Source organism: Amphiura filiformis, chromosome 17 (genome assembly GCF_039555335.1).
Source record: "Amphiura filiformis chromosome 17, Afil_fr2py, whole genome shotgun sequence".
Lineage (NCBI taxonomy): Eukaryota > Metazoa > Echinodermata > Ophiuroidea > Amphilepidida > Amphiuridae > Amphiura > Amphiura filiformis.
Genome location: NC_092644.1, coordinates 22,902,019 through 22,974,107, shown reverse-complemented (window position 1 = coordinate 22,974,107; position 72,089 = coordinate 22,902,019). Strand labels below are relative to the sequence as shown.

The window sequence follows — 72,089 nt, the reverse complement described above, 5'->3', positions numbered from 1 at the left end:
TAGGAGGAGAAGCATTTTGAAGTTTGTTGCCAGAAGAAGAAGAAGAAAGAAGAATCGGAGAGCATTACAGTACCTAGCTGGGGGGTGTAAACCTCCCAGCTAGGTAAGAATCGGAGAGCATTACAGTACCTAGCTGGGGGGTGTAAACCCCCCAGCTAGGTAAGAAGAAAGAAAGAAGAATCGGATAGCAAAACAGTACCTAGCTCGGGGGGTTGAAAACCCCCCAGCTAGGTAACACACAACTGTATGCAGATGGCAACAACAAACAGCAAATGAAAGCACAAGTTCGATAGCAGAAATTACCAATACCATGGGCACAGAAGGAAGTGTTAGTGTACTAAAGCGCCGTGTACAAAGTAATAAATCATTGACAAGGAAAAAGAAATATGTAAGGACAGAAGTGTAGGTTAAGATAAATTGCCAAATAATTATTACCAATTCCAGAGCTCACAGAGGTTTAATCCAAACATACAATGAGAGATACTTTGGCACATGCATCTAATAGGCCAGCTATATAAGCCCATAAGCATAAGCCTATTATAGCTAGCCGTAGCTAACCGAAAGTTAAACAAAAATGGCTTTCCATAGGCGGCAAAAGTAAAGCAGAAACTTAAGAGTATTGTACTGACCTTTGACCCCAATTATTTCAGGCATTTACCTCATGGTATAGCCTATGCATGTGTGCAAGCGACGTCGTCATGCTAAATATTTGAAAAAAGTAGCATTTGTAGTAAACAGAAAATCACATTCTTGGCCATAATTACCTGTACCATAATGACCTTCGACCTCAAGTTGTCGAATGTGATATTTGTGCCACCAGCAATTCACCATTTCGGTAAATCCCATAAGCCTTTGCGAGTACACCTGAGACCTCGTCATTTGACGTCACGCCAATCTGCGCCGATGCGCACATCGTTTATAGAACATCGTTACTGCGCATTGCAAGTTCGCAGTAACGATGTTCGATGTTCGTCATTTGACGTCACGCCGCGGCGTGACGTCAAATGACGAATTCTCAGGTGTACTCGCAAAGGCTTATGGGATTTACCGAAAAGGTGAATTTGTCCTAGTGAACAAATGACATGTGATATACCGGAAGTAACCCCTAAATGACCTTTGGCCCAAATTCTGTATAATAATAGACACCGGTTGTAACAATGCATGTGTGTGCAAGTGACGTAATGGAAGGAGTGGCATTTTTAGTCCGTAGTCCAAATGCCTATTGTGCATACTTCGGCTATTACATTTATACATACATTCCAACTCTAATTTGTATTAATTTGGGATCTCAACAAGCTCCGAGCAGAATAAGCTGTGTCTTCACTCAATGAATGCAAGTTCACTTCAAAGGAAGAAGTGATTTCATTGAGTGACGACACTAAAAGCTTGTTATCTTGTTTGCTACTGAGTTCATTTAAGTTATTTGTAGCAGGTTTTTGGAGGATTTCAGAACATCTTTAAATGTTTGCTTTTGGATTGGTAATAGAACCTAAAATGCAAAGCATGCACCCAGCAATACATTGGCCCAAGAGGGAAAATGGCAGACTGAGTTATTACTTTTTAAAATAAAGTATTCTACACTTCTGTCTGCCTTGGCCGTCCTGAAGTGCAGTTGCTAAAATGGCAAAGTGCCTCGGTTGAACCACAGACATTCAAATGACAAATCAACCGGGGTTTCATGCCATGGATACTACGAAAACTGTAAATGTTGGTGGTATATATTGCATGTTAGTCCTGTCCATTGCTAAAAACTGCTTGGCTGTATCCACAGGATCATATTTAAATTGGTGGCTCTAAAAAGAGCCATTTGTAATTATAGACCTTAGTCACTGGCAGCTTACCATGCCTATATTATTGTTATATTTAGTGTTTTCGTGACCGCAAGATCAGAGGAAGGATTGAGGGTTGATATCGGTTCTTTGAGATATTTAGAATAAAATACAACTAAACTAAAAGTATGAGATAACTCCAGACTCCAGGGGTGGGGGTAAATTCATAATACAGGATATCTTTATTGGTGCTGTTATGTAAACTTTGGAAGCAATATGTAGCAGGTGCAAATGTTTTCTTTTCTCTCTACTCAAGTTCCTTGCTCCTTAAGCTGAATTTATACTCGATCACCGAGCGATTGCGATTAAACGCTTTTGGAAAGCGATGGGCAATCGCCGAATTTTGCGATGCATCGCCCGTCGCTTTTGCATTTATACTTATCACGGCGATAGCGATTGCAGACGACAATTAAAATATTCTAAATGCCACAAAATACATTTTTAAAACATCAGTTGCTGTCAATAATTATTATTTGCTTTGAATTAATTCATCACCAAAAGTTAATAATCGAGAAAGGTAAATTAATTAACAAAATAATAGATCCAGTTGGTTGTATATGATTGGTTGACGCATTCACGTGTCAAGCGATATCGCTGGGAAGTTGAGATTTCTTCAACTTGCAAAAGCGACGTCGTTTTTGCCTCAGCGAGTTGAATCGATTGATCGGCTTGACGTTCTGGAAATGTAAGTAAACACTGAGCATGCGTGAAAATCGCTTTTCTGCAAAAGCGATCGAGTATAAATTCAGCTTTACATTGAATAACTTGCTATTTTAGTCACAATTACAAGTATGTATTCGTGATTTTTTTTTCTAAATAATGCTTCTTAATGGATACGAAATACTATTATCACTAACCACAGATATTGGTGCACTAACTGTCGTTACCACTATCCATATAACGTTATACAGCAAGAATCTTTAATGATTAATTTTAGAAATATTTAACAGTGCCGCGAAAAATCAATTAACATACGCTTCACCTTTTTTTAAACTACTCTTGTTATAATGGACTATTCCAGAAACTAAATGCACGCCCCATATAGAGGAGTTCGGGTTTCCGGACTTTTTATCCAGTCGTGAATGTTGGAAATCTAGACTTTGAAAGTGTCCAAAGGCGAAAAAATCCAGTAGAAAAATTCTCAATCAGAAATCAGAAATTCTCAATTTGAGAGCTCATTTTGGGAATTTCCATGATTTTTCCTTCATTGAATTGGATTTCCAGGCTTTTTCAAGTGACATTTCTAGATTGAAAAGTTACTCCTCAATAGGGGTGTGCACTTATTTTCTGGAATAGCCCAATGGACCTTTAAATTATTACTTCACTTTATATTAATACTAATTGAGGCAATATATTTGAGACATACACAATCGATCGTCTCGTTTCATTTTACTTAATTCTACTCTTTAAACTACTCTGCTGTCCAACATCAACTTGAGTGTACCAGCAGTTTTCAGCTTTCGTGGCATTTTGAACTGATTATAAGATGCCGTTGAATTAGCGATGATATAATCTTGTAGCGCCTTGAATGTGCCTGGTTTGACGAGGTAAACTCGAGGTGGTGAAATCGTCCCAGCATTTCGATAACCTTTGTAGTAGTTGTTGCGTTCCTGTAGAGCCTCGTCAAACTGCAATGAAAAAAGGTTGTTTTTTTATTAAGAAGTCATGAACTTGAAATTAATATTCATTTTCTCACATATTTTCTATCACCGTCGTCATCATGGTTATCGTTCGTTTAATCATTCGTCCCACCGAGTCAATTTGTTTCTGCCAAAAAGACTGTTACCAATCGACATAGAAATCGTCTTCACCTTGAAAGTGTATTCTAGAGAACATTGAACATGTACTACTTGTTGCGCGATACTTATTTCTCGCAACATTTGATTGAAGGGAAGATTTCATATTTTCATTCAGTTTACTCTTGGACGTCGTCAGCCACAATACCTGACACGTAGGGGTGCTATTGGGCTATTTTGAGGCAGACGTTGTCAATCCCGGACGTGTCAATTGACGATGTCGGTATCAACGTATGACATGTACAACTATTTCAATACCAAAATTTGAAAAAATCGACCAGCCAACATATTTGAGACGCAAGCAAACAATACCTTCATCATCATCATCATCATCATCATCATCATCATCATCATCATCATCATCATCATCATCATCATCATCATCATCATCATACCACCACCACCGCAACCACCACCCCACCACTATACCTGTTGTTGGTGTTTTTTGTCCAATGCGATGCTGCCATTTCCTTCACCCTCCAATTCGACAAAAATGAGGTAAAATTGAGACCCCTCTTCGTATTCAACAAGGTCTATGGCTGAATAAAAACAATCAATAAATTAAAATGAAAATCAACTTCAGGGGAACAGGTCTCATTTCAGATTATGTAAGCTGTTCTGCGCTTTTTTTTCGAGAAGGGAGAAGAACGAGAGATTATAGATCATATACGAAACATTATTGAAAAATGAAAGAACGCAAGCTCCCTTTACGTTTCATCGGCTACTGCAAAGCGTTCGATGGGGATGATCGGTCAAATTATTTTGTTCAGGGGTATAAGGTTAATTGTGCATATAAAGGTAGATCTGTTCGAAAAGGGCGTTCAAATGTACAGGTGGTATTAAATCATGGGATAGGAATATGATAGCTGACTAATTATGGTACAAGTTAAGGTTGGCATACTGCAGTTACTGTCCGTTTTCCTATACACAATACACAGTGCTCTTTCCCATTGACGCGTGACCTTTACAAATAGCCCTACGTTAACAGTATGGGGATATGACTAGTTAACGTCGCTGTGTGAAAAATAACCGGCCAATATTAAAAGTACTCTTCTAAAGTTCTAGAAAATATAGTTTTTAACATGTCCTAAATTTTTAGCTAATTTAGATGTTTGGAAATATTCGTACTTTGGTGTTTTAGTTAATGTTATAGGTAATAGTACATTGCCTAGTTAACGTCGCTGTGTGAAAAATAACCGGCCAATATTAAAAGTACTCTTCTAAAATTCTAGACAATATAGTTTTGTAACATGTCCTAAATTTTTAGCTAATTTAGGTGTTTGGAGAGGGTCGTACTTTTGTGTTTTAGGAAGGACATGTAAACGACAGATAACACCAAAAATATGAAGAAATTATTTCCAAACCGTGTTAAGTCAAAAATCATTATGTTGCTCATTTTCAAGAATGCTGGTTTACAAAAAGCACGCCATTGTCTGATTTCGTGAACAAAGCCACACATAACATTGTTTCCTTTCGTTTCCTTTATAATCGGTTACCCAACTGAAGCTATGAATACCAGCTTTATTGCGATATCGCACATGAAAACAGTCACTTGTGCACAACCAGAGAAGATCCGATTTAATCAGTTGAGCTGTTTCAATGAGTGTTATCTTGGTTTAATAGCTTTTAATGGGGTTAAGTCCTGCAAAGGTCGAGATGAATTCTACTGTAGACATGACTGCATCATGGTCTGAACCCTGGAATTATGAAAACTTTCGGGCCTCATAACTGCTAAATTATTAGTCTAAAGAATATAAAAGTATACATTTTTAGACTGGAAATGACTTGCTGAATTCATCTGTGAGGTCCAATTTGGGCCAAAATGCTCAATTTTGGAGAAAATCCCAAAAAACGGGTTTTTTTTATTAATTTTTAAAAACTAGATAAAAATATCTAGGGATCGTTTTTTAATTTTTTTTAATTTTGACCAACTTCACCAAAAATATTTGAAATTTGGGCGAAAATCAGGTTTTTTTATGATTTTTTTTTAAAAATTTGCATTTTTTCACCATTTTTGGTGCAAATTTCTCAAAGTTGGTCAAAATTCAAAAAAATAAAAAAACGGTCCCTAGATATTTTTATCTAGTTTTTAAAAATTAATAAAAAAAATTTTTTGGCCAAACAATTTTTTTGTTACGAAAACATTTGGGCAAAAAACCCGTTTTGGGGGATTTTCTCCAAAATTGAGCATTTTGGCCCAAATTGGACCTCACAGATGAATTCAGCAAGTCATTTCCAGTCTAAAAATGTATACTTTTATATTCTTTAGACTAATAATTTAGCAGTTATGAAGCCCGAAAGTTTCCATAATTCCAGGGTTAAGACCACCCTTAAACAAATATCAAGAATAATAATATACTCAACCTTCACTCATTCCAGAAAGAAGTGTGTTTTCAGCAGATATCCAGTTCGTAATCTTGGTTTCTGTTATACTGTTCACCATGTGCTGAACAGCTTCATCCACAGATAACTCCGTCACCTTCTCAGCTCGTAAGTTCAGTAGCTGTCCGGATCTATTTTAGTAAAGAAACAAAGATCGGTCTTTATAAAATGTATAAGTATAATATACATTCTGCAATTTTTGGTTTAAAAAACCCAGTTTAATTGGGCCACAAATCAGTATACTACTTGTATCCTTGGTAAAAATACGTCCAACACAGACACTGAGGATACGCAATTTCCTGAACGTGAATGGGATCATATTCTCGCTAGGGAGTTCTCTTTTCAAGTAGGATATTTCTTCTTCTATCTGTTTTCCTTTCTCCTAATTCTTCTCATATCTTCTATCTTCTTCTATCTGTCCTTTCTCCTTTGTATGCCGACGAAAGCCACCCAGCGTTCGAAATAAGCCCATTGCAGTGCAATGTACACCCCCAAATTTGCCCGTTTCGATTCAGCTCACGTGTAGTGCAAAATTGTGATACCACATTGCACTTCCAGATGTATTTTCCGACACTCATACCCCCCTGGAATAGTGCATGATGGGAAAGAGGGAAAAAGGTCTATTTAGCTAAGCATGTTTCGGAAAGGAACATGTGTCTAATCAAACCCCGGGAATCAAACGCACATAGCCAAAAAGGACTCACCTATACATGAACTTGATGACGGGTAGGTTGTAGTAAAAATCCACAACTTTGATGACGTCACCAAACCGATACCTATAAAATCCACACAATGGACTAACGAACATCTCATAGGTCTCGCCTTTCTTTACCTCATCCAGAAGCAATGTCTTTGGGTCAGCTTCATCACTGAAAGTGTTGATTTCAGTGATCAAAGAGAAAGGGAAGAAAGTTTAAGAAACTTATGGTTAACAAATCTAAGTATAAAACACATAAAAGTTAACAAACATTTGTAAAAGCAATTGTAGCGAGTCAAACTTCAAAAGACAATGGAAGAATAAATGTACAGCTAAAATATCACAATAAAAGTCTACAGATATATATATATATATGGATCATACTTTTTTCTATATATTTTATACTTACATGTTTTTTACGGGTATAAACTCATAAATACATAGACTGGGTAGCAACGCATATTTGTCTTCATCATACCATAGATTTATACCATAGTCTCCTTCAGTACTGGAATACGCAGGAGCGACGATTGGTACACCTTAATTTAAAAAAACAAATAGGGTCAGTCCTAAATTTAAACTAATTAATCAAATGTTTTTGTTTAACTATTTGAAAAAAATAATTATCGTTTTCATATCATTGTGTGACAATGAAAATGGCATTCTAATGTATTGGATAGTTCAAGCAAATTAAACCAAATTTCTTGTGTATAAAATTTAGCCAAAAAGCAACGAGTAACACGTCCGGTCTGAAGGTAACCTGTCCATATACTTCATGTAAACTTTGGTTTTCATGTTTCGGCGCTCGGGCGCTGTCTAATTGTTTAGTTATCAGATGATAAAATGTCAAAGTTGGGCAAAATTGCAGTATCGTTCACCTGACCCACTACAAATGATTTTACCGGGACGTATGTGCGCGAAGCGCGTAAAAATTTGCAAATATTATTAGGCTTAAATTATGGACCAAAAAGGACAAACGGATTAACATAACAGGTGGTCAATTATGTCCTGGTATTGCTGCAGTCGATACGCCACCACCAGGCCCGTAGCGACACACCCTCCAAATAGTGCCAAATGCCCAAAAAGTCCCATTTTTTACCCAAAAGGTCCCATTTGCGAGCGTAGCGAGAAAAAAAAAAAGGTTTTTTATGCCTTTTTTGGTCGAAAAGGGTTCAAATTTTGAAGGAAAAAAAGGTCCAAAATCAGCACCCCCAATAAATCCTGGCTAGGGGCCTGGCCACCACTAGTTATAGTGGCAACATTTCAGGGCGTCCATCGGACGGGCTGGGTTACCTCGTGAGAAGTAATTTCGGTACTGAATTCATTTCCGGTAGAGAAACCCATGCAGGAGCCACACAGTGGCGTAACTAGGAGGGGGCGCCGAAATGACGGTGGATAAAAAACAATCAATTCGGCGCCCCCTCAAAGCGGTGAAAGACAAAATTTTCGCGCGCTTCTCGCGCATTTCAGCACAAATAGTCATTACAAAGATCAATTTAAGACTATTCATTAAAGTATAGTGTTTGTACAAATTTTCGTACATACACTGTAGTATGCAAGGGTTCTACGAACAGAGCTTTCGAACGGTTCGCGTAGTATTGATTCACCTTTCTTTGGAGATTGATGCATCATCTTAAAATACTCGTATTAGTGTTTTCTGACATGATCACGACATTTATGTAGTATGTACCTCCTTTAGTTCGTTCGGTAGCAACAAACGTTAAAAAGGAGTGACACATGTTTTCTTTACTACAAAGAAATTGTCGATTTCAATCTAAAGGTAGTTTTACATTGTTTTAGTAGTGGATCGTCATATGGGCTTAACCTGAAACTCAAAGTTGGTAGTGTTTTGGGCAAGTAGCCTATTGTTAATGCTATGCTATGCTATGCTATGCTATATGCTATGCTATGCTATGCTATGCTATGCCATGCCATGCTATGTTATGCTATCGTGCTATGTGTCGTCATTAAATGCGAATATTAAGTAGCTCATTTGCATATGTATTTATTTTATAATAGCAAAAACGGGTAAGTTATCAGACAACGATTATCATTTCTTACATTTTTTACATTTTTTTTTGTTACTCGAGAAATTAGACAAAATGCACTTGAGCTGAATACGGGTGCTTGTCTAATGCACTACAGCCCGCATTTGGTTTGTCCAATTTCTCTCTCAAACAAGCGTTGTGTTCTGTAACTGCGTGTTAGTTTTTCTCGACAAATTAGACAAATTAAATACACAGTCCGCATTGGTTTGTCAAATATCTCTCTCAAACAAGCAAACCTATCATTTTTGTACTGCATGTGGCAAACGTTGCAGTTTAATACTGACTGACATATGGGAACATAATAATTTAACCAGTTTTCGCTTTTGAATATTTTCTTACCTTTTGCGTATTTCTCTTCCAGTTTTTGAGTAAAGTCAGCCGTATTAATTCCAAAGATATACTTCATATGAGGCCATACTCGCCCCATGATGCCGTCAAATCCTTTCTCAAATTCCCTTCTCAGTTCCTCAGCCCTTTCTGGTTCTGGTAATAGCGCCTTTTCACAAGCTTCTCTTACTTCTGTAGATATCTTCAAATCTTTGTCAACAGTTCCAGTCTTGATATCATGAACAAATTGTTCCCAGTGATTTTCGACCTTTGACATGGCTTTGTGGATTTGAGAACTAAATGGGCCCATCCATCGTCCGATGTCAGGATCGCGAAGACCAAACAGCAGAGTGAGATAATGGGCTTCGTGTTCTGTACTGATGCTAACTGCTTCCCATGGTACACTGACCATCTGGGTTATAATAAATTTCATATCATCTGTGTACAGATGCATTGGGCCGACAACATCACCGCCAGGAGTTTTAGTGGGTCTGGGATTCACATACAATATAATATCTTTTTGTAACGGACTAGGAATACCGTATTTTCTTCTAATAGCAGCCTGCCAAAGAATTTGAATTGGGTTGACTTGAGTAGAATTCCGAGATTTAGGTATTGGTATGAGTTTCCCTTTACCAGTTGTTCCAGAAGTGATTCCAAATCGCACCATGTCTTCGCAGATCAACACGTTCTTCTCGCCATCGGCCATTCGTTGTAAATATTCCTCATAATGATCGTATGACGTGAGCGGGTGACTATTTCGTAAGTCTTCAAGGGATTTAATGTTGCTAAACCTGTGACGCTTTCCGTACGCGGTGTTGGCATCTCGTTGCATTCTGCTTATCAGGAATTCTTCTTGGGCTCGTCTAGGATCTTTAGCACTTGCATCGAATTTACGCAACACAGATCCACTAAAGAGCCGTAGCATTTGGTTCATGATATAAAACAGCAAGATACTGGGCAACGTGTGATATTTGCTGGCTCGTATGGAAGAAATGTGGAAACATACCGCAGCCAAGAATAAAGTTGTTACCATAGATGAGACTGAAATGAAAAAAGAAATTCAGAAAGAAAAGTAACATGAGCGTGATCATAATACTGCAGTAACACTGCCGATACGAAGCGAAACTTTTTGACAAATATTCTTATCTTATCCTTAACAATAAGCCCAATCGGCATTGGAAGTTTGCAATGCATTGTGGGACAGTTTTTGGACACTTTGTCCTTTGACCCATCGGGATAATTCAGAAAAATCGGTGTTTTGTTCGTACAAAATAACATTTAAAACATGAAAACAAATTTTATAAATTAATTATTTTATTATTTGTAATGATAACATTATTACAATAATAAATTAATTATTTATAAGCTTTTATAATTACATCAATTTGCCCGATATGTCAGAGGTCAAAGTGTCCCAAAACTGCTCTCAATAAAAATTCCTTTAAAAAGGAACAGGGCGAGCAAATGAGGAAGTGTCAAGATAAAGGTGTAGTAATTTTATTGTTTGAACTGTTTCTATAATTCGCATCGATCATAATGATCTTGCAATGAGACTGTACAGTGTATGGACGGTTTTTATAATACACACAATTATTTCTTTGCATTGTATTATTTTATCAATAATCAATGAACCAATATGACTGACAGTCGAAAGTGCTTATTAATATTCAATAACATTTTTATTTAATAGAATACTGGTTTCAAACTTGGTCACAGTGTTCCTAATGACTTCCAGATAATTAATTAGTTAGCTGCTCTACTTTGCATAATTAATTTTTCTATTTAAAAGCTGACAGGGTAGTATTTGCACTTATTGAGAACATTTCATTAGTTTCCGCTGAATGTTATATGCTATAATAAATGCGCATAATTATGCCCCCATCATCATGATTAATGTTTACATGATAGGCCTACGTCTGTTTTACATGTCAATGTCGTTCCGTGGTTATTCGTTAAAACGAAAATAATTGCACCTAGGCCTAGATAAAAACATTTCTTCTTTATCGATGAATGAAGAAATGAAAAAATTATCGAAGAAATGAAAAAAAAAACCCAAAACAACCAATCTTATTAGAGATGTGACGGCCATACTATGAATTCAAAAGTTCAAAACATTACATGATGTTCCGAAAGTCATAACAGAAGAAGATCAAAAGAAGGTTGATTAATACGGTTGTGGTTATGCCAATAATGGCCCAGAACCACCTTAAGATCTACGCATGACGACATCATAAACTTTATTTTATTGTCATTGCATGCTGTAGGCCTATTTAACTATTCTACTGCTAGCAACATTTGGCATTTATTGAACATTAACTTCAACATGTACAGCTGTATACCACCACACCATGTTCAACCAAGTTAGCAGATAAAGGGCAACCAGTTATTGACTTTTCTCCTGGTAAATTGGTCAATAAGCAAACATTCTTGGTCTGAGCAATCCGACAGCCTCGCCTCATGTTGACATAAATTAATTGACTGTGGTATCATTAACATATTCTATACGCTATAGCAGAACAACAAGCACATACAGGCAAGTATTTTACCAGTGTCAATAAAACTATAATGAGGCTATTAATATAGCCCAACTGTACGTACAATCTGGCAATACCGCTAAATCTTAAAGAAATGAAAAATATCTGTTGCAATTTTCGGATTTGCATAAAAGTAATTCTAGTCCATCCAAGTTGTAAAACAATTATTTCTTTTAATACAAACACATTCCTTGGTAAGACAACTTTATAGCGCTGTTTGAATATCAACATGAAGTAGTAATGACAAATTTAAATGTACACTATCGCCTCTGTAGTTTCCTGATTACATAGACAGCACGATTATTTTATTTTTATTCTGCAACGCTGTGAGGAAATAAGTAAGCCAAAACCCATCGCAATAAGGACGAAAACCGTAAGTTGCAATGGCGGTTGGGTTTATTACTACAAACAGAAAGGTGCTCATTCTTGTTCTTTAGGGAATTTATATCTTTTCTTGATTTTCTAATTTGTTAATAATATTGCAAATTCAATTCATTGTTTTGAATGTGGAAGTAGAATACATAAAATAAATCAATTAATCAGTCACCCACTCGCTTCTAAATTAGGTCTACCGTATCCCGTACCGTATACATATAAGCTTTTACTTAGATACAATCTATCTGACAAATGGGCTGGTATGAGCGAAGTATTCTAGCCAATACTTTGGTATGAGCAAATATTGTGAACAGTTAACAGTGGAGGGCAACTTCGAGCTGAAATTGTTGATTATCCACCATCGGAGACTATTTAATAATAGTAGGGATATAACCATCAAAATTTCATGTTGACCCTATTGCTACAAAATATTGTTTTCTGGGTAGAACTCATCAACAGAAGTATTTTGGTGGTTAAATGGTCAAAATCGGTCAAAAACTTTTCGAATTATGAATTATCAAAGTTTCCCATTCTGACCGGTCATTGGAACAAAATAAAATACAAGGTCCAAAAATAGCAATTGGGAGCAAAATTGGCATAAGCATATATTTACCTTTATATATTTCTTTATTTTAACATATTTGCAAACATGAAACAAGCATATTGTGAAAGTATCAAAGGGTTTCTTATGAAATGGCACTTAACTAGTCACTGGCATAACTTATTTTTTCAAACCGAGGCATTGAAATCATGCATTTAGAGGACATTTGCCAAAAATCATCCAAGATAGCCGATATGGCACAAAATCAAAATTGCACTAAGAAGGTGAACTTTTTTTTTCACAACCAAGAATTTCAATGTTATTGGGTTTAATATGACCAATTAGTAGGTGTATGTAAACAAAATCTTAAGTTTTGAAGGTCATTGACTCATTCACAACAATAGAGATTATCCACTTTACTCATCATGCTCATGTGTGACTTCTAACAAAAGGCGCTGGTTCCTGTAGTATTCCTCATTCAAACCAAAGATACTCAATACATTCATGACATTATGAGTATCTTTGTTCAAACCAATTCAATGCTTGACCTCGGAGTTACCTGCATGACTATCGCGGGCTATTTTGAAACAGTTATGGTTGCACATTCAGGTGAAAGTCCTAAACAAGGTATAGCCAGCAGCAAGTTGTAGATGGTATGGGCCTAAATATAACAAAACGTTTAGGGTTGAAATCAGGTGAAAAATACATCAAATGAGCACGAAACTTCACATTTATGTTCAGAAAGGTGTCTTCTTAGCATGATTCGAAAGGAGTATGGAAATTCCAAAGGGAAGCTGGTGATTTAATTTGTAACTCAAGATCTACTTGTTCAATATTTTAACCTTTTTACAGAGGGTATGACAGAGGTATTACTGGCAACTCTGCCAAATTTCAGCTCAGTAGGCCACATTTTTCACCTGAAATTATTGACATGAATATTTTGTGCCATTCTTGAACAGTGCTGAACTCAGCCACTGGCAATTAAGCGCACTGTGGCGATGGACCAATTTTGACTCGCACTTACAGAAAAACGAAATAACTTACGTTGCTGTAATTTGCAAGATAGTTACAAAATATAATTGGCAGTAACTTTCCCAATTTTTACAGAAAAATATTGAAAATTAAAAGAATGAGATCAATTTAGAAATGTCTGTGCAAGCAGTGCACAGTTGAGCTCCCTGCATGTCTATGGGAGTGTTCTAATCAAGTTGATGGTTCATTGGTCATCCCTAATATAGTACGAATTATGGATCAAAATAAGTCTCAGGATTCCAATTTTCGATCATTATTTTTACGTATGTTTGGAGCACATAACTTTGATCTTTTGAAATTCACGATATAATATATATTTTATAGCAAATGATTAAAAATAAATATTTTTGAAATTTAACCGTCCTCGAAGTAAATTGTATAAATCTAATTCTATGTACTTAAGGGATCTAGAACGAGTGTTTATGGCGTTTCGACAGTGTTTTTTGTGGGACATGAGAGCACCTCAGACGTATCGAAATGCATTCTGAATATGAATCATGTCTTTCTGATATCAAATAATTTTTATTTTTGAAATTCACGATATAATACAAATTTTATGACAAATTATTAAAATTTGATATTTTTCAAATTTTTGATATATAACAGTCCTCGAAATAAATTTTATAAATCTAATGATATATTCTTAAAGTGTATGTAGCTGGAAGGAAAAGCCGACGATCAATTGACAATTTTGACCTTTTATATTGAAGATATGGATTTTTTGTTGGTGTTTTGGGAAAAAATCCATATCTTCAATACGAAAGGTCAAAATTTTCAATTGATAGTCGGCTTTTCATCCCACCTACATACACTTTAAGTATAAATCATCAGATTTATAAAGTTTACTTCAAGTACTGTTAAATATCAAAAATATCAATTTTTAATGATTTGCCATAAAATGTGTATTACATTGCGAATTTCAAAAAATCTAAATTATTTGATATCAGAAGGACATTCTTCGTATTCAGAATGCAATTCGATATGTCTGATGTGCTCTAATGTCCCACAATAAAATACTGTCCAAACGTTCATACCCCTTCCCTTAAAGTGTATGTAGCTGGGATGAAAGACCGTCAATCATATGAAAATTTTGACCAATTTAGGTTTTTGGGGAAATGCATATCTTCAACATGAAAGATCAAAAATGTTGATGGTTTTTCATCCCAGCTACATACAAGTATATATCTTCGAGGCTTGTTAAATATCAAAAAAATAAAAAATATTTTTTTTAAATAATTTGCCATAAAATGTCAACAAATCAAAATCGTGTGATATCAGAAGGACATTCCTCGTATTCAGAATGCAATTCGATATGTCTGATGTTGTCTCAGGTCCCACAAAAATGCTGTGCAAATGTTACTATCTGATTCCGTAAGTACATACTTTTGTTGTCCAAACACCCATGCATAATAACCGTTATATTTGGGAAATGACGGTTTGTTAGGTGTATTTACAGAAAGTAAATAATTGGTCCCAAAACCAACATACATAGGGTTAGTCAAATTAAGAAAAATGAGGGGTTAAGTCACCACTAATTGCAACAGAATCCATTTAATCACAATTCAATCATCCTTCACGCCGACTTCTGTATAGAATGATTCCAAGTATTACAGCTTCTTACGTAGCAGAACTTGTTATGATTGTAATTTAGAGCATTTTTCTCTGTATTTCCTCTCTATCTATGGATGGACCTTGGTCAATTTTACGTATTTAATAAAGTTAAGCGCACATTCTTTGTACATGCTAAAAACCGGGCTAAAAACGTGACAAATTCACAATAAAGTACCTTTTCAACATTTGAAAAAAATACACATACAGTAGGCTCGGAACAGTCTACGGTGGATGCAGCAATTGCAATTTTAGTGCTTTAAAGCCTTTGCACGCGTGATGTACGGTAAGCGATGGATCGGGGTGCTTAGAAGGAGGTCATGAATATTAATAAGTATGACGTTAGGGTGAGCTTCAGTACACGTCGAATAATGTCATTCACGCGTGGAATTGCTAATAATAATGCAGGGTGTTCATTGTCTTTGTTTAGCATTGTAGATAAAGTCTAATAGGGCTAAATAAATAAACTTTCAAAGTAAGAAATGAATGAATGAATGAATGAATTAATGATTATTAATAAATTAATAAATTAATTAATGAATTAATAAATTAATTAATGCATTCATTAATTAATTTAAATGAATGAATGAATGAATTAATTAATTAATGCATTCATTTAATTAATTAATGCATTCATTAATTAATAAATGCATTCATTAATTAATTTAAATTAATTATTTAAAAATTAACCAATTAATTAATTAATTAATTAACCAGGTTTAATTAATTAATGCACAGCAACGCCAATAATTTATTTTTTATGTAACAAGTTTTCGGCATTTACAGTTCGTAATATAAATGTTTAACTGTATACTTTATGTTGTCACTCATTTTAGCATAGTCATACTTGGTATTTTATGTTAAAATCCATCACGCATTTTAGCGTAGTCTGTAAGAACTTTTTTCAGTAAGCTAGGGGGTCTTTTTTTAGCAAAGGCACATTAGGCCAGTACCAATATTTAATACACTTACCTCTGAAAACCGTCCAACTTGTTCTAACGAGAAAGTTACTGGTTTCACGGGTAGGCCGATCATCCTCATGTGTCAATGTTCTGAGAACCAAACCTGAGAATAATGCCAAAAACACAAAACCCGTCGCCAGAAAATAAAACTGAAGTTTTGTCCGTGCCATTTCACTCTCAATGCTCAACGGGGCGCCGCGATTATGCTTATGTGTTCTACATGTATGACCTTGACCAATCTGCCTCGTTGAGAGCCAAAGGTCGTATTTACTCAATCACCTTTATTCCCGGGCTTTATTCAAACATACAAATTCAAAGGAATAAAGAAATCAGCAAACATCCAAGACAACTGTCTGGTATGCATGTAACAGAGCAAAAAGCACGAAACAGACGTGGAAAACGGACGCACGTCCAGTCTGCAATAAAGGCCAAATGGACGTGGAAAATGGCCAAATGGACGTGGCAAATCACACCACCTCAATGCCTTCGGCAAAATATTTCCCTAAAATATCGCAAAGTAGTTTGATTGACAGATTTCACCTCTGACCTCGATCACAAACATGGCTGCGCCCAGTGAGACATTCACACACACAAAATGCAATACACACGATAGTTGTGCAAAATCAATCGCATTATTTGCCTCGTTTACCGACGTGCTTTGACAAGTTTGCAATAGGTTTTCAATTCATCTTGTATCAGAGAAGCAAATAATAAGATGGACTAAGGACAAATATTGCCACGGACATCGAATCCCGCATCGAATACACGGCGAAAACATGACGAGATATCGAGATTTGTTCCATTGACCACCATGTACTGTAGTGCCGTACTATTACGCTGACTTTCGTATTCGGCGAGGAGGACGATTTCGACCTCCTCGTTTGTTTACAAACAGAGAGGTAGACAAAGGGTCCTGTCAAACCTGTTCCGCTTGTCCAAATACTCAAGTATCAAAAGGATGGTCCACAATAGAGACTAAATCAGTGATTCACGCAACATGAATAGGGGATTAAAAAACTGTGAAGTAGCACCATGTGCTTCTATTGTCCAATTTGCCATCAAGATTTCGAATGAAAACAGTTCAGACCCAGTACACGATAATGTCAGAAATTAATAATTTGTTCTGGGTCTGATTATTCGGACTACATGTACTGCACTGCCCGTGTGTTTTCATATGCATTGATCATACCTTTGTCTGTGTGTACAGCTAGCTGAGCATGCTGAGCGTCTGTTGGATTGTGTTGCTTGTTGTGCAATTGTGTACACGACTCTGCAAGGTGGGTTTCTTTATATTTTAACCATTAGGGCATTACTACCGTTCACAAACACTTAAAAATGCAAAAAGGGGGGCCCTGAAATTTTTTAACCCTCCTAAGGGGGGGGCCCTGAAAAAATGACCACAAGTTCTCCGGGAAAAATGTATGCTTTTCGGTGGGGTTGGCCGATAATATTCAAGAAAAAAGGGGGGGCCTGAAATTTTTGAGGTCTGTAAAGTCCCCCCTTTAATACAAGCAAGTGTCTGTGAACGGCCCTTTACATTTAATTATTTTGTTTAAAAAGGTGATGATTTAACTAAAAAAAACGAGGGGTCTTGCCACCATGTCAGTATGTCAAAAATTAGCTAAGTTAGGCTAATGAAAGTCAATGTTATGTTTAGCGTAACATTTTTTTCAAACCACAATGAGGCAACTTTTTCATTATTCATTATTCATTATTTTGCAACGTTTCATTAATTACAAAATAGCAGCCACTTCATCAACACTTGTCGCACTATATACCCTCCAATATTCTATTAAAACAACTCTAATCAACAGTATGCCTTTTTTGAAGGCATATGAACCAACAAATTTGTATTAAAAATATTTTTCACCATCCAGGTATTTATACCAGCTTTCTTACCAGTTAAAAGGCCATAAATTGTTAAATGACTGTCCACATTATTGGTCCCAAACCAGCCCTCCTTGGGGTAATGGCCAATTATAGTTCAATTTGATAACAGAATCTTGTCTTTAGTTCTTTTTATGTTGGAATAGGTTGATTTATCATTGGCATTTGTGCTTGTGTCCCCACTGGAAACTAATTGTGTACAAAATACAAAATAATGAACTGTTTTGGGATTTTGGCATCACAAACGCGGCCAGAAAATCCAAACGCGGGCGGGTGACGCTAAACATAACATTGACTTTCATTAGCCTTATGGGCAAATGACTGTTTTCAAATTCTGCATATTTCTGCAGCCATCATTGACATAGGGGCTGTGCAATAATTATGAACCGAGGGGATTTCCAAACGGCTTGCCAAAAATCACTTGCCCCCCCCCCCCTTCTCGCCCCGCCAAAATTCGCTTCCCCCTCTCGGCCTGCCAAAAATTCTTTGCCCCCCCCTTGCGTATGCCAAATTTTTGGGATCCCAATTTACAAACCTCAAATGGTCTAGACATATGTTGCGAGCGCAGCGAGCAGGAACATTTACATATTTAAGCGTTTCCGTCCTGTTTTCCATTAGCCTTTTATTTAAAAGGTGCCCCATGAATGTGTGCCACAAATTGTTTGCCCCTCCCTCTTGGCTTGCCAAAAATTGCTTGCCCCACCCCTTTCTGCTCGCCAAACATTTCTTGCCCCCCCCTCCCCAGGGCTCATAATTATTGCACAGCCCCTTACTCAGTTACTGTACAAAAAAGCAAGTAATGCATCATTTTTCACCACGGTGATCTGTATCGCCATTTTTCTTCTATTATGCAACCTACTACAGGAATTTTTAATAAATCGTGGCAATGTGATTTTCAATTTTTAAAGCGAGTGCATCCGAGTTAAAAGAATGAAACTAAAAGCATCGCTGGATGCTGTCCATGGTAAAAGGCAGTCTATAATCCTGATACATGGATAATAATTTGTAATTTATCATTGGCTAATATTATTTTACAATTTATTTTATTCTCATTTCCAGGTGCAGTAGAACAACTGAGGATAATGGCGCAATTCTTGAAAGACCGAAAAGATAATGATTTGGAAGCGAACAGCTGGCATCTGTAAACCATCTGTTGCATGCATTTAAAACTCTCCCAACATGCTGCTGGACCGATAAAGTCAACAATTTAATTTTTTGAAGAAAAATCTTATCTGGAGGTTGAACATTTTAAAAGAAATTAAATACTTGCATAGCAATACATGTTGTGCATAAACTAACTACATGCACGATGCAGTAGTAAATATGAACTCCAGTTATTTAAACAATAAGTGACACTGACATGTGATGCCTACAAGTACAATGCAGAGTTCCTTATACATTTTGTAGACTGTAAATTATAGCACAGAATGATTGGAAATGTTCAATGTGCAGGCACTTTTATTTGGTTCGCCTCAAGTTCGGTAGGCCTAATGACATCAATGTCTTTTCGCGGTTGTGCCATTACAAACCAACTAAGGCTCTCACCAATTCCGAGTTCCCGCCTGTTCTTGGCCTACCCGGGTCAAAGTACCTGAAAAATGCCAATTTTTTTTTTACAAAATTTGAAAAAATAACCTGGCAGTTATAGGCTTTAAATTACCGTACTTGTTATTTGAGGTTGGAAACCAGAGAAATACTGCTATATAAAAAAAAATTAAATTGGATTAAGTTGTACATTTTAATAATAGTACTTTTGCTTCTATTGAACAGCTAGCAATGCATACTAATTCAATTTGTCCCTGCCTGTTCATTTTTTATTTTTTATTTTCGAGTACCCAGATTCCCACCCGAAAATTCAATCAGGTACATGTACCCAGGTACATAATTACCTGTTAGTTGAGAGCCCTAAAACCAACATTGTACATGTGCGCTCTACGCAATTAACTTTACGAGTGCGATTCAATACTCCACCCCGGCCCACAAAATTTTGCACCAACGTCACTACCGAACTTGAGGCAAACTAATGAATAGCCAGGGTTCCAGTGGGTGTGGGTGGGCAGTGATGGGTAAGGTGTACCTTCATTCCAATAATTAAAAATCTGGATACTGCAAATATGATGAGTATCCACTTCAAGGGTTTAAGTCCAGAAGGCCCCAATTGCAATAGCTGCCATGTAGCCATCCCCGTACTTTTTGCATTATGTAGTGTACATATCTAAAATATGACACCCGTCAGCTATTGCAGATAGGGCCTTCTGGTCCTAAGTCTTCGACTTGTAAATGCTTTATTTTTGGCAGACAAACTATTTCTTTCATGAAGACTAGCATTGGCAGGTGTCAGTCAATGCTAGTCTTTTGTGAAAGTACCATATTAAGTAGGGCTTGAATTGCAGTGAGGCCACTAAGGCCATTGGGTGCCCTATTTCAGTTTTGGCTTTGGTGCCCCATATCATTTTCAAGGCATTCTTCATCACTTGTTGGCCTTGGTGCCCTCGCTAGTCTTTTGGGAAATTGGGAAGGCTTGTGTGCAGGCCTCGAATTTCAATGTTTTTTTTGGGGGGGGGGGGGCACCCATTTTCAAGCCCCCCCCCCCAAAAAAAAAAAACATTGAAATTTGAGGCCTGCACACAAGCCTTCCCAAAGACTAGTGACTGCCAATAGACAAAGAAATGATCTTTTTGTAATTGCAATTCATTACTTACGTTATTTTTACACTATATAAAAAAGACAAGAGTTCATGAAAAAAACACAACAAGAAAGCATGGTGAATACGGCCGGTATGTAGTTTTGATCACTGTTTATTTTGAGATTTGTAAGAAATTTAACAAAATAAAAAGCACTATTTTTTAATTAAAAAGTATGAAGAAGTTCTGTGTTTGCTTGTGTTTGGCATCAATAAACAATCAAACCAAAATAGTTCATCCCACCTACTAAATAGAGAATAAATGATGGGAATTTTTTTACTAGCCTCTACTATTGTGTGATGGAAGATATCCATACAGTATACGTTCCCTACAGATTCCTCAAACTAAAAAAAATCAGTCTACTAGTGATTGTAATCAGAGACAAGTCCAAAATTGGATTAAAACATTTAAATGAAATTTTAACTGAATTCTAATCTATTCTTAAACACTTGAGAATGTTCCTGCAATCTTATTGGTTCTTACCCGTGTGATATGACACGATATCACACGGGTCAGCGCGTGTGCATCGATGCGATACGCGTACTCGCTATTTGAACCAATCAGAGGTGCATAGCAACAACAGGACTGATTGATTTTAAGCCCTAGGTATAATTCCTTGCAAAATGTAGGATTTAATTTGATTAAAATTTGTAATACTTTTGATATTTTTATTTGAATTGGAAGTGTTTAAGAATGAGAATAAAGGTATTGTTTTTAGCCGCTGTCGTGCATATATCATCTCATATAACACGGGCGACATCATTATTTTTGGCGTAAAACAACTCGGTTTCGCCTCATTGTTTTACTTAAAATAATGATGTCGCCCGTGTTATATGAGACGATAGATGCACTCCAGCGGTTAAAAACAATACCTTTATTCTCTAATTAGAAACATTCAATCTAGAATTCAATCTAATTCGATTTTTAAAATCCAATTCGATTCAATCTAATTTGATTTTAATTTAAGGGGTTAAAAATCAATCTAAGCAATTTTTAATCCATTAAATTAAAATTAAATTGAATTAAATTGTATTCTAATCTGTCTAGATTGAATATTTCTAATACTAGATCTGAATAATTTTTACACATTCCATTACACCTAATTTATGAGTCCCGACTTTTAATACTAGTATTGTTCTTCAATTAGCAACATAGTGAAGTGCGTTTTTGAACTCCGTTATTTCAGTCCTTTGTTTGTCTGCCTCTGCTGCAAAAAGCGACATGGAATGGCTCACAGGGGCATTGGTCAATGGTGACTGGCAGTTGCTTGTTACTTGTACAGTAGCTCTCATCTTTTGGCAGGTCTGAAATGGAAAATATGATTTTAGAAAATTTGTTAGGGTAGAGCTGGGACAGTGGCACAATACGCATGGGGCTGTTACAGCAGCTTTGTTTGAAATCCTTGCCCCCACTCACACTTCCCCAAATGAACACATTCTTCAATAAAAAATCAGCATTTCCCCAGCCCCCTTTGGTGGTGGTGGCAGATTTACCCCCAGCTAACTGTTCTCTTGATTGCGAAAGTCTAGTTTCGTCACTGGAGAATGTTACCCCTGAACCCTGTGGTGCGGTGTCATTCAGCACTGAGTGATTTCATTTATGGGGCAAATTATTAACCCCAGTCGGTCGCACACCACAGGGTTCATTTAGGTGTCATATTTGGGAACGTTCACAAACACTTGTAACAGGGGGGGCCTAATGCCAAAAGAAAAATTGCCGGGGGGGGGGGGGGGCTTTAAAAATTTCACCTTGTTCTTGTAGAACATTAATTACCGGTACACTATTTTCTATAGGGTTGACATTCATTTATCATGGCCAAAAGGGGCCCTGAAAATAATATTAGGTCTGAAAGGGGGCCCTGAAAAGTATTTCAGACCCCCTTTTCCCCAATCCCCGTTACAAGTGTTTGTGAACGGTCCTTATTTTACCCCCCTTATTTCACTTTTTATATTCCTAGCCCTAGGTCCTTAAATTTCTAATTACAGACTTACTTTTTCACTAAGGGGCTGTGCAATGTGCAAAATTATGAGCCCTGGCGTGGGTAAAATAGGGGAGAGGCAAGAAATTTTTGGCAAGCCGAGAGGGGGGGGGGGGCAAATGAGTTTTGGCACACATTCTTGGGGCGCCTTTTAAATAAAACGCTCTAAAAGGCTTAGGAAAATCGTACGGAAACGCTTAAATATGCAAATTTTCCTGCTCGCTGCACTCGCAACATGTACATAATTATATAGACCATTTAAGGTTTGCAAATTGGGATCCCAAAAATTTGGCATGTGCAAAGGGAGGGGGTAAAGATTTTTGACGGGCCAAGAGGTGGGGCAAGCGATTTTGGCATGCCGAGGGGGGGGCAAGCAATTTTGGCGAGCCGTTTGAAATTTTACCCCCAGGGGAGCTCATAATTATTGCACAACCCCTAAATGCAGTTTTAAAAATATAACAAGCAAAAAATTACACGTACAGTAGTAGTATAAATACATACTTCATCAAAGAGGTTAACAAATCAGTGTTTTGTATTTTGAAGGTGGTTAGGGGGCTGGCATTTTCTTCGGAAGGGGGGTCCCAAAAATACAGGGGGGTCATAGAATTTTCAGACAAAAAATAGGGGGGTTATAATTTTGTTAACACCCAAAATAGGGGGGGTTACAGAATTATGAAGGGCTGGTGACTACGCGCGCATTCTTTAACTTCCCAATCGAAATGTGCGTACAATCTATGCAAAGGCCTTCTTTACAGTTTAATACTTACTTACAATAAAAATTTTAACACGCTCCATGCACTTTCTTCACTATAAGTTTTGGTGCGCTCCGCGCCTTAGTTCCGGCAATAAATAATTTGTCTTGAGTCTGTGTAGGTGGAAGGGGGGGGGGTCATAAAATTTTTCGACCCAAGATAGGGGGGTCGTAAAAAAAATTTTGCCCGCGATAGGGGGGTCATAAATTTCTTCGGAATAAAATGCCAGCCCCCTTATGTGTGGGAATTCAAAACTAAAATCTAAATTAACAGGTTTGGAAGTTTTCTTTTGTAATGAAGACATTTGTTATTAATAAACAAACACTCGTTGGGAGACACTCAGTGATAAAGTGCATTTTAGGGTATGAACTCGTGAAAATACTATCTCGACATTGCCGAATTCCACAGTCTTGCACTACTGGCGAAGGGAGCAGAATCCGAAACCGCTGACAATTACCTCGTAATTGTTACGCTCGTAAGGCCAAAATTTCCATTCTTAACTATTTAAATGGAAAAAGAGAGTGTATACCACACATGGACGAGTCAAATAAAGAAAAAAATTTACAAAATATTGTTGTATAATGCCGAGACTAAAATTTAGCCTAAGCTTGAGATTCCCATTGAGTTTAATACGAACCTGTCAATTCATACCAAAAACATGCCCACATTTCAACTCGATTTTCTACCAAACTGGTCATAGATCTCCTACAATTTTTTGATATTGCATAAATGAAAGTGTTATTTACCTAAATATATCCATTTCAGTCGAGATCTATGACTGGAATTCCTGTAATTCGTTGCCAAATATTGGTAATTTCCTCATTTTGCACCACACAAACCAATGGAAAACGTTACTTCCGGGTCGCCGAGAAGGCAGGAAAAGTAGGCGGGGCTTATGAGAAAAACTTCTAGAATCGTTTGAGTCGGGACGGTAGAAACACCGAGTGCATTAAAAGTAACGAACCCAATGTGGTGGTGTGGTGGCAAATGGACGCAGCAAAAATGCCCTATTTAAATGGGCGTGGGAAATGGACGTGATAGTCTTTATCTCCAGCCGTTTACGGCCCATACCTATTAATTGAATAAAAGTCATTCAGTACAGTACTATACATATTTATTAAGCTAAGTTATGTAGAGACGGGTCGCATACTGCGTGCTTTAATTGCCCCCGGTTTTGCCGGCGTATACAGTTTGCTGCAAAAATAATAATTTAGGCGGGAATTTAGGCCTGATTGCTATTCGACAACATTTTAAATAATGTCGTAAAACATTTTTGTGCTTACTGTGTCAGAAAATTTGATGTTATTGTCTTTAAAACACGCGTACACGGTAGACTGGATTTAGTTTTATTTCTGTATTATCGAAGTAGAGCGAATTATAGTCCTGCATCTGTGGAAACCGGCGCTTAGTTTTGATCATCACTCATTTAGGCCCTATTATTATTGTTGTTGTTATTATTATTATTATTATTATTATTATTATTATTATATTATTATTATTGTTATTATTTAATTATTACTATTATTGAAAACGTTTCAAACTATGTGCAAACATTATTTACTATGTCAAATGTTTAGCCATTGAATTTTGATAAATGTTTAATCAATATAGGCCTATGTTTATGGAAGTTGACACATGAATGTTCAAAATGACTAGCTCAAGGGCTGAGTGTGCCTTTCTGTGTAGGCCTGTAGGTAAAATTTATATTGAATTGAATAGTATGCAAGAACGTGTTTAACTTTGGAGGTGACGCGTATAGCCTATAGGTTGTTAGGACCCCCTTTTCAGCATCGCTGTCACCCCCCCACCACCACTTTTTTTTTTTCATGTTCTACCATGCACCCAAAGACCCCTTATTTTGCCTTTCATCGCCCCAAGGGCCCTTATTTTGAACAGCAAATTCATTATCACCATAGGAACAAAATTTTTATCTAGGAACTTCTTTTGAAATAACAAAGCAATTAAGCAAAAACTAGAGGTTAGGCCTACTGTAGGTTTGTTTTGGCTCTCATCCAAAGACCATAGGCCCTATTTGAAAAAAAAATCATGTATTCAACCATGCCCGCCTTAGGTCCAAACGGCCCGTCTCTCACCCAATGACCCAAATTGTACATTTTGCTCTCACTGAATGCCATGATCATGCCCTCATCCAATTTGAAAGTGTCCGATGCGGCTGCTATACAGGCTACCAATTTCATATGAGTGTCCCCGGGAGCAATTAAGCAAAAACTAGCTTCCCGGCATGTACATTCAATTCAATTCAATTCAAAGTAGTTTATTCACTTTGAGCATAAGCTTGATACATTATATTGCACATCATATTTCCTTACTGATTTCTAGGACACATCACACCTATATTAGCTTATATTATAACATTAATCATATTTATTTATGAAAAAATGTGCAATCTGACTTGTAAATGATTGACAGTTATTTGAACATGCCGATGACAGCTGCAGTGCGATGTAGGCCTACTGCATCGGTGCTCCTTTATTAAAAGGGAAATCCCTGAAAGAGCTTATTCAAATTATTTGGTGAATAGCATTTTCATGAATGAAACATCGCATACGACATGCATATGGTCGAATCCAACCAAAAGTGTCCACGGGCCAAAAATAAAAGTCCGAAATAAAAATGTCTCCACAATTTTTTCCTTTTGCCCATTGATTGATGACATATTGGCCTTATAGGAACCAAAAGTGCCATTACTAATCTTGAAAAATAAATCCAGGACGTGTGATAGTATATGTGATATCAAAACCCAATGTTACCTACGAATACCACTAGGATGCGTTCACTATCGCAATACTAATCAACCTAAAACAAATGGAATATTCCCATTAACGCTTTTTTCGTGTAATGTAGACCACAGGGTGTCAGGAAAATGCTAGCTCAACCAGAAAATATTTGTTTTTATTTTTATAACGCGATCAATATGATCTTAGTCAATTTATGCTAGTTTATTTTTGAAAATGAAGTTTAGGTCAGTTTCTGTATTTTATTTATCAAATGAGTATGAATCAATTTACACATTGTATAAGAACGAGTAGGATATATGTTTTCAAGAATATTAGGAATTATACGCATACACCTAACGCTTTATACAATGAAAAGGTGAAGAAACCCGGGTATTCGTAGGTAACATGAGCGATTTAACAATATCTATATTGAGTTTAGAGGTTTAAATTTGGCTATTATGGTAATGAATTAATAAAATGGTAGTTTTTAGATCTCTTTCAGATGGTACGTCGAAATGAATAAACGCTATTACCTTAGATCAAAAAAATTGTGATGCTTTTAGCAAGATTTTGACCACTTCATTTTGATATACAAGTAGTTAATCAGCAATTTTACATAATAAATAATTGTTGAATGAATCCGTATATGGGTAATAATAGTGTCCTGGGGTACCGCTTAAAGTTTTGACAATTAATTTCCATTGGTAGGGACACTTCATTACACATGTCATGTATTATGCTGTATTCGTAAGTAACATTTCAGTATTTGTAGGTAAGAATTAGACTTTTGGTGGATATCGCAATCAAAACTTCATTTTATAAAGCACTTTGAATGTATTATTTTCTTTATGTGCGTTTATTGATACTTTAGACCCTATCATGTATTAATAATGTAGGTTCACAGCGGTTGAAAGAGGATTGAAGTAAGAAACAAAGGCACTAAAGTGACTTTAATTTGCTTAATTGCACACAAATCGCTTAAAACCGTTATTGCAGACTTGTGAAGTCCATCTTGGAGTCAGTTACGTCTTGTTGACTTTCGTTTGAAGGCAACTACGATTAGCTTTATACCAGGGTCCATCACTGTGTTGTCTAGATCATGAGACAATGAGAACAGTCGTTTTTTCCATGGTATTCGTAGGTAACCTTAGCAAAAACGTCAAAGTTACCTTCGAATAAATCAATTTGGACACAAATTACCCAGAAACCAGAAGGTCGGTAAACATTTAAAATGAAGCACACATGACAGTTGACAAATCCAAGTATTTATCCCCTTCTAATCTTCTTTGAATCTGATTTTTCTTTCAAATAAGCAGACCGTCGTCTATTTCAGTACATATTTTTCAACAATTAAGCCGTATTCACTTTTGCATGGTGGGCGTGTATGTGAATTCGCAACTTTCATTGACATATGATTTGATAGCAAACATACTGGCCTTCGTTATGTACCAATATGGGCATTGGCATGAATGGCGGTGTTTCACAATACTGTCATGATGTCAAATTATATTCGTAGGTAACATTCGGTTACCGAAATTTACCTACGAATACTTGCTTTTATTGTTGACATCTCAGAAATATTTAAACGCAGGCTATTGAAACTTGGTAGAAATAAAGAGTGTATTACCCTGCACCTATTGCTTAACTATTGTTTACTATTCTCTCACTTTGGGGAAATGACACAGCTTTTAACATGTATTCGGAGGTAATGCATATTTTTTACCAAACCTACCTCTGTGCCATTTAGAATTTCTGGCAGCTAAACACAATAATAAAGATGTCCGAATGCAATGCATTTCAGTATTGGACATATCAAAGCTTGTATCAATTGCGCATTTATTAGTGATTTCCATTTTTTAAAGATATATCTAGTGATATGAAAAATTGTATTCGTAGGTAATGTAAAAAATACCACTCAAAAAATTATCACAAAAATTCATAATTATGTACAAATATGTGAAAAATTGAACAGGTAATCTTTGAATACACACCTTTCAGGAAATCAATTTAGATTCAATCCAATGACTTCTTTTCATAACTGATTTAGATGTTTTAAAAATACCTTAAGAAATATTTTGAAAAAATGGGTAAAAATAGCATGTTTTTGGGTCTCTGTGTCTAAGTTTTTCACAGAAGGGGTCTTATTATATATGGCGCGAAGCGTATGATCAAGGCGAATAAACACAATACAAAAACGAATGCCAATTGATTAATACTTTTAAGTTATGGCCCTGAACATGCCGTGTACACTTTTGGTTGGATTCGACCATATGCACGAATGAATTTAATTGGTCCTTTACAGTTACCAAAAATAAATATATGTTGTTTGAATTGGTGAATTGGCGCAATTAAGAATAGGCCCCACCATTGCTGTCCCTGTCATGGTGTGTTCTTATGAAATAAAAAAATAAATAAATGGGCTATTCCAGAAAATAGATTCACACCCCCTATAGAGGAGTTCGGATATCCGGACTTTTTGTCCAGTCGTAACTGTTGGAAATCCAGACTTTTAAAGTGCCCAAAGGCAAAAAAATCCGGCAGAAAAATAGTTTAAAATGAGAAATCCTCAATATGAGAGCTCATTTTCAACGTGATTTTTCCTTCATTTGATTTGATTTCCAGTAAACTTTTTCCAGTAACATTGGCCACTGGAAATCCAGTCGTTTTCAGAAAGCAAACTTGGAAATCCGGACATTTCTTTGATTGAAAATTTACTCCTCTATAGGGGGTGTGCACATATTTTCTGGAATAGCCCATTGCCGCTCTGATGACTCAATTTTTTTTCTAGCCATTCGCTAGACTCACAGAATTCATCATCTCCGCTCTCATTGACAAGATTGGCATGTTTTCCGCGCTACGTTTACAAGCCCAAAATCTCGGCCCAAAAGCTACTTTTGCAAGCCCAAAAGCTTCCTTCAATGGGGATTTTCCATCATTTTCTTCCCCATTTTACACATTGTAAGGAATAAGGGGAATTTTGGGCTCCTTTTTAGGCAACACTGGGCCAGTTTTGTGATTGTTTTCAAAATGTAAACATGGTATCACTCGAAACTTGAGCGAGCTGTGCTGTGTGTGTGGCCATGACATTGAAAATCATCGGACTTTTCGGCTGATGGTGACATGAACATTTTGATGAATTGAGACCATCATTTGGAATAAAACTGGAAGTAAATATTATGACTATAGTACCTCAAATATGTACACTTCATTGGCTGGCCCGAATAGTGAATTTAGAAGTGATTTTTGATCTATCAGCCTGGTGGAAAGACTGCCGAATTCTGCACACTTGACATTTTATATGGCTCGATCCATTCACATAAAACTATTAATTATAATGTTTTTCTTTGCGGCAATCTCAGGTTTGCTTGTAGTACTGCTGCTATAATTATTCAGTAGGTGAGAAAGTAGGCCAGTACAGGGAATTTAGGCTATTTGTCATTTTCTTATGATCTGGATGTTATAGTCATGATAGTAGGCCTACAAGTTAGTCCGAATAATCAGACCCAGAACAAAATATTAATTTCTGACATGATCGTGTTCTGGTAAGTACAAGTCATACCTAGAATATTTTCTCAATTTGAATTTTATCCTTTCTAGATGATCCACCCAAAAATAAAAATCATCGTATAGAATAGATCCCTGTAGGCTCCCTACTAAGGGAGCGATCGTTATTTAGGCCGTATAAAATTAATGTTTTGGTTCTCGTCCAGAGGATTTTCATGAATTGATGAGGGAGGGAGGTGTTTTTTTTTTTTTTTTTTTTTTTCAATGTAAAATTAGCATTGTCAGTAGTTTTCGGTCTTCTCCAACAGTGCTCGAGGAAACGATGAGGCCCTTTTTTTTCTTCAAATGTGAGATTCTGAGGGATAAACCCTCTAGAGTTCCACAAAAAGACTTGGGAAGTGATGCTTGTTCTCTAATAAACTTATTTATATGTATGAAGATTTCATAAATCATTCCAAAGTCTAACAAAATTGAAAAATCTAAAAAAAAAAAAAATCTGACAAATCCCAGAAATTGAGGAGGAGGGGACGAGAACCAAAATATTAATTTTACACGGCCTTATGGCAGGGGGGTAATGGGAAAATTTAGGGGGAACACAATTTTTTTTTTAGTCTTGAAAGGGGGGAACCTGAAATTTTTAGTTTAACCAGGAGGGGGGATTGTGAAGTTTTAAATGGAGAAATTGGGAAAACAAGGGGGAACACGGAAATTTTGAGCGGATATTTGATATTTTTTTCCAAAACGCCCATCCCCCACCCTGCCGTAAATAACGATCGGTCCCTAATCTGGATTCAAGCGTGATGCAGACATTCTGCTTGGAATGATCCAGGTCCAGATGTTGAGATACATTTAATTTATTTTTCATCCCGATATACTTAATGCGATGCACAATTTTTGACAAGAATCAAAATCGATTTTTTTCGAAAAACTATGGCAAAAATGCAACAAAAAAAATTGAAAATTACCTTGGATCAGTTCTCGAGACCCCATTGGCGGCTGATCAGTTCCCAAGACCCCCTTTTTGACCGGCCAATCAGTTCCCTAGACCCTCCCTATTTGACGGGCGATCAGTTCCCTAGACCTCGAGTTCGAAACTGGCGGTGGCACACCCTACCCAAAAAAATGTGAGTGCCCCCTTCGGGGCTGCGTGTCCAGTAATTATTTTTATGACTACCCTTCAGAATAGCAATATCGCCCTCAAAACACAATTTATATTATTATAGTGGATTTTCAGATGAGGGGGCTAGATTTTCATATTGCGTCCAGAAGTAAGTCGGCTCTGCCCGTGATAGACACGGGTAGGGTGCGTAACAGACACCAATATTTTATACAGAATTGTTAGGACCGGCTTATTAATGATGATGACGATGATGATGATTATAACGATGATGACGATGATGATACTTTGGTGAGGCTGAATCCTTTTTCCTTCACGATGCGGGATGATTTAGATGCTGAATTTGTATACTCGTAGTGGAAATTTAACCGTGGCTGAAAACTCATAACCATGCACAGGCTTAGCTGTACATGTATTGACATTATTATAAATAAATAAATGAATAAATTAATTAATATTAATTAATTATTAATTAATTACAAACGTGTGCGCACCTGAGCGCCAACATTTTCTGAAACAAACCATCATTGAAAGTTGGAAAGCTGCTCGCGCGCGGAATTGTTGGCTTTAACCATTTAAAAAAATAGGAAAAAACGTTTTTGTGTCCACCCCTTCAACTTCCCCACTTTTAAGGTCCAAATTTTTTGTTATACTCATTACCGATATTGTATTATTATTTTAAAATTATATGCTCAATTAAGAAAGAACTACTATTACAACTTTTTTACAACTCGGGACGGGAGGCTATAGCCAGGAGTATGGTATACCGTATACTGTTTGAGTGTTTGTCATTTATTTCCGTGTTTCTATTTTTGGGTTATTCTCACAGGATTTCTATTTGATCAATTTATACTTATAAACTGAAGAAAACACAGTCCCGGTAAAACACCATAACATACATCATCGGGAACAGCATAAAAGACGCTGACTGAATTTGCTATTCCAATTGACCATAGATTTTAAATCTACACTCATAGAAATTGGCATTAGGCTACTCAGTACGTTGATGTAAGTCGTTGCGTCAACTTTCCGAGTAATGCCAACGCGTACAATTTTGAGTAACGCTGACTCGATATCACTAATGTTGGTCGCACTCATTTGCACTTACTTTATTGAGTTGTTACAACTCAGAAAATGAAACTAGGTTAGCATAATTTTCTAGAGGTGTGCTATAGTATACAAAATTTTGCACTGATTACAAAAATAAATATTTGAATACTGCTAATTGTGCAGAAAATGATCCAATTACGTGAATTAAGTAACAAAGGGATTGTTTTCACATGATGGGTTAAAATAATGCAATAAAATAATTACGTGAAGGGAGGGAATTTTCAAATGATCTGCCAACAATCATCGCTTCCACCACCCCCTTTACGATGTGCCAAAAATCTTTGCACACCCCTTGTTTTCTAGCTTTTTCTCGTGCCAAAATGCTTGAAACATTTTTTTCCCCAATTGTACCTTGCATGAAGGGGAATGTTAAATTTAAATGGAGAAAATTTGGAAAACAATTGGGGAAATCAAGCATTTTGAGTGGACATGAGGAGGGAATCCGGGAACGCGAGATGTTGTCCGGGGATGTTGTCCGGGGGGGGAGGGGTCTTCGAAAAAAATTACGGGGATGTGCCACGCAGACTTTCGGATGCTGACTTTCTCTATACCTACTTTTTGTTGTTTTTGCCACCCATCAGTATACCAATTTTTCACAAAACAACACCCAAAAAGCACCCAAATTTGCCCTAATTGGGTGCTTTTAGGGGCACTTTTGTCCAAATGCGGCCAATTGGGCGCATTGGTCTCCACTGAAAACCCACCCATCGATATACCAAAATTGCTGAAAAGGTACCCCAAAACCGTGGCACATCCCCCCATGGCGTAAATATTGAACAGTCCTTAAAGGAAATAAGTTATATACCAAAAGAGGGCTTATACCTTGAACGTGATCTAGCCACGACATGCATCTCTGATTGGTTTAAAATATCCCAAGAGCTTTCTGTTATTCGGCAAGGCTGGTTTCCTTTTTCCTAGCAATAATATTCGCTAGTTGTAACTTGGTTGACCCTATAAGTGCCTCCGAGGCTCCCTGCGCTTGACTTTTGCACTTCTACAGTGCTCCTAGGATTAATACTGAGGACCTGCTCGCTCCCTCGGAAGATCTGGGGGAAAAAGTACACATCTTGCTTGCAGTACTACGTTATGAATGTATTTTCTTTCCCAGTTTTGTTTTGATGAATGACTATTGCTGCAGTATTTTTGCTTTATCCATAATATGAGGTTGGATTTGAACTTCTTGTAGTTGTAACCAGAAGTTTGGAAATATATAGGATAAGGAAAGGAATTATAAGCTGACTTGTGAACGCGTCTTTCGAGTAAAGAACAGAGATTTCTACGTTGAATTGCCAATAGCATGATATGATAGAAGTCATGGGAACGAGATAATCACAGTGGATTAATATCTTCGCGTTGTTTTGGATATTTTTATGCTGTAAACTTGTTATTATTAGGAATATTCCAGTGCGTGCAAGATTGCAGTCTTTGAATATTAATTTCCCAGCCTTATAATATTGTGGAACATCGTTTTCTGTGCTAATGTTGAAATTTAAAATTTGATAGCATTTCTTCTGTATTTCTTCATTTCTGCTGACGAATGGTTCTGTACCAAACGGAATAATCAACCATATGGATATAATACAACACAGAAAGGACTAGCAATAAACAGGTTGAAACAATCAAAACGTTGTCAAGTTAGACAACTTTTGTTTTAAAGAAATTCTGTGACAGCTGGGTGACATTCCTACACGTGTATAATGTTAAACGCTATATCGTGAAGAGAGACACAAAATCATGCCTTTATTGTGGCTCATAAAAAAGGGTTAAGACCTTAAAACGATGAAAAATTGACTTTGGTATCCTTCTAAATATTGACATCATTTTTGGTTCATAACGGAAAGGTTAAGACCTTAAAATGATGAAAAATTGAACGCTGTATTTACCTATTAAATTACTATTGACATCATTTAAACAGCTATGGCTTCATCATACAAAGTACTGTGGTTAGTGCTGATAGTCTGTCTATTCTACTTACCATGGACTGAATGTGGGAAAAAACGCAAGAAACCAAAAAAATTTAAGAATAAAAAACAAACAGTTTTGAGAAAGAGGAGCTGGCACGACTTGAAGGCTTACGATTTGATGAAGAAATTTATGCTGAAGATATAAGGGATGATGTACCAGTAGGAACGATAGTGACTACCGTCAGAGCAGAGTCTGCCAATGAAGGTAAAATAAATGACCTCAATTGACCCCTTAATGATCTTTGATCCAGATTTTGTCAAATACCGTGCATATTGGTTGATGATACATCATTATGAGTAACGACCTTTTAGGCCGTTTTTTGTTGTTGATTTTTTAGACATGGAATACTTAAGGAAAAGTTAAGGCGCATAAGGCCAGGCATACACGTAGGGCCTAGACACATAAACGTACGCATAAATATTAATTGTTGATTATACCATAATGTTTGGTGATTGTCAATAAACTCTTCTTCTATAATAATAAGACTTTTTGTGGTACTCCAGAGGGTTTATCCTTTATAATCTCACATTTAAAAAAAAAAAGGCCTCCTCCTTTCCTAGACTTTTCATCGAAAACATTAATTTTATACGGCCATATATCATGATGAAGACTCGCGCAGAGTAAATCATAATATAGCACGCCCCACCGGACATAAAACGCCGAGTCTTACAAAATAACGTCCAGTTTTAAAAAAAATGACGCCGAGAATGAAAAAATGACGTCGAGAATGACAAGATAACGTAATAGCGGCATAGATGTATTTTAGTTTTATAGAGAGTGGGATGGCACATTAGAGAATGAATTTGGAGAAAACCTGATAATTACAAACACTCGCTGAGCAGCAAGACCTTCCCTCTACGCTTTTAGTCCGATAAGCTGATTATCTATTTGTTTTCATGAATTGGAAGACATTCTTTGATGTATTACTGAGCTCAATCATCTGAAATTACTGGAGCGTGAACCACCCAGGCTGGTGGCTCAGCATAGTATTTTATTAACAGAAGGTTTTCTCCAAATTCGTTTCCTAATGAGGAGCCATAGTAATAAGTATGCAGGTTTTACCTGTTTCTAAAAAAGTGCAGTATGCTACTGATTGGGATTTTAGCTATATGTTTCATCATATTAAAAGTAAGATAATCCGGGAGGATAATGTTTGTGAAATTCTACCAAGAAATAGTGCTTTATTTTTCTGGAATCTGTACAAGCACCTCCTCCACACATCATTAGGCATGATTTGTACACGTAGGCTATATAATTAATAATAAGTTTGGTCAGGTACTAGGTCGCGCTAAAAACCGGGGCTAAAAAGTTCAAGTACTTGAATAAGTTTTGTGATTTCTAAATTAAAAGGTTGAAGAACCTTTATGGGTTCTACATGTCCTTGACTTTGGTAATTAATTCCTTCCCCATTATGAATGAAAGGAAAGATCGTTTCTCACCTTAACACTTGTTGTTGCAGATGAATTAAAGGCCCATTTTGTGATTTGCTCATCCGGACGATCGTAAAAATCATCCAAATTCAGATTAATGTTTGGTACCTTCGTCATTGTGCGAACATATACTCTGGTTGCTCTATGAAAAAGGAATAAAAATCAAAACCAGTAATCCCTCCAATTAGCTCCTGCTGATTTCCCATTATAGAACTATCAAAAAGTGTGCCAACAGGTATCATAATAACATTATTACATAACAATTTCCTATCTTTTGGATTGTCTGCTGTGGTTTATCATTGGGGTGGGCTTGTCTAGCTGGAAGTGTAATTGACCAAAGTGGGTAATTATCAGTAATTGGGCCTGGATTTATCACCTTTTTCATAGCAAAAGCCAAATAGTGGTTCAGCCGAACGTCCGTGTATGATAAGGATAATGAACTGAGTGCAATGCATTCGTCAAGATAATCGCACGCGCCGTGGAGTTATTGCATTTAGCTTGAGAGCCGATAGGCTCGAAAGCTAAATGCAATAACTCCATGGCAAGTGCAATTATCTTGACGAATGCATTTGCACGAGTACATTATCCGTCATACACTTTGAGTGTAGGCCTATTAAAACAATAGGCAATATTAATTGCTGCATTCATTATATTAGTTTTAATATTAGGGTAAATATCTTACATTTTAAAAACACCGTCAGGACATTGACCAGCTACGTAGCATTTAACTGGTAAAGAAAATCAATCCCTGTAATCAATGGTATCGATTGCGCCATACGTCATACTTAGGTAACTTATTCACGCATGGTTTAATTGACTTGACTTTATGTTGTGATCATTTAATATCGTGGATTCGAACACAGAGAGCACTGAACCAGTTGGAAACGATCGATTTAGATGTCAGACTAGTACTACGGTGAATATCAACTGGACTTTATAGCTCTATAATTTGAACTACTTATATTAAAACACACGATATTGGGATTTAACAATTTGTTCAGTATTATCATAGGCCTTCAAACACATGTGTTTGAAGGCCTATGGTATTATAAAGCATGATCATGATATTATGCGCTAGTGTGTGTTTCCCGGGCCCGGCTATGTTATTTTAGATATAGGCCTACATCAGCTACATGTATTTCATTTGTAAAATGCTGAATATTTTGCAATGGTGTCATCTTGTATAATTATGATCCACCTGTTTTTGGCCCTTTTTAATTAATAGAAGCTCGATTATTCTCATTTGATGTTTGATTTATTTGAGGTCATTAATCATAATTTATGACAATGATATTTGCAAGGGTGCAACTCTACTAGTCTTATTACAAGACTGCCCTATCCCAACCCTAAACCTAAACTCCGTAAACGAGGACTGGACTCAAGTCTAGCGAGTTGCACCTTATTCGGTAATTGTACACTATTATAGAACACCGTTTGTAACTATACCATTTTAACACCACAGAATGTATATTCGTACTTTTTTGTTGGTATATATATCGAACAGACAATTATATAGTTATGTGATCTCTGTGTCTAAAGCGCCACCTGACTCTACTTTATGGTTATGTGAAAGTAGTATTTCTAGTATTTGAGCGTGCACGTATTATCTAGAATCTATTGTTTAGCGTGCAGGTTTTAGATAATGCATTGTTTAGCGTGCAGGTTTATATAATTTGGGCTGTGAAGGGTAGATCGCGAAAATAATGCACGGGAGAAGAATACATAACGATGAATAGAAACGGGCACTGGAAGTGTATAGAGAAAATAAGGCATTTGCATGGATCTGTAATTTATATACTGACAGTATTAGCTACATTATACTTTTAGGATTTGAATGGGGCTTCCACTTTGTCAATACTGCTGTTTTCCTCATTTTTTGCCAATTTTTTTAATTTCAAAAATACCTATGGCAATTTTATTGACTTATCATTCACTTTTAGGCAATTCATAAACATTTTAGGCCTAATGGTTTGCACTTTTGCTGGGCTGGGTTCACTGGAAGTGCCTTTAAATTATAAGCTCAGACGGTATTGGCGGGGGGCAATGGCACCTGGCCCAAGTTGTTGGGGGCCTATATGGTACTTGGGGGGGGGGGCTGCCAGCTGGGCCCCGGTTCTAGTGCCACTGAAGCTATACAAACTTACAAGTCTCACAAATCGTCTTGGAAGTGCGAATGCGATGTGCAGTTGAATGCTTAGAATTAGACAGTTGAAATCCATACACCCTCTATGGAAATCTTCTGCACAAGGGTGTTGATTCCAAATGGAGTCACCCATTCAGGTAACCCCCACAGATTAAGGTCATGTCTTCCATAGGGAGAGTAATTGTAAAGTACAACGTGTTTTTTATTCAGGGTGTCAACGATTTAAAAAAAATAAAAGTTTGGTGCAAATTATTTTGGTTCACCCTGTATACATATATAAAAGGGTCCGCATGTGCTTTGAGCCTATAGACAGTCATGTTTTAAGGGTCTCGGTAGGTTAAACATGTTTAAGTGTGCTTGCTTCAGACAATTTCCCAACGGAGAGATCACGGAAATAGGAGAATATCTTTTCCTGCCTGAAGTCAAACTTGATTCTAATTTCTTCTGTGTGTTTCATTATCAAGATAGGCGGGCCTATAGTAGGCCTACAACATGAGTAACAAACTAACAACACACCTATCCAGAACTTGAATATGAGCTGCAAAATTGATAGGGATGGAAATGCGCTAGTTTTCACACAACATTACAATTGATCGTAACATAAAAGGTGTCCGTCTAGAGATCGGAAGGTCGTGGGTTCGATTCCCATGCCGGCACATTCCCTTGCTTTTCAAGTTGTGTTGTGTGCCAGTCGGGATTTGTGTTTATTTGTTGTCATGTTTAATTGTAACATTTTGGGTTGGTATAAACTGTTCATTCTTTCTTCGTAACATTAAAGTTTAATTAAACCATTAAATATTCGGAGAAAAGAGCTATATCTTCCCAGATTGCCACCCGGACGACAATACGTATTTGAAATTTTGAACTCTCCAAATGACCTCCTCCACATTAAAGTACAAACATCCCCAATACAACAACATAAAAATATTAACACTTGAAATATATGTTTTTATGTATAGGCCTACATAGCGATATATGGTCACCGTAACCCGGGTCACCTGGAAAGTTGTTTTTTAGGCGATGAAGACGAAACTGATTCATTTTTTACACTAGGAATTGGCCAGGATATTTTTCATACACAGTTAGGTGGAGAAAGATTTTTGTTTAGAGATAGTGACGAAAGTGTTTCCTTTTGTAGTGGGGAAACTTCCAGCCCCCTCTCGAAGTCAAATGGTACGTCCCTTAAGTATCCCAAAGACAACTGCCTCAAGGAATAACCTAATATCACCAATAATTTAACCTAAATATAACACCGTTTTATAACCATGTAATCATGTTAACGTATTATGTAGCATGATATCACAATTAATTTGACCTATCCGCTATCCGGTTTAGCTATATGGTTTAGCCTACATGTAGGAATATTTAACTCTGGAAACATGTAAACGAAATTCGAAAAACAACTGACATTCACGGCGTAGGCTAAATACATTCGCTCTATTTCACAAGTGTATTAAATTTCAATCAAATATTGGATAAGAAAACAAAAAGTTGTGAAAATTCTTAACTTTTTTCCCCTCTCTGACGTATAAAAGCGACTACTATCGACACCAGGGTTGACCCGGTGTGAAGAGAGTTAACTTGGTTAACCCTTTACAGTGTTCAGTATAATTCACCCTTCAATGCCTTAAGGGGTGGCTCACCAGGTAACCAATTGGACTGAATACGGCATACGTCTTACTTAATTTGGTAAAATTCCTCTCGATTACACTTGAAAAAGAGATCAATGCAGAGTCTCTCCGTAAAGTGACATAGTTCATAACAATCTCAGCTCATAATTTGTTCTCAAGTTGGGGAGTATGATTTTTTTGTGTTCACAAATTCTCAATGATCATTCTATGAATGTACAAAAATGTTGTTGGAGTTAAAGAGCTGTGCCCTGATAGATGAACAGGTTTGAGATCCTATCATACTGCACTCTTAATAAAAATCCCTTTAAAAAGGGATGTGCTGGGACAAGGTTGTTCACATTGAGTAACTTGATATTTCTATGTATAAAATGGCTAAAATTTAAAATTAACATTGACCCCTAGATGACCTATAACCTCAAAACATCTTCCCTCACCTCACCTGAGGCTCCCTTGCATTTGTCTAGAGCTTGTTATCAGGTTAACAATTTAAGGTTGACATTTTAAGGTTGACATTTTAAAAACAAAGGAGAGCAATTTCCCCATCACCAATATTCTAACTCAACAATGACTTCATTTGACCCCTAGATGACCCTTGACCTCAAATATCTTCACTCACGTGTAGCCCCCTATTCAAAGATTATAATCAACAGTTTTGGATGGCATGAGTTGGTAAGCAAATAATCATAGGCCAGTGTTTAAAACGACGAGGTAAATAAGAATCGCCGAACCGATGTTGTCGTCTGCTTCCATGTTGTTTGTTGCCGGTTTGTTATAAATCAAACCCTGAATTGCCCGCTATGAAATGATACGCGGTACGAAAAATAGCATCAAATAATTATTACCAAATTATTAGCCAAGATATCTACTCTTTCAACAAAGTTCAACAAATTTAAACAAATACCATTGTAGGCCTACCCTCAGCTCATTTTATGTAATTATTGGTAAATTAAAGGAACGTATGCATATCCTCTAAATCTGGTTTCGTCAGTGTTGCCCGATAATTCTACCACCGTTTTTGACAGATCGGCTTCATTCAGTCGCCATTGTGGTAGAATTTCTATGGCAACGCAGGCTGAAACACCGAAATGAAAATGGCCTCAGTTGCTTCTTTTTAGGGGCTTGAAGAACTGAAATTTGGGCCAAATTATAGGCTGTTGAGCTAAAAATTTCCAAATTTTTTCCAAATTTGAGCTTAAGGTTGGTCTGAACCCTGGAATTATGGAAACTTTCGGGCCTCATAACTTCTAAATTGTTGGTCTAAAGTATATAAAAGTATACATATTTAGAATGGCAAAGTTCATCTGTGAGGTCAAATTTGGGCCAAAATGGCACTTTTGGCCCAAAATCCCCAAAATAATGGTTTTTGGCCCGCTTCTTTTTTGTGCACCATAACAAAAAACTTCTTGGGCCAAAATTTTGTTTTTATTAATTTTTAAAAACTAGATCAAAATATCTAGGACCTGTTTTTTTTTTTTTTTGAATTTCGACCAATTTCACCAAACAAATTTGAAATTTTGGCCCAAATCGGGCTTTTTTATGATTTTTTTGAAAAATCAGCATTTTTTTTACCATTTTTGGCGCAAATTTCTCAGAGTTGGTCGAAATTCAAAAAAATGAAAAAACGGGTCCTAGATATTTTGATCTAGTTTTTAAAAAATAAGAAAAAAAAAATTTTGGCCCAAGAATTTTTTTGTTACGATGCACGAAAAAGAAGTGGGCCAAAAACCGTTATTTTTGGGATTTGGGGCCAAAAGTGCCATTTTGGCCCAAATTTGACCTCACAGATGAACTTATCAAGTCTTTGCCATTCTAAATATGTATACTTTTATATACTTTCCCAGCAAACACAAAAGTTATATTTTGGCTTTTGGTTTAGGTAAAAACGTTTTAATAACATTAAAATGTCGGGTTATATAAAGGTCATAATAACGTTTAAAAACGTTTTGTATGAAAACACACTACAACAATATTTTGAAATGTTTTCAAAAAATGTTATTGTAAACTATTTTTGCAAACATTTTTGCCAAATATTGTGTCAATACTTAAATAACATTATATTTGAACCCAGCAAACACAGAAATGTTCTTAAAATGTTCTTGTCAAAACCTTTTAACAAGGTTATATAAAGGTCATGAAAACGTTTTTAAAACGTTTTTGAACATATTTTAGGCTAACATTTTCGCAAAATATTTTTTCAACCCCAAGATAACATTCTGTTTAGAAAGTTTTGTATCAAGTTTTCAAGAATATTTTTGGAATGTTATTAAAACGTTTTTATACCATTTATATAACCTGACATTTAAACGTTTTCTGTGAAACATTTTTGTTTGCTGAGCAGTAGATTAGCAAAAAATGTTTTTTAAGGTTATGAAAACGTTTTATACTCTTAAGGTTGGTCTGAACCCTGGAATTATGGAAACTTTCAGGGCCTCATAACTTCTAAATTGTTGGTCTAAAGTATATAAAAGTATACATATTTAGAATGGCAAAGACTTGATAAGTTCATCTGTGAGGTCAAATTTGGGCCAAAATGGCACTTTTGGCCCAAAATCTAAAAATAACGGTTTTGGCCCACTTCTTTTGTGCACCATAACAAAAAAATTCTTGGGCCAAAATTTAATTTTATTCATTTTTAAAACTAGATCAAAATATCTAGGACACGTTTTTTCATTTTTTGAATTTCGACTAACTTTGAGAATTTGCGCCAAAAATGGTCAAAAAATGTTGATTTTTCAAAAAAATCATAAACAAGCCCGATTTTGGCACAAATTTCAAATATTTTTGGTGAAATTGGTCAAAATAAAAAAAAATGAAAAAACGGGTCCTAGATATTTTGATCTAGTTTTTAAAATTAATAAAATTAAATTTTGGCCCAAGAATTTTTTTCTTACGGTGCACAAAAAGAAGTGGGCCAAAACCGTTATTTTTTAGGATTTTGGGCCAAAAGTGCCATTTTGGCCCAAATTTGACCTCACAGATGAACTTATCCAGTCTTTGCCATTCTAAATATGTATACTTTTATATATTTTAGACAAACAATTTAGAAGTTATGAGGCCCGAAAGTTTCCATAATTCCAGGGTTCAGACAATACCCTTTATATAACCCGACATTTAAACGTTTCTGACAACCTTTTATAACCTTTTGCGAATGATGTCGAAAACGTTTTGTGTTTGCTGGGTTGGACCAACAATTTAGAAGTTATGAGGCCTGAAAGTTTCCATATTTCCAGGGTGCAGACCAACCTTAAAGAGCTACAATTGTCAGAGTTTGAGGCTCAAAGAACTTGATTAGATTCAAATGGGGACCCTTGACCGCCGCACATACCCGTATACCACCTTAACATGTGAGTGCCCCGGGGGCAAGGAACTCATTTTGCATTTGGGTTTTTATTGCGTTGCAAAGTAGCAAAACTTTCTTTATATATGGCCCAATTCGTGCCTGGAAAAGGCTATCCACTCTTACAACCTATCGACAGGTCATAAATCTATAATGAGGTGTCACCGGGTTTGCAAGAGATAATAATACCAAATCTAAACACCATGAAATTCACCACATCACGACCAAACTCACATTGGGCGCCCCATTCCTTTTTTAAAGGAATTTTTATTTTTCAATACGAAATTGTTTTTCAACACAGCGCAGCAGACGTGAAACATAGTTTTAAAATTCTGTAATGACTGCAACAAATTACCCTAAAGTTAAATATTAAGTCTGTGAAATCTCGGGGTGCATGTTTTCTTGATAGCTCTTAATTGTTATCAGATAGTGTAAATTACACTTCATCGAGATAAAAGTTCATTTGGGATTGAAAACGGGTAAAGATTGCAAAGCCAGCATGCGATAGCGCACTGCAACATTTCTTCGCAGTGCATGTCGTATTAATCTGACAGTCGACGCAATGCGCAGTCCAGATAAGGTCTAAAGAGTTTCACACCCAAGGTGTAAAGAACACCTTTTCAAAATTAAGAAATATATAAAAGTGCATTCCAATGATTGCAAACATACGTGGCCCTATATGATGTTCGTAGAATCTGCACTAAACCCCGGAACCTTTGGGAATTTTCTGTAATAGTGGGGCGTGACGTCAAGTAATTACTTTCAACCAATGAACTGCATCGTTCTTTTCAAAGCAATTATAAAACGATGTATCTCATAGGTCCCTCAAAATAATAATCGCTCTACTAAAGCGATTCAAGTATATACACTAGGATCCACAACATGCTCACATATCAAGGCACAGTTCTTTAACCCAAATACATTTACACATTCATTGAATGACCTTAGAAAATTTGGGTACAAAAACTCACACTCTGCAACTTGAGGTCAAATTTTGCACTACAAGTGTTTAATTGAGGTTATTGAACTATGGCATTGGGAAGAGGCTATTGTGGTCCATAAAAAAAATATGCCTTAATTTAATTCAGATTTAAATGCCGACGTAATCATAATCAACGTAATTACTATCCAATCATCGTTTAATAAAACTTTTCTGTTTCACGTAGGGCGGGAAAATCATGGACTAATTTAAAAGTGCATCAACTTTGTAAAAATGCGCAGACTATTTTCGAAATATCGCGACAGGTGGAGACCCCGAGTATCAGAAGATGTCGTTTAAAGGGCCATTTAGTGATTGTAGGTGTTAACTGTTAAGTTAACCTTTAAAGACCACGTTTTCACAAGAGAAAAGTACGGTACATAGTAGTGGCCCTATTTTTCAGTCCGAGATATAAAAAAAATCATCTTTTTATACAATCGACATTGTCACTAAGTGCCTGATTACAATGATTGCATCTTTTTATGGGAATTGCAATCATTGAATTTAGGCCCAATTTATCGATCGAAAATACACCGCCAGCATACCTTACAGGGAATGGGCTGTTCCACTTGATATCCTGATACAACTCACCCCTACGGAAGACAGGACCTTACCGGTACCGTAGATAGACCTACAGTAGGAAAGTTTGGATGGAGTGGTGAAAATAGAGTAACACAGACATGAAAAATCAAACAAACATACAACCATCATGTGAAATAATCGGCCTATAGCATGTATAGTATGACATTTGAACCATTCCTATAATTGGCACCTTCCTGCCGTTAATGGGGTGAACATCGATATCACATATCGAACATCGATATCACATATCGAACATCGATATCACATATCGAACATCGATATCACATATCGAACATCGATATCACATATTGAACATCGATATCACATATCGATATATCTGGATATCACATATTATAGATGAGTTGACTTCTGATGTCAATGCCTGGCAGCATGCGAACGCATCATCACAATTTCCATTGTTTTTTGCCTGGCAGTATGCGCTCGCATAATATTTTTTTCAGGGCTATAGGCCTAGTGTTTTTAAAACTCCCGCCACATCACAATAAGACAGCAAAAACAGCTCACATATCTGTCCATAACTTTGGTCGGTGCAGCGAGCCAGGGGATTTCAAGTGGGTGATTATTGATTGGCAAGTACCATATTTGGGCATAAGTGCAGTCCACCATTCAATGTGGAGGATATACTAGACTTTATCGATTGATTTTGCTGGAGTAATTTCCTGTTAACCAGGTTTTAGTACTGCAAAGGTCGAATCATGTTGCTGTGCAGTATAACTGCACTATGTTACGTAATCACGCAATACCTTTCTTGACCTCTATTTCGTTCTTTACGTGATATCGATTTAAAAAAAACATTTCAAAAAAAGTAATTACCTCTCTTTAAATAATGGCCATTATTCAAAAACGGGCTATTGTATTACAAATCTGTAAAATACGTTGGAAGCAGAATTTATTTCTGCACATTTTGACACCTCATTTGTAGCAATTGACTGAATATCGACGTCACAGCGTACATTTATCAACGTAACCCAATAATTGAAAGTAAATTCTATTGATTTGTATTCATTATGAAAGGAAATCTGTGTAATGATATTTGAGTGTTTTTGTATTGTTGTAAGTGCAACTTTCCAATATGGACCTCACTACATTAAATTGACCAGTGTTTTATTGTTTCCTGGGCTATCGTACCAAACGAGGTAGCCTACTGTCAAAATGCGCAGAAATAATTCTGCTTCCAACGCATTTTACAGATTTGTAATACAACAGCCCGTTTTTGAATAATGGCCATTATTTAAATTACTTTTTTGAGATGTTTATGATACCGATATTCACCACATCATCAACATTCTGAAAAAATTCAGTCCACCTTCCATAAAAAATGTGAATGACCCTTTAAAATTGTGTAAATTTTTGTTTTAATGAAACTATGTAAGAAGCCCGGTATGAAGTTCAGTGTCAATGTATTTAAGAAACACGTGTTGAGTAGGTCCTGGGGCAAAGCGAGACGTGAGTATATTTTCATTTTGATCAGTTTAAGAGTTTAGAGATCCTATATAGTTCATGTACATCATGTACAGAGGCATCACTGTAGTTTCCGGAGATTCATTTAATCAACACCACAGACTATACTATTGGGTGGAAATGTGCAGAAAAAAAAACCAGACAATGAGATTTATTATTGGAAAATAATCGTAAATTTTGCTGAATTGGTAAAAACCGATGAAAAAATTAACACTGAGGGCCATATCAATTTGCAAGCGCTCTTTTAATAGCAAACCCATAGTTCATTGAATTTACCGCCGTATGACAAAACAGGCGAAATTAGTAAAGTTTTGCACAATATTTGCAATAAGAGAATTGGCCATTGCTCATTAGGCCAATATTAGTGTGCTCTTTCATTTAATGACATAAAATTTATTTGAAAAATATCATAACACTTGAGGTTTTGACTTTTAAAACCTACATTTTGGTCAAAAATGTGCTTAGACAGGTAGTTTTCAACAGATTTACCACATCCGCCTTGCTATTACATTGAATTGTGTTATCTGTTAACCTAATGTAAAAAAAAAGTTTTTAGGGGGAAGTCTTAGCTTTCGTTCGATATAAAACATCTGATTGGATGAAGGGAACACTTGAGGTTTCGACAAAAACCAATCACAGATGCCTGTTTTCCACTAGTCTCCAGCTAGAAGCTCACACAGCTCTTATGATGCTATGCACTTAACCGTGTAGTGTGTAAACAAAGACTGTATAGAGGCAATTCACTGCTTGCTTGGAAGCTCTTGGACGAAATTGTGTGCTCAGGTGTATCGAGGTGGAAACTGTGCATAGATATTTAAACCAAATTTGACGAAAAACAGACCTGAGATTTATCATTGGAAAATCATCGTAAATTTTGCTGAATTGCTAAAAACCGATGAAAATTGGCACTTTTTTCGAACACATTCTTTCTTAAAAACCAAATTTTCATGAAATTGAGGGCCATCAATAAACCAAAATGACTGAAAGTGCACCTGAGTCCAATGGCTGAAAATGTAGGGCCCCTACCCCCGAATCCTATACCCTAAAAACCGCACTTCCCTGTACCTAACATTATTGTGCTGTACCCTTTCTACAAAGAACCCCTGGGTGTCAAATATATAAAATTAGGCAATAAGAGAGATCAGACAACTTTTAGTTTTCAGAAAAGCTCCCACTAAAGTAATTTATGAACACTCCCTAAATTTTTTTTTTTGTAATAGGTTTAAGCAAAATTCAATTGGCATTCTGGCCACCAACATACAGTAGCTTTTTCAAATTATTAGCGAAATTGGTATCAAACGAGTAAATTAGGCTGATATGTGACGACAAATTCTGTGAATGAAATGAAACACCTTTTAAACAGGTTTCAACTAGCTGCACAGTGTTCTGGAACAGGTGATGAAATTATAGGCATAAAAAAAATAATAATATGGTATAGTAGACTTAATACTAAAGTTAACTAAACATTTCGTTAGGTAAACCTATCATAGGTCTAAATTCATAGAATATTGAAAACTGACAATTTAATTTAACATATTAGGTCATGTCGTGAATTGATACAGCAAATAAGGTTTTTCGTATTCGTTAGAAGTGCTAAACCTATTGCATGAAGTAAGGTATCATTTTATTGCTAGGTCCGTCTCCTTTAAGTGCCAATTAATTAAACCCCCTTTTCCCATCATTTAATATAGGACCTACGTGATTTTGGTCCCCCTGTATATTTTTACGAAATAAAAAATGACAACTACCCTAAATATCAAAATTGACGAAAATTGCATATTAAAGACATGAATCTAGAAAGTGTTTTTCTAAATTTAAAAAAAAAAAAAATTCTTCGTATTAAAAATAGACCTTATAAAATATCTAAAATCTTAGTCAAAATTGAAAAGAAAAAGTCATATTTTGATCCTTTTTGACCCATATTGTCTAAGATTTCCTAATTGGAGTGATCCTGCGTGCCACCTTAAATTTGATTAGACATGTTAGATTGCCTTGTCATTTAAATCGGCTTTTCAATTATTATAAAATGAATAGATTCTTATCAAAAATGACTTATCAAATTAGAATTTGTTGTCCTGTACGCTACTGAATTAAACCATATTAATATAGCAGTATTATAAAGATGTCTCAAAAGGTATGGCTGTTGACATTTGGCAGCCGTTTCCGAGTCAGCACTGAATTGAAATTTGTCAATTCTCATGACCTTTTACAAGGGTCAATATCAACTCGTGTATGGGTCAATCCCTTGTTTAACATGGCATGAACCATACTCACATTATAATATACATGTTTATATATAGCTCATAATATTATTCTATAAATACCGAAAGTTGTACAAGTTCATCCAAACGTCGGGACACTGTCCGAGCTGCTTGCAGAGTTTTTTCCGCTGCGAGTTTGTTCCTGACATGATATAGTACGGAACGTTTTAAGTGTCACCCATATGACGAGATAATAATATTGCAAAGCCGGGCAGTCGACATCCAGGGTCTGTCGACATCCGACACCTTGTCGACATGGAGAGATAATTATATCGTCATGCGAGATATTTGACTTCAGTGTCAAAAACGTTAACCAAATTGTTCGAAAAATATTCAAAGCAACACGATACACCGATAACTTAAGTTGTTTGATGTGATCATTTATTAATTCTTCTAACAAAACGTTATATAATGTCCAAGTATAAACCTGAACAATACCAACAGCTATCACACTATACACATATATTTTGTACTGTGTAGCTATTTTCAACATAGATTTTCGATTCTATGTCAAATAATTCATCTTTTTATGCTTTTTTGTGATAATTTTTTGCCTAAATTGAGGGTGCTATTTACATATATTTTAAATTTAAATTCGACCAAATATTATGACTTATTCCTTACATTTTATGATAAGAAATCTTTTGAAAATTGCCATGCCATTTGTAAGTCTTTTTTCTGATCTTCTAATACCATTATACAAGTGTCTACCCCCTTGTAAAGATGCAAACAGTTCAGTTCAGTTCAGTTCAGTTCTCTCCATATGGAGAGATTTTATTTCTCAGTATATATAGGCCTTCGGCCTTACGTATAGGATAATGGCCAAGGATTAGAACGCGAGTGGGTAAGAATGGCTGAGCCGCGGACCTGAGAGCACATCAGACATATCGAATTGCATGCTGAATACGAGGATTGTCCCTATATCTAATAATAATAATAATTTTGATTTTGTGAAATTCGCGATATAATACAAATTATTAAAATTTCATATTTTTATATTTTTCAAATTTAACAGTCCTCGAAGTAAACTTTATAAATCTAATGATATGTAATTAAACTATAGGCCTATGTAGCTGGGATGAAAAGCCGACTCAATTGAAAATTTGACCTTTCATATAGAACTTAAACATTTGTTTCCAAAAAGACCTACATTTTTTAGTGTTTTGAGGAAAAAATTTATATCTTTAATAATGAAGGTCACAATTTTCATATGATTGACGGCTGTTCAACCCAACTTCCTACTATTTACTGCATATCGTTAGATTTATACAATTTACTTTGAGGACTGTTAAATTTCAAAAATATCAATTTTAATAATTTGCCTTAAAATGTGTATTGTATCGCGAATTTAATAAAATCTAAATTATTTGATATCAGAAGGATGTGTCTGATTTGCTCTTAGGTGCCACAAACAAAATACGTAAAAACGTCGCTATCCGAGCCCTTACAATGCAATCTGTGAAAAGCAAGTCAAGATCAAAACGGGCAGGTTAAATTGTTGGCTAAGTACGTTGTACTTATTATGCAAGATGTGTTTTACCCTCACTTAGGCTTTACTTCGTAGGCCTTTACTTTTATTTATTTGGACCTTTCTTTCTACGCTTACTGTTTTTTATAACATTTTTTTCCTTCTTTATATTTTTATACGTTTTCAGTGGCTTAGGCCCTACATATAATTTGTCATATTTTGGGCAACATTGCTACATATACATAATACACATTCTGTATCAATGTATTTAGGCCTATGAATCTGTTTATTTTCAAATCGTTCTCTTCGGGCATGTTTAATAATGATAAAAGCCACAGTAGGTCTATTTTCTGTATAATTTTTATTTGTCATTAGTATATCTGATGTTTCATCTTATGGTATTTTGGCATGCTTGAATATTTACTTACATCAATCAGTAGGCCTATCCGATACCGTAAAACGGGTAACTTTGGGCTCTTTTCAGAGTTTTTAAACCACTGCTTCCAAACAAAACCAAATATATTTCTAATTATCTCTTTTTTATAACGTTAGGGTTCCTTCTACACCTTGAAGTTGAAAAAGATTTTTGAATAATTTTGAAAGGGTGCCCTAGGGGTTGAAAATAGCCTGACCAAAGTTACCCCGCATTTGGGGCAACTTTGGTCAGAGTATTACATTCCATGAAGAAAAGAAAATGAAAAAAAATGATCTTCGCTGTATATGGGCAAGGTTTTGTTTTTTGTGACATTTGTCCCCATGCAAAATTAAGCAAGCACGCATCCTTGCTCACAAATATCGATTTTTATTTTGTCTGAAAAAAATGTAAAAAATGCTCATTTTTGGTCAATAATATTTTCGTAACTTTCAAAGAAATTGGACATGAGCGACTTCTTCCAAATATATTTCTTAACAAATTGAGACCAAATATGACTAAAAACAATATTGCTGTACGGAAATATGACCATTTAAAAATATATTTGAACGACCAAAGTTACCCTGCTTACCGAAGTTACCCCCATTTTACGGTAATTAAATATTACAATGTTAGGGACGCTCCATTTGATTTCGGAAGGGGACTGGAAGTTGAGGTGGCTTTTATTTCGCGTCGAAGGCGGCGAAGTTTGTTTTGTTTTTTGCCGACAAAGTTCAAGGACAATAATAGGCCTAGGTAAAATGTGTTGTAGTACATTTAAAATTTTCGTACCTTTTCGTACCTGATTTTGGTCCTTCTGCTGCGAATCAACGATATATATCCTCGGAATGATTCCATCACAAAATTATCCAAGATAAACAATAGTGTCCATAATTGCATGGTTGTTCCAAAATCGTAAACTCGATTCACAGAGAAGAGTATCATTGCTCAGGTATAGCGATAGGTGTAGTTTTCTTGAGGTTGACAACTGTAATGACCATTTCATATGAGCCTATACATGCTATATGACCTTTTTGCCAATTTTCCTTATTATGCAAAATAGAGACCTAAACGCAACTACTTCAACAGTTAATCATTAGAAGTGGGCATAAAGAACTATTGATGGTCTAATCACTTTAATGATTTTACGAATCTACGTTTATTCAATTTGTGTAACAAACATTTTAAATCTTTATAATTCAAGAAGGTGGTTACGGATGATTTGAACTAAACACCTGGATCGTGATATGATGGGTATTTCTATAGAAATTTTACATAAAGCTGAGTCGGACTATTTTTGTACTCGCACCTAAAATTTAGTACGATCATTATATTAGTGTATTGTCCGGCATCAATGAGTAATTGATCAATTTGTAAAGAGCAACCTATTTCAATAACACTCCATTCGTGAAAAATAATGGAGCGGTAAAACAATAGCGCGACGTCATAGGTGTGTATTAAGTCGGTTAATGGCCGCGGATTAGAACGTGAGTGGGTAAGAATGGCTTCGCCGCTCCGCGGCTCAGCCATTCTTACCCACTCACGTTCTAATCCTTGGCCATTATCCTATACATAAAGTACAGTACAATATATTTACCCATCACCAGTGAGCAAAAGAGTTTGCCTGATTTTATGAGCATTAAAAATAAATTTTGATAATGAAATTATAGTTTGTTGATTTCTAGACTGAAATAGAGTAATAAAATAATTGAAATTTGGAATACACTCTGACAATAAGCGATTTCTTTCATTAGCATAAGCAGGACATTTTAATACAAAATGATACAAATCTTCAATTTCACCAGTGTGGCAGATTTTACAAATACGTAAATTTCGAGGAACCTTAAACCATATTCCACGAACATATTCTAACTCAAGAACACCCAATCTGGCTTTGGTCAGAAGTATTTTATGAAATGGTTTCTCCAGCCACAATAAATAGTCTTCCACCACTAGATTTTCTTTGATTTGAGTATAAAAAGTAAGTGATGAATATGTATTTAATGCATTTCGCCAATTTTGTATATCAATATCTTTACATCTCTGTTTGAAAACATCAATAAAATAATTTACATTGTCAACACCTTGAGCAATCCATATTTCACCAAAACCGTAAGAGTACAGAATATTTTTGATCTTCATAGCCCAGCATTCTTTACCATTCTCTGCCTTTTTGTATTGAAACTCATAGCTTTGTCTTAAAAACCTGTTATTATCCAGTGATAAAATGTAAAACCAATACTTAATACAGTTAATAAGTGAATTTACCAACAGTGCATTTCTACCAAGTTCACCACGAATGGCACAGTGTGGGATAGATTTACATGATTTAGATACACCAAGAACATAACGACAAAACTTAATATGTACTCTTTCAATTATCTGGGACTCAGATGTTCCCCAAAGTTCACTACCGAAAAGGAGTATAGGTCTTATTTTTGTGTCAAAAATCTTGAAAAGAACATCCACAGGGAGAGGACTATAGCTTTTCAAAATCTTTATGAGACCAAAGAAAGCTTTGTTAGCTTGCGATGCAGTGGATTTCTGTGCATTAAGCCAGTTCCCATTACTTGAAAACACATTACCTAGGTACTTGAAGGTATTGACCACTTCTATTCTTGTTCCCTTATAAAACCATTTCTCAGTACGTTTAAGAACACCACCTCGTTTAAATACCATGATTTTAGTTTTATCTATATTTACTGAAAGGCCCCATTCATGACAATATTCTGCTAGAACATCAAGTTGTTTTTGTAGACCAAAGATAGTGCCACTTATAAGAGCTAAGTCATCAGCAAATAGTAGATGACTGATAAAACATTGATTTATCTGCACTTTTTCAGTGTCGTCAGAGTTCAGTCGTGTACTCAAATCGTTTATAAAAGTTTGAATAAAAATGGTGACAGCAAAGAACCTTGCTGAACTCCAGCCTTACAAGAAAAAACATTTGTTATACTTGTAGATGTTCTGACACAAGCATTTAATTGCATATACATTGAACTCAAAACATTAAGAACATTACCAGTAATACCATATCGTTTCAGCTTAAATAATAGAGCATCATGATTTATTAAATCAAAAGCTTTACGAAAATCTACAAAGCCTATATAGACCCTTCCACGCTTCCATGAAAGATATTTATTGATAACTGTATCCAATATAAAAACATTATCTGTGGTTCTGAAACCTTTACGGAAGCCGGCCTGTTCTTGATGGAAAACATTTTCAGCCTCAGCCCAAAAGTTTAACCTTTCGAGCAAAACTTTAGAAAAACTTTACTCATTATAGGAAGTAAAGAAATACCACGGTAATTTGCTGGATCAGTTTTATTCCCTTTTTAAAATAGGAATAATAAGACTGGATGCCCATTGGAGTGGAAATGATCCAGTGGTCAAGATCAGGTTGCAAAACTTCACCAAAATATCACTCAACTCATTAATTGGACTGTTTTTGAAAACAAGACTTAGGATAAATAGCGCCATCATTGTTCAACTTTTCTTTAAATTGACTCGATTTATGCCATGGAAGTTGAAACAAACTTTTGAGCTCGCCACCTAATTTTTGAATGTATTGCCCTGCACTGGACGTACGTTATCTGTACCTCTGGCCCTGCACTGGACGTACGTTATCTGTACCTCTACATTGTACCATAGATTATCAAAGAATATGTATATGGTGAGTCCACCTGTAAGATTAGTGTCTTTGAAAGGAGCGGTGTCGTTGTAAATCTATCCTTCGCAGTCGAAGTGACGTAATAATCGGATTAACTACCACAGCGATAGGGTAAAACAATTTTTGAATGTATCGCGCAGCACTATAAGTAGGTTGTACTCATCACCTGTATATGTCTGCAATCATAGATTGAATACAATACCGCTCCTTTCAAATATATTAATCTTACAGGTGCGAGTGATCAGCTTGATATGGTTCAGTGCATAGGTATCGCGTGAACGTTGTAGTGCAGGGCGATATATTTAAAAATTATATTCATCTATTGCTATGGTAGTTAAGCTGGTTATTACGTCACGTCTATAGCGAATAATGGTTATCTTTGGTGCATTTTTTCATTTTCATTAATTGTTTAAAAATGACACATATAACATGTATAATAGGGGGCCTACCGTATTATTTTTCCAGTAAGCATATTCTACATCTGTTTTGAAATTCCTGTTGAATTAATTCCATCTTTTTTGTTCTCATTTTCTCTATTCCTACAGAGGTTTCTACTACAATACAGTACACTCTACGCAAGAGAAAAGTCGACCAGTATCTAAACGTGCCATTTCGAATCGATCCCAAAACTGGAGATGTAATAACTATATTTCCGTTGGATGTGAACAGAGCCGGACAATATATTTTGCTATCTTACGCTTATGCTAGAAAAGGAGCGAAAAAATTAAAAGCCACAACAAGATTGTATTTAAATATTATACCTATAAGAACTCCGATAGCTAATCTAGAGAACGCCGAAACGATACACGGATATATCGTCGAAAACGTTGAAGGTGCTTTAAATGTTTCGGTACCATTACCGACTAAAAAAGGAGGTATTCGAGTCTTCATCCCGACGACAGAGCCAGCATTTGCTGCTGCTATATTCCGCGTAAATGGACGCACTGGTGAGGTGCGAACATTGGAACCACTTGATAGAGAAGAGAGAGACGCGTATGAACTGCTCATAAGAATTGTACACCATGAGAAGAATGTCGATTATCGTTATGTTGTACATGTTTTAGACGTAAACGATAATCCGCCAAGATTTTACCATCATGTGGCAAATTTTACGTTTATGAAAACACGGATGTGCGTCTACCGTTGAATGCGACAGATGACGATGTCGGTGAGAATGCCATAGTTACCTATCGCATTGCATGGGGAGGTAGCCGATATTTCGAGATTGACTCCCATAAAGGCGTCTTATATAATGTACGTCAAATTGACTACGAAAGAACCACTAGAATAGAGCTAATAGTTCATGCGTTCTCTGGTAATCTATTTAGTTATACCCAAGTGGTTGTTTATGTTCGTGATATGAATGATAATCCACCAATATTGCGAGATTTCCAGGTGTTTTACAATGGACTCTCAGAATCAATGTCGGGAGCTGAGGTTGTCCAGGTTCCGGCTCATGATATCGATATCACTGGTGATTTGACCTATGGAATGATTCCGGGTCAGGGAGAAGAGAACATATTAGTAATCGATGAGAAGACTGGAATGATTAGGGTGGATGCTAATTTGGCGCCGGATGGAGAGGTTGTGAAGAGCACAATAACGGTTTGGGTAACAGGTAATTATAACGATATTATTTCACTATTCACTGTGCGTAAAAATGGCCTCCTTCAAATGGCGTAATTCAGTGACCTCCATTCAACAATCATAGCGTAAACGCTGACCTCACGTAGTCACGTTGTTGGGTATGAGTTTAAATACCCAACATATTCAAAGTTCATTCTATGAAAGGACACGTATATTGATGATTGAACATCAGGATCGGTACAGTATAAACTGGTTAACAAAGTTCTGTGTATCTGATCCAGAATGTTCACTTACTTCTGTATGTTTCAACAACACCTGTTGTCTTTATCAACACTTGATGGGTAGTGACTGCTATTGGCAATTGACGCTAGAAGTAGTTCCAGCGTTGATCTTGGAGTTGCCATTTGGTTTTCCTCCAAGGGATTTTTTGGATCCCTGTTTCAGAAACTCACCATATATAATGTGAAATAGTTGGTACTGTCCTTCATCTCTATTCATGGTTGGTAACTCAACATCATGTCAAGAATTCCAAGCAATTGTCGGAAGATCTCCTAAAGTGGTCATTGATGAGGAAGACATTCTAAACTCCCATGGTGTGGTGAGTTTATTCACCAACACACCCATCGACCAAGTGTTAGACATTGTTCAAAGTAGACTGGAGAAAGAAAACGTATTGCAAGACAGGTTTTTTAGTTAACAAGTGAGGATGTGATAGAACTTCTTGAGTTCATACTAACTACCACATATTTTACCTTTAGAGGTAAAATTTACCGCCAGCTTTTTGGTACTGCGATGGGCAGCCCGGTATCTCCGATTGCGGCTAACATATTGATGGAAGCTCTCGTACAGCAGGCGATTGCTACGGCACCCTTAGATAATAGACCGAAGCTATGGCTGCATTATGTGGATGACGTTTTGGAAGTTATTAACTAAGATTGCATCCAGCAGCTCACCGACCACATCAACCAAGTTGACAAAAAGGGGTCCATAAAGTTTACGTACATTTGAACAGGAATCCCATGGTAGCCTTCTGTTCCTGGACACATTGATAGTGAAAAAGACGACGGCACTGTATATAGCTACTGGTCTACCGTAAGCCAACACATACAGACCAAAATCTCAACTATCAGTCTCATCACCCTTTACATCAAAAACTTGGTGTGATACGCACATTGTACAACAGGAAAGACAGCGTTGTGACTGAAGAGGAGGACAAAGTGGAAGAAGAGGAAAAAAATCAACGAAGCCCTTAGAACATGCGGGTACCCTGATTGGACCTTTAAAAAGGTCAAAGACCAGTTACAAGGTGTCAAGCCCTAGAAAGTGAGCAAAAAGACTGATGACAAAACCAGGAGCGCGGTTGTGCTTCCCTATGTTAAGGGTGTTACGGAAAGAAGAATTTCCAGAGTGATGCCGCACAACACTCTCAGAAAATAGCTGATACATCCTAAAGACAAACGCGATCCTAACAACACCATGGACGCAGTATTTAAGATCTCCTGCAAGAACTGCGATTTGTCCTACATAGGCGAAACAGGTCACATATAACTCCAAGATAAACGCTTCTAGCGTCGGTCCCGGTTGCCAATAGCAGTCACTACCCATCCAGTGTTGATAAAGACAACAGGTGTTGTTGAAACGTACACAAGTAAGTGAACATTCTGGATCAGATACAAAGAACTTTGTTAACCAACACGTTATTGAGTTTAAAGTTTTTGTGTGTCCTGACAGATGAACATGAGATAATATATATTTTACGGTGCAAAGCCTTGGTCATTAGTCGCGCTCAGCGAATCGCGTTTTTCGGTTCAATAGTTATCTGCTTTTCAGCTCTTTTCGGCACTATGGAGATCATGACAATAATATGTACTGAATAGGATGCTTCCTATCCCCCTATGACATTAGTCCCAGGTGAGTGCAACTCAGGGTTTGTGTATTAGCCAGACCATTCACGATCCTATGGAAATTGCGATGTCACGGGTACATGTCATTATTTAAAACTGCTGTTTTGACGTACCAAGCACTTCAGTGCAAATATTAAAATACTTGACAATTTAGTTCTTTGAGATGAACAAATTTTTGAAGTGCTTACAAAGTTGCAGATAGGTTTTGTAAATCATTTTAAAATCCAAACAATGAAGAAAATAGCTTTAAACGATTTCTCTTGTAATGAAAATATAGAATATCGACTTTTGCCAAGTATCATTTATTTCAACTCTTCACTCTTAAAACTCCAAGTCGATTTGACTAGGTTTCTTTAGTAAACTATGTTCAGCTCGTATATCGGCGATCAACGTTAAGAGTGATCTATAAAGCCTAGTTGATCTGCCTGGTCTATATTTTGCGTGTTAAAGAAAATAGACAAAGTATAGGACTTCAATTGATAATTTGTAAGACAATTCTCCAAATAAAATATATTAATATTAATCCGCGATGTTACAAGGCCCGCCGATTACGAGATAATAAAACTATAGATTTTCCACATCAAATATGACCTTATACTAGCCATGACTTTGGGTCAAATTTGCCTCGGAAATTCTAGTGAGATCCTGTTTCACTAGAAATCTAGTCGACAAGATCGTTTTTAAAACGACATTGTCGAATAATTCGATCTTGTCGAATGTCGACTAAAAGAGTGTCGTTAATTTTCTTGCAGATGGAGTCCATGGAGCTCAAGCGATGTGTCGAGTGGAAATCACCACTGTGTCTATGGAGATGTTAACCAATGGCGTCAGCGTACGTATCCCTGGACTATCTGAGGATTCTTTTCTTAGTGACTCTGGTTTGAAAAACTTAAGAAGATCTCTTGCGAAAACGTTGCGTACCCGAGTCAGGAATCTTGTGATTTACAACGTCCAGCAGAGTGCTTATGATGGGGTACCGCTTCTGAACATAACATTTGCCGCTAAAAAACCCAAAGCTAATGCTTATATTGCACCGGATAATATCATCAATACTATTTATTTTGAGCGTAAGCAAATAGAGAGCACGAGTGGGTTAACCATCGTACCTGCTGAAGACGACGTTTGCGTGGCAGAATCGTGCCCAGGATATGAAAAATGCCGTTCACGTAAAGTGTTCTCGGATGTTAACGAGGTTTCTGCTAATACGAACGGTCGTTCTGTCACATTCCGTGGGATATTGCCAGCGATAGAACAATGGTGCGAATGTCCTGAAGAATATCAAGTCAATAATTGCTCAGATGTAGTGGATTTTTGCGAATCGCAACCATGTATAAATAGCGGTGTCTGTGAGCCATACGATGGAGGATATTCGTGTATTTGTCCACGTGGTTATTCAGGTGAGTTAAATATGGCGCCATTTTAATATTGGGCAGTCGAGGCTACGGCTTTGGGTTGGGTTGCGTGCTAGGATTTATGATTGCCGCTTATTAGTTGCTCAGATCACTCCATTTCCAATAGCTTTCAATACGGGAGACTATAGGCAGATCAATATATGGGGTAGTACCGGGGCCCACATTCGAGAGGCGGATGTGGTCTAGCAGCAAGATGCGCATACATGTAGCCTATAAGTTGTCGTCTGGGAACTTCGGGCAGCTGAATGCCCGCTCCCCTCCCTAGTACGGCATTTGTTAAAGGCCTCAACTATGCAAATGAGATACTGCCATTGATCGTATTCAAAAGTGCGCCAGCTTCTGTCAAAGAAGAACGGCACTTGTTTACACTTTGCGAGTGTAAACACGGAATTGGGATTATGAATGGCTGATTCAATCGTCTGACAATCATAACAACAGACACGGGATTCTGATTGGCCGATTACGCGTAAAACGTTGGTCGGCGCAAACAAAGTTCCGAGCATAATATTAATATGAAACATGATCTTCATCCGTGGCGTTGTCTTTTTTTTAAAGACAGTTCTTGTTAGATGTTAGAACTAAACTGTAATATTCATAAGCAGCTAATTAAGGTTATTAATTATTTTAAACTGTTGTGATTTGGTAGTTCACAGCATCTTACGAATGGTAGTGAGCTTTGGCAAAAACTGCATTGCTCAATTCATAGCGAGCGTGTAGAAGAATTAAAATATCACAGATATACTTTCATAGGTGCTGCGGTTCTTGAGTTACGTTGTAAAGAGGGCTGAAACAACAACACTTTTGTAAAATGTACATAACTCATTAACAACAATAAATTAAGCAAGTTTGCAAAGTATACGATTTGTAGAATGAACTTTTGCAAAACATCAAGGTGTCAATTTTCAATAATATATTGATCTAGATAATACCAATCGATTTTTAGGTTGCTTCGACCAACAATACCTCGTCTACCCTTAAAGCAGCTTCGGCGCTAGAGTTCTTGTTGTTGTAGAGTGCCTTACCTTTTTCACTTTTTTATGCCATGTATATTTTATATGTGATTAACAAATATTCACCAGACTACATGTATAATGTTACCGAGAAATATGTAAAAAAAAGTCATGTTTGGGTCCCTTCGGACACAAAGAGTTGAGAGACCTTTGCTTCATCACTAGCTTAAAATTGCCAGCAAAATACCGAGGGATTAATGTGCAATAAGGTCCTATCTGCATAGCTGCCCCATAGGCATTTGACAATTTCTGCATTGTATATTGTACACATCTAAGAATAAGACACCTGGCAGCAGATAGGGCATTCTTGCCCTAAACCTTTAATGTGGTAGCAAAGAATAGGATTAATCCGGTTTATAATCCAGTGAGATTGATTCCTGGCCAATGAAATGTCTGTTCTTTCCAAAAGCAGCAATAAACGATTCATCTCATTGGCGAAATATGAATCACTCATTGCAAGCAACTCTATATAGTGTATGAAATCAACTCGTCGCCGGCGAACGGAAATACTGAAAGAAGCGTACCGTAACATACCGGCGTAACATATAGGCCAACAAGTTGCTGACATACGCAGGTTTCTTATAAAATAATAATATAAAACCGATGAAAGAAATCAAAATGTCGCTAGAATATTCAAAGTTTCAAGTTTCGGCAAAAGTCTGTAAACCGGGGTCAAAAGATGAATGGGAAAATCAGGGAAACCAGTTACTGTTTCCGCTATGTACCCAAATATTCGCATGTCGATGGCATAGTTCAACGACCTCATTTCAATAACGTACAACCTTATGTTGTAGGGGATGAGATTTAGTATCCAGTGAATTCAGAGGTCAATTTGTGAGTACATCGTTTAATATAGTGGGGTTTTTTGACTCACTGTCATCAGTCAAAAAAGTGTAGGTTTGGCCTCATCTCCTCTTTTGGGTGAAAAAAAATCGGTCGGTCGATTACCTCTCTAAACTGATCAATTTTCCTGCAGTTACCTAAATAATGTGTAAATTGCAATATTATATTCTTGTGATGCTTAATGTTTAAGCAGATTTTAAGGGATACATTTTGTTTCAAAAATGTATTTTTGGTCAATTGGAATGCAAAAATGTAGACTGGAAAAAATGTTTTTGGATTTTCAGAAATTAAGGTCGGTATTCTTTTGTAGGCGTACTTTTTTCCCATTAAAAAAAAATTAGAGTCGGTCGATTGAGGCCAAACATACAATGTTTTTGTTTACTAATATTAGATTTTAACAAATCAGCGAATTTTGAGATAGCGACCTAATATTGATTGAGGTCTTTCTAAAGAACTCCTGACCCAATATTTTTGGACTCATTTTCGTACCAATTCCAAATATGGCAATGAAACTTCATTATTTGGATGGTACTGGTTATTGATGCATGGTTATGAACTTTGTACTGATATATCATGTATATTGCGATGTACAATAATAATGGTGTAACTTGACTTCTGGAATATTAGGTTAAAAGATATGGGTAGATAAATTTATATGTCTTAAATCAATAATTTTTTGCAAATTTATCGGGTGTATGTTTACAATCAATGTCTGTTTTTATTTCATTAAATACATGATTAATGTCAAAGGCGACATTCTATACAATTGTAGAAATGCCAACGGTGTGTTGTAACTTGGTCTTTCTTCATGTTCTTTGCTAAAATAATAATATTATTTTTTTTTTCGAATTTGAGTCTCTATATTTTATTTGAAACTTTTCGTCTCCTTTTTAAATATCTTTCTTAATAATTATAATATGTAATCTCCTTACTAATGGGGAGGGGGTATTTTGCCGTAAAATGCGATGATTGATACAAAATTACAAGTTTGATGTACCAAAAGGTATAGGAACGTGTGCTTTTTTGCAAAACTTCCGATTGTGAAATTGATTTAAACTCGGACAATAACTCAATTAAGCAAAGTTTGCATGATGTCTATTTCCCCAACTCGCAAAGTACCGAAATTGTATGGAAGCGATTTAGGGCCAGGCTGTTGGGTTTGTGAATCACAAATCACGAAACGGTTCAAGCAAAGCGTGCATGATGTCTATTTCCCTAACTCGCAAAGTTACGAAATTGTACGGAAGCGAATTAGGCACAGGCTGTTGGGTTTGTGAATCACAAACACACGATATAAGCAAAGCATGCATATCTATTTTCCCGTTTCTCAAACTTACGAAATTTTACAAAAGCGATTTGTAGGGCAAGGCTGATGGTTTGTGAAATCACAAATACACTGAAACAGTTCAATTAAGCAAAGCGCGCACGATGTACATATTTCCCCGTCAGCTCTCAAAGTTACGAAATTGTAAGCGATTTAGAGACAGGCTGTTAGGTGTGTGAAATCACAAACACACGAAACGGTTGAGGACAGTAAATCGGTAACTTGTGTTTCGTGTGTTCCACACCTCAGCCCTTTCAAAAATAATAAAGATTTTGTAGTCACAAACAAACAAATAAGGAATTCGGGAAATTCCTGACAACTGATTGCGATGCCTACGGTATGCTTGTGCAAGTCGACAGCGTAATATCCACACCGAACGACGGAGCACCATCATGGCATTACCAAATCTAAATTTATGTTTGGCATTATGATACTGTAAAATACAATGCATTAATTTATTTTTCTTCCCCTGTTTTTTTTTCAGGAGACAATTGTGAGATAGATTTGCATCATAGCCAATGTTTTGACGGAGCCTGCATGCACGATGGTACATGCGTAGATTTACCCAATGACGATGGCTTCGTCTGTACATGCCCAGATGGCTTCGATGGGCCGCAATGTGAGCTGACGTCTCGGTTTTTTCCTCGTGGTGCCTACATAGCATTCCCTACGCTGAAACAACGATCAACAATGAAGATCTCACTCAAGTAAGATCATTTGTGCATTTGTTTTGCTGGGGTGTTTGTGTGTTTGTTTGATGGGGTGCTTGATTGTTGTTTGCTTATTTTAATACTTTCATATCTTACGATAGACGTATTTTATATCATCTTTAATCTGGATTAATCATCTTAGGAAGCAGGGTGTATGTATTGTCATGCGGAACTGGCTGCGAGTTCTTCGTCATCTGTTGCATCTGGTCCATGCATAGTATTTCAAAGGCAGTTATGGAGAGAGCGGACGATTGCAACTTTAATTTAGGTTAAGGTTAGGATTAGCGTTATGGACTTGGGTTAAGGTTAAGATTATAAAAGGTTAGATATTTCATTTCATATACATGTAGAATTGTAGCGAACCCTGTTTTCGACCCAACGAGCCTTCGACCTATCGAGCCGCTGACATATGGGTCAGTAAACTGGCTGCGATACAATCAGCCTGTCCAATGGTGTATACAGGAAAGACGTCACAGCATTTGTACAGTATGTGATGTCAGTTGGAAGTCGGATATAGGCCTATATTAATTTTCAGATATAGCAAAAACAAAGACAGTAATTCTTTATTTTGGAAACACTTCAATTGTTCTGTTATTTGTTCATCTTTGGAACTAAAATGTTCAATTTCAATGAGGTTTTCTGCAAAATGTAGCTTTGTAAACATGGTAAACGCTTTAAACAATCAGGTAATAAATTGAAAATTGAATATGCACGACTTCAGACTGATTTTGCTTGATCACACCATATTTATACTTTTGTGATGTAGGCCTATATTTGTGACACACATTTGTGAGCCAAAATCAATTCAGCTCAGAGCCTAAAGAACACGTACTACATGTATATTTTGATTCCTACACGTATATATTATTATACAGGCAAGTTCGAAGTATTTTGCTGAGGCGAACCCGCTTACACCTCATAACACCTCTGAATTCCCCACCCACTCGTTCAATGCAATTATGCGTACGTGTGGTTCATAGTTTGCTCAAATAGGCCTATAATTTGGGTCCCCAAAAATATGTTATTAACTTAAATAAATTTCAGGCCTAGACCCTATTCAAATCAAATTATATGGTCTACATCATGCGGGTAACGGTATTTTGCGAGTTGCGAGTTAAATCGTTGAAACTATTAAAATAAACTTAATAATAATATTATTCATTTATTATTCAAATGTTTCAGTAAAAGAAAGGATAAGGATGGGTAACAAACTCTATTCAGTCGTTCAGATTTCGGCATTTTGAGACTCTTAGGCCTAGGCCGATGTAATTATTAATAACAGCCGTTTTTTGGCCGGATTGGGTTGGGTTTTTTTTATTAGGAATATTGTTTGCCAACAAATTTCAGATTTGCTTTCTGGGTCAAAAATCCTGACCCTATACTGAAATGTCGACTTCAACTGTCTATGATTTTTGCCCCCGGCATCTCTGTAAACATGCATGGTAAAAAAACCCAACATAATTGCAAAATCAGCCTTCAGTCAATAATACTTAATAGCCCCCCTTCCTGGAATCATATATCTGTGCTTTGATTTACCCATTTAAAAAACCTGGATACCTGAAGTAGGCCTATGTGGGACCACTGATCGATCGTCCATGCAGTCGGAAAGGCGATGATGAGAATTCGAGAAACATGGGAGAATAATGTAGGCCCTATATTATTAGCGAAACCATGCACGATTGCACTTGTACCGAAGGAGAATTTATGGTTGTGTGTACATTTCCGCACGATTTTCTATTGTTTATTTTACCATCTGTCTAGGGCCCAAGTTCAAGGGCGTATATGGGGAAACCTGGCAAGATTGCTTTCTTTCTAGGGTCTGTTCATATGCCTATATAAAAATATCGGGGAATATAAATATAGGTGATAAAATGTTGGGCCTACGTACAAAGTGCCGATAGGTAGGCCTATAAGTGATTGGACTCAGAAAGTACCAACAACAGAACAGGCAAACTGTTTGATTGGTAATAATTTGACAACATTAATTTCGACTAGTCATATTAGTTAACGGAAGTTCATGGTTTTGAATCCCATTTCATCGCATTTCCTTGCTTTTTTTTCAGTGGCCACCGGGAGTGGCCAAGGGGTCTATATTGGATATCGATATGATGCTGCTGGGATTCACAATGAAAATATACCAAATTTGATAAACAAAAACAATCTAAAAGTATACCAGTTTCTGTTATTTTGTTAAAAATCACGATAAATTTGTACAATTCTGTATACATTTTCGCACATTTTGCTTGCAAAAAAAGGAAGAATTTGCACTTTTTCTAGATTTGTTTTTTCAAAAAACACCCGTATCTCTGAAAGAGTTTTAAAAATTCTTAAACTTACAACCCATAGTTTACCAACAAGCCTGAAAATGCTCTCCAAATCTATGTTTCATAAGATTGATTTATCATTCATGTTCAAAGTGACGAAATTATCGTGATTATGATAGAACCAGAATCTCAAATTGATCCATAGACTCCATATCCAGGGTCTATGCTGCACCGCAAAGTGCGAGTATTCCCTTGGCAGGAATGAGGCCTTTGTATTCTGGGGGCGTGATGTGTGTTCACTTTTAGCGCCAGAGGATGTTAGACAGGTCAGGTTAAGGTCGTGGATATTTTTGGAAAAGCAAAATGTAATACATGTATAGAAAATATCAACATACACATACTCCCATTATACTAAACGAACTTTATAGAACTTTTGGTTTATCATGCTGTAAACAAAAAAGCCCGGCAAAAAAGTTAACGGGGCAGAAATCCGTAAGAAAGATTAAGGAAGAAAGAAAGAAAGAAGATAAGGTGTAATTCGAAGTTTCTCCGGAACCACGGACCCCTCGGGGGCTAGACACACGACCGGGGATAGCACGTTACGGTGGTGTACCTTGGCCGGCCAAGCTTTTTGTGCCGAGGCTATATGTGTGTTCAAATGATGATGGTAACGTCGCACTCTGCAGACAGAATAAACAAAGGGTGTGGCCGGTTTATAGTTTGACGCTTTTCGCCAATACGCGTTGATATTACAACGATTCGCCGAGCGTAGCGTGTATAGCGACAATGGCAAAACCGGATTTTGTAGTGCAAAAAGACGATAAGGTCGCCCTCTATAATCAGAACAAAAGACCGGTCTATATAAATTCGGATTCATCAGTGTGCAGCGATGATCACAACTAAATGGCAGAAAATTATCGCGAGATTGCGCGACGCGACAATGGTTGGGCTCGGCCCTAAACATAGGCCTACCACAGAAGAAAATTGTAATTGTGCTTTTCCCTTTCACCTGTTTGTTTGCAGTTTGTATGTTTGCTCACGTTTTGAACCCATCCTATATACATGTACCAGACTGCAGGGAAAAACACATGCGATTTAACCAACAGAATTGTTCCCTTGTGTGAATGTACAACACACATTATTCCCGAGTGCAAATAGTACAATTCCATTTGCCTGCGTGACGAAAACTGAACACATCAGCAAGAATTGTGAGGTGATATACGAAGTTGATAGAATCTAGGTCTATGTCATTCCTATGTATAACATGTGATGCTAAACTATAAACAACTCCGCTTTTATATCCAAGCCAAGTTCAAATTATTTTCTTAAAACCATGCAGTGGCTGTATAAAAGGTTAGACACAGTAAACGTGTACTTTCTAAAAGATTTATTTAACCCAAATCACTCTTCCAGTGTAGTAGGCCCCCTATTTTGGTTTAACGTTTGTATTCCATAAATGCAGTGTGTAATAAACCAAAACTTCATTTTCCTTAAAATTGGATGTCAAACATAGGTTTATGGGGTCTTACCAGATATAAATGTTACATGGCACTATTACTGACACGTACTGACCCACAACATTTCTCGCGCACTAAGTAGTAGGGTGGCATTTCTAGACGTTCTCACTTCCGGTTTGCACATTAATGAGGGGCGCGTGCTAGTTATCATATCTGCATATTCATGAGATAAGCGGGGCTAATTAGCATATATGAATGAGGTGGGCGTAGCTTTATTAATATTAATGAGATGGTCTGGCTAATGGATCGGGATGAGGGGGTGGGTAGGGTGGCTACTAGTTTTCCACCTTAGGTCGCGCAATTTCCATATTACGTCCGGGGTTACGTCACGGGTGTGTGTTTGTTCACCGAATAAAAAAAAATCTCTAAATTAAAACGTTGAAGCCGCCGTTCTATTAGACGTATCGGTGTCAAACATCTTTACGTGATGGGACGAGGCGCATAGGCCAAGCTACAAAGCATGGAAGAGTCTGAGAAAGAAATGTAATTGCAGATAAAGAGCAAGGACAAGAAGACCACTCCAACAAATCATGTGACCAATTCTACTGTCAGCTTTGGGAATTCTTGATCCAATCTCATCTGCCAGAGAGGCCAATTTATTTGAGGGTGCCTGTTTGTTTGCATCATCCCTATTATTAACTACATAATTATAATGTCTTCTCTTTTACTACAGCTTTTCGACATCGGTGGAGAATGGTCTGCTTATGTACGTGGCCAGGTACAGCCAACAACACGACTTCTTCGCCATCGAACTCGTAGAAGGCCAGGTGGCCTTCTCATTTGCAGTTGGACAACTTATCATGAGGGTACTTGTTGGTACACCAGGTGGTGTCAATGATAGAAAATGGCATTTGGTAGAGTTATATTACAGGAGGAAGGTAATTATTCAAGCAATTGGTGGTGATGTTAATGTTAGCCCGCCGCCCGCCTGCCGTTAGACAGGTCACTGAAATAAAGCTCTGGATCTGGATGAATACTGGTCAACGCTCCAAGTGGAGCCCGGCGATCAGGGTTGTTGTGCGCAGATGGTGCTATGTTAATCGAACTTCTGGAGATGGTTGAGTACTTGGGTCTTAAAATTCATGGGTTCAGTTACAGTGCTTATGTGGTATGGCAATTTATTCCAATCGGAAATAGTCTGATGGAAAAAGGAGTACTTTAAGCAGTTCTTATTTGCAGCTGGAATCTGGTAGGTGTTTGCGTGCGAGTGCCTTGATAGACGACGGGCGACTGAAGGAGGTCGTCGACCGGTAGGGGCAGGAGTGATGCTCGCTCTGACGCTCAGTTTTAATCTAATAAAGTAGCCTAATAATTGCCGTTCGTATTTTTTTATCCAGGTAGTTGAGGTTACTTTGGACAGCTGTGACTGGAATGAAGCAATAGTAGATGACGATAATGATGAGGAGGATGGTGGCACTGGTTCTGAGGGAGAACAAATTTCGTGTGTTGCATATGCTACTCAAGCTGTAGATGTCAATACATGGTAAGGAACTTAATCATCATCATTACAGACATCATTAACCTATAACATCCCACTGCTTGGTAAATGCCGCTCCCAAATTATGCCAATTTCTGCAATTGATGTCCAGGTTACTGTTCCTAAGTAGCTGACTAGCTCATCTCTCCATCTAGCTCGAAGTCTTCCTCTTTTTCTCGCTACATATAATGGTTGCCATAATGAGCTGACTCCATCTTCAATCTGTTATCCCTACCCAGATGTCCAGACCAATTCTTTTTACCGTTGTCAACACATCCTCCTTTACTTTTCATGTTTATTCCCTATAAATTCAGATGATTTTTTCCGGTCTATCCTTGTTAGCATCATCCTTTCCATGCTTCTTTGTGGAGTCTGAAGTTCCCTTCCAAAGTTTCCAATAATAAGGCAAATAAGATGTTCTTCATTTCTAAGTTAACATCACAAAATTGTAATATTTTTGAATGGTCATCAATTGAATGACCTTTGACCTGCTTTTCCATGTAACCTTGGAAAATAAACACCCTACCGTACAAATCTCTTATTTGAATTGTTATTTTACATGTTTTAAGAGGAACAATTTGAGACTTTTGATAAAAATCAACTTTCATCCTTGTGTTTCAGGTTTTTGGATGTAAACACACCGCTAATTATCGGGAGTCTTCCTAGCACACAAGACGAAACCAGGATACTGAATCGCAACTTTGTCGGATGTATTAAAGACGTACGCATTGATAATAAAATATTGGATTTTGAAAGCGCTCTAGCCAATAAAGGAACAGAGATAGGATGCCGGTGGCCAGATGAAGGTTGACCTGTTGTACCCTATATGAGGTGACATGCGTTTACATTAGGTACGCCCTCTGTTGGTCTGAGATAACAAAAAATTACACAAAAAAATAAAGAGAATAGTCTACATAGAGGATATTGATTGTTTTACTTGATACCAAAAATGTTTGGGCGGCAAGCGGTTGACCGACGGTTGATGGCGGTTGAACCATGTTCCCGTTGTTTAGAACAATAGAAACCGGCCGGGAAACCGGCCCACCTGACGGAACCGATTGCCAATCGGCGGTAGAGTTCTAAAGCCGTCGCTATCAAACTTGCTATAAGCTACATAATATCAAAGAACTAAAATGGCAAAGGTTTTGCAAGTTGGGTTTTGAAAAGTCTGCCATTAGCCTTTAAGAAGTATGGCGAACACGATAGAATCGCGTTGCACGAAATGGGTAAAGGACTTTGAATTTGGCGGGTGTTACCCATATTGAATAGTGCCCTCCTATTGTGTACGCCATGCTGCTGCTTGCTGCATATTATTTTGCCCTGTGTGAAACAACAGAGGGCTTCCTGAATGTAAACACGTGACATCATATATGTCAACTATGAAATCAAACTGAACTGAAATGAACTCATCTATAGATGGATGATGCTGTTGTTAGAGATTATAGTGTTGATGTTACCGCAGATCCTGATGTTTGATGTTACTAACATAATTGCAATAATGGTGTAATTTTAATCTACATTTTTCACAAAATGTAAACTTGAACGAATTTGTGAAGTTCTTACTATGTAGAAATGCATGTACATTGGATTGTTGCGAGTGGCTTCTTGGCCAGGCAGTAAACAGTAAACGGACAAGTTGTTAATAAAGAAACAATTATTGTTGAAAGAGGATAGGAATGAAAGGTGGAATTAGAGAATAGATGTTGTTGAATTGTGATACTTTAATAAAAAGAGTTTAAACTCTTTTTGAATTTTGATGCACTCTTAGAAAAGGGGGCAACTTAGAACCTTTTTGTAACGTGGGGAGCATTAAGAAATGATTGTTGAAAGAGGGTAAGCATGAAAAGTGGAAATAGAGAATAGATGTTGTTGAATCGTACTTTTCAACTCTTTTTGAATTTTGTTACACTCTTAGAAAAGAGGTAACTATAGAATATTTTTGTCCCGTAGGAAGCACCCTCGGGAAAACAAGGGTTCTTCATATGTTCAATGACACAAAAAGGTTCCCAATAGAACCATAAGGTTTCTAAAGATCCGATGGAGAACCTTTCAATGGTTCATTATAGAACTTTTAACGGTTTCCCTTGGAGGACAGCCAAAGAATTATTTTAGAACTTTTTTCTGAGAGTGTGTAGTTGTTTGAGAATTTAACGCCAGTATGTAGATATTGATGTGTATATTTTAATACGTTAGATTCAAGTCGATTTATTTATTGGCTGAGGTACCAAAAACACACAATATTATAGAATCTTATAAATATGTAAATAGTTCAGAGGTCAAAGTGCAGCTCCGATAAACACATGATATTATAGAAGTCGATGATCAGATGTCAGAAGAAAGATGTCAAAGGTCAGATTATTTGACAAGTGTGCTTGCATTAATGTGTGCCTAGATTGTGGTCCGACATTGTGTTTTCCACAATGATATCAGACCCATCACCAAAGTTTTGCGTTAAATTTCTCCAACAGTTTGATCCTACCAGCAAAACATGTGTAACAAAGTGGCGAATAGATTAGAATTTTCGGGGTGAACTGAGTATCTTCACACCGCCAAAACGAAATTATTCCGGCTTAAATTTTCACAGGGGTTATGAGAAACATATTAGAGACTTTGCGATTTCCAAACGTAGTATCACACGCCCGTGCACCTATTCATAATCCCATCACCCCCCGCCCGACACATGAGAGTGATTTTGAATATAGATACACGGGCGTATGGTACGTACGTTTGGAAATCACAAGCTCTCTATTATTATCGTACGCCCGTATGTACGTATTCAAACTCCCATCACAGGAGAGTGGCACGATTTTGAATTATATACGTGCGTACGATACGTACGTTTGGAAATCGCAACCTCTCTCTGTGCTTTCAACTGATACCATTAGTCTGCCTTTTGATGGGAAAATGTGAGGGGACGAGGCTGTCAATCTGATCAAGCATATTAATATCAGAACATTATGAATCGTGTCGCTACATTCATCTACAAGACGAAACTCGTTTGAATGAATTTCATCTTAAAAACATTCTTTAGTTCAAATTATTACATAGTTTTGCAAATTTTTTGTTGCATTCACTATGTTGTCGATGTCCATCATCACAAACAATGGGTAGGCCTAATTCCAGTTGAAACCCATAAACCCCCTATGGAAGACATGACCTTAATCTCATACACAGGGGGTGTGAATTTCAAATGAAGTCACTGGCATTCAGGTAACCCCATTTGAAATCCACAATTCCTGTGTGGAATATTAAGATCATGTCTTTTATAGAGGGTGTATGGATTATAACTGGAACTGGAACGTTCCGAATACCACACACTCCATCCTACCCACACACCCCTACTCACATCAACCCGCAATCATACGCTTGGATTTTACAAAGGCAATTGAGGACATGAACATTGTGACATTTCATCGACTGACTGACACCGCGGATCTGACATTAAATCATTTTATTTGCTTAATTCTTTTTAAATGTATGTAACCCCTCTGAAATGGTTGTGTGTCCACGTTTTGTCCACGGTTGCGGGTGAAAATAGACGCACTCCCCACATACACATGCACACCAACTAACACAAAAACGATATATGCCACATATTTATTCAAACATTAAAACAAAATATTACTGAACTATACGTAGTTGTATAGATAAAAAAATAAGTTTAACTTCAACACTGCTACATTTTCGCTCACCTGGAACGTTTTCGCTAGGTCGTCTAGCGTCTTCAGCAGATGGTGATGATGTGATCATATCTTGTCTACAATCGGAATAGTCCTTCATAGGATGTTACGATGTCCTTTTTGATGACATCACCTGGGAGGGGCACGACATCGTAACATCCTTTGAAGGACTATTCCGATTGTAGATAAGATTCATCACAGCACAACCATCTGCTGAAGACGCTAGTTGACCTAGCGAAAGCGTTCCTGGTAGTGGTAAGCGAAAAATTCAGTGTTGAAATTGCAACTCTTTAATCATTACTGAAATAATTTACGGATGAAATGCTGCCTTATTGTAAATATCAGAGTTGACATTTATTCACAATTATCACGTTTTGCTGGGATATTCTTTGACTTTATTTTTGCTGTATCTATTGTAAAAGTATTCTTTTTGGAAAGGAAATGATAAAAGAAATATTCAACTGTATCTTTAGAGTTTGGAAAAAACCTAGAATTTGACTCACACATTTTTGGAACCTTCGTAACAAACGCTTACGCTCTCAAATAGCAAAAAGGACATATTATATTGATCTGGAGTCACACGTCTAGTTACTACTATTTTCTCAATTATTTATAGTTAGGCCTCTACCAGTCAGCTACCTGCACAACCGATTCTTTTTTGTTCTGCAAGGCTCACTCAGTCATTTAATGAGGCAATACAAACGATCGAAATTGGTGTTGAAATGAGCAAAATTTTGAGTTACACCTTTTCAGTATAAATTTTTTTTTCTCAGCCAAATGAAAAGCAATAATTTTCATTTTTTCAGTAAATGGCTGGAAAAACTATAATGCTTGATACTGATTTTTTTTTTAATCCTGGTGTTAAACTTAGGCCTGAAATTCAGTCATTTAGTGTAAGATATTCGATTTTTATAGGCTTCAGCTCGGCCCGCGAGCTTTTTCTTGGATCAACCTTTTAGCTTTTCAAAGTAATATAGTTCGCTAATGAAGGATTTTCCCCAACTTTCTAAAGCACATCACCGTGAGCTATATATCATAGTTTTGTCAGAATTTCCGTTTTGATTTCACCATCTTTCACTGTCGGCTGAAAAAATG

At 36.7% G+C, this 72,089-nt stretch overlaps 2 protein-coding genes and 1 long non-coding RNA gene across 4 annotated transcripts; 2 read left to right on the top strand and 1 right to left on the bottom strand.

Moving 5' to 3' along the window:
* Positions 1 to 1,982: 1,982 nt before the first annotated feature.
* LOC140137491 (uncharacterized) lies at positions 1,983 to 16,537 on the bottom strand. Of its 2 annotated transcripts, none has more exons than XM_072159208.1 (7): positions 16,145 to 16,537; positions 9,092 to 10,123; positions 7,114 to 7,243; positions 6,712 to 6,876; positions 5,990 to 6,138; positions 4,055 to 4,158; positions 1,983 to 3,457 (listed from the first exon to the last, which is right to left on the bottom strand). In XM_072159208.1, exons 1-7 carry the CDS (start codon positions 16,302 to 16,304, stop codon positions 3,236 to 3,238), a joined length of 1,962 nt encoding a protein of 653 aa, XP_072015309.1. In that variant the 5' UTR covers positions 16,305 to 16,537; the 3' UTR covers positions 1,983 to 3,235. The 2 variants fall into 2 exon arrangements, with proteins under 2 accessions (XP_072015309.1, XP_072015308.1); XM_072159207.1 differs by having other exon boundaries at positions 4,055 to 4,164; positions 16,145 to 16,509.
* Positions 16,538 to 17,285: 748 nt separating this feature from the next.
* Positions 17,286 to 19,634, top strand: LOC140137492 (uncharacterized). Its single transcript, XR_011856850.1, has 2 exons — positions 17,286 to 17,411; positions 19,081 to 19,634. It is a non-coding gene; the product is annotated as an uncharacterized lncRNA (long non-coding RNA).
* A 14,300-nt stretch (positions 19,635 to 33,934) lies between these two features.
* On the top strand, positions 33,935 to 71,616 carry LOC140137067 (cadherin EGF LAG seven-pass G-type receptor 2-like; the record flags this gene model as incomplete). The annotated part of the gene is given in 8 exon segments (XM_072158725.1): positions 33,935 to 34,073; positions 53,812 to 54,366; positions 54,369 to 54,884; positions 57,510 to 58,154; positions 61,831 to 62,053; positions 66,511 to 66,715; positions 67,175 to 67,320; positions 67,936 to 71,616. Coding segments are annotated over 8 exon segments (2,619 nt in total), but the record flags the coding sequence as incomplete, so codon positions are not given.
* Between the last annotated feature and the right edge of the window lie 473 nt (positions 71,617 to 72,089).

Bases quoted from the DNA above. Each gene is read 5' to 3' on its own strand.
- LOC140137491 (XM_072159207.1), bottom strand. From the start codon at position 16,304: ATGGCACGGACAAAACTTCAGTTTTATTTTCTGGCGACGGGTTTTGTG. The intron at 10,124-16,144 runs GTAAGTGTATTA...TTTTCATTTCAG, and splicing joins AAGTTGGACGGTTTTCAGAG to TCTCATCTATGGTAACAACT. The intron at 7,244-9,091 runs GTAAGAAAATAT...TTTTAAATTAAG, and splicing joins GGAAGAGAAATACGCAAAAG to GTGTACCAATCGTCGCTCCT.